Here is a 72,089-nt window from a genome sequence, read left to right on the forward strand (position 1 = left end):
GGGTGAGACCAGGCTGGTGATAGGATGCAGGACTGAACAACCAGAGCAGCCAAACAGTGCTGCACCAGGGCCTGGTGGGGAACCAGGCAGCAATCAAGACAGCAGCAGTGCTCTGGGTCTGTGGCCCCCTCTCTTCAGATCTAGAAGCAGCTGCCTGGGATAGGGGGTGTGGAAGGTGGTGCTGGCTTTGCTATGCAGAGCAACAATAATGGCTGTCCCCCAAGGGTCTGGGTGGGAGCTCCTGGGATACCATACCTAGAGGCCAACTGACCTCACCATGGCTCACATGCCCAGTGCACTGAAGCTGAAACGCATTGTGGTCAGCAAAAGGGTATTGAGCAAGGGGTGACTATCATCAAGACACCTTCCTGAAGGAGTACCTGCACACCACCTTTGACAACTACAGAGTTAATGTTATCATGTGGGGCAGGAAATATCTCTTGGGACTCTGTGACATGACTAGACAGGAAGACTATTTCCCTCTGAGGATAGAAATAGTCTTCTTATCCCATGATGATGTCTTCCTTACATGTTTCTCTGTGGTAAACCCAGGCTCATTTCAAAATGTTAAAGAATAGTGGGTACCAGAACTTAAGGAAAACTCACCAAATGTACCTTTTCTACTAATAAGAGCTCAGATTCATCTCCAAGATGGCCCCAAAACATTAGCAAGACTGAGTAACATTAAATAGAAACCCAATTGTGTGGAACACGGACAGAAATTAACAAAAGAGATAGGAGTGTGCTGTTATGTGGAACGTTCACCTTCAACCTAGAAAGGATTAAAGACTGTTCTTGGTGAGGCTATCCTAGCCATTTTAATGCCAAAGAAACACACAGTGAAAAAGAGAAGGATCCAGATTTGTAAATTATTTAATTACATGAGAAACATTTTCAGTGGTCAATGAAACTGTCTATTTCTCTGAGAAGACATTTGAATGTTGCAGCTATTGTCAGACTTATTCTAGATAATGAAACACTTTAAAACATGAAGGGAACCCACAAAAACTACCCTCAGAATTCTATATAGTTAAAAATGTCTCTTAAAGGTCCAAGAAGCAGTACAAAGCATCTGAAGCCAGAATCTGTTATAAATACTTTATTTCAACTAGAAGGTAAAATCTTTCAGGGATTTCATAGTTTAAAAAGCTTACAATCACATCGTGTTGTAACCACATTAAAAAAAAACAGTTCTGTACATGGAACTGCTTGACTTTGACAGTCTGCATGGTATTTATGGAATCTGCATAAAGAAATAGCTGATCCTTTTGATCCAATTATTCGCTCTTTATAAGTAAATCACTTTCTGTTCCAGTATATCCAGAGTGAAGAAATACATGGCCAGTCATACAGTAAAAGGTAGCTCAATGCATACAGGAAATGGACCATACTTAAGGAAAGAATGTTTGAGATTTAAAAAAAAGAGCAAATGCTTTGTTATTATTATTTGAGCACAATTTAGGTGTAACTTACATATTTCTATATTAAAGCTTAATGTGGTTTCTTAAAGAATGCCAGAAGTGTAACAAGGTCACAACTGCATTTACCATAAATATTAAAAATGTACACATTTTAGTTAAGGTGCTGTTCTAGTTTGCTAGCTGCTGGAATGCAACACACCAGAGACAGATTGGCTTTTAATAAAAGAGGATTTATTTCATTAGTTCTTCAGATGAAAGACAGCTAACTTTTAACTGAGGTTCTTTCTTACATGGGAAGGTGCAAGGTAATCTCTGCTGGCCTCCCCAGGCCTCTGGGTTCCAACAACTTTCCCTGGGGTGATTCCTTTCTGCACCTCCAAAGGCCTGGGCTGAGCTGCGAGTGCTGAGATGAGGTATGCTGAGCTGCTTGGGCTGTGCTATGTTGAGTCTCTGATTTAAGCACCAGCCAATTAAGTCAAACATCATTCATTGCAGCAGGCACACCTCCTAGTGAACTGCAGATTTAATCAGCACAGATGATGTTCACATGCCATTGGCTCATGGCCATAGCAACTGAACTAAGTGCCTTCACCTGGCCAAGTTGACAACTGAATCTAACTACCACACCATCTGTTTTCAACACCCAGCATATTTATTCTTTTTTTAATATAGGCATTTAGAGCAATAAATTTCCCTCTCAGTGCAACCTTTGCTGCATCCTATAAGTTCAGATATGTTGTATTCACATTTTCATTAGTCCCCAGGTAGGTACTGATTTCTCTAGCAATTTCTTCTCTGACCCATTGGTTGTTTGAAAGTGTGTTATTTAATCTCCATATATTTGTGAAAGTTCTCATTCTTTGGTGGTTATTGATATCCAGCTCTATTCCATTGTGATCAGAGAAAGTGCTTTGAGTAATTTCAATGTTTTTAAATTTATAAAGGCTGTTTGGTGCCTTAGCATATGATCTATCTTGGAGAATGTTCCATGAGCACCAGAGAAGAATGTATATTCTAGTGTTTTGGGGTATAACAATGTATATATGTCTCTTAGATCTAATTCATTTATCATATTTTTTAACTTCTCTATTTCCTTGCTGATCCTCTGTCTGATTGTTCTATCCACAGAGGAGAGTGGTGTATTGAAGTATCCTACTATACACTCCTGTCAATTTTGCCAATGTCTGTATCATGTACTTTGGAGCTCCTTGGTTGGGAGCATAAACACTTAGGATTGCTATTTCTTCTTGGTGAATAGTCCCTTTTATTAATATATAATACCCTTCTTTGCCTCTTATGGTGCTTTTATATTTAAAGTCTTTTTTTCTGATATTAGTATAGTTACTCCTGCTTTCTTTTGGTTACAACTTGCATGGAACATCTTCTATCCTTTCACTTTCAATTTTTTTGTATCCTCATGTCAAAAGTAAGTCTCTTGTAAGCAGCACATAGCTGGATTGTATTTCTTAATCCATTCTGCCACCTTCTTTTATAATTCGTAAGTTTATTCTATTATCATTCAAAGGTATTCCTGTAAAGGCATTTCTTGAATCCACCATCTTATCCTTTGAATTATATTTGTCAGATCTATATATTATTGTCTATCTTTCTCCTTATCATTTAAGTTACCCTTACTGGTTTTCTTCAATTCTGTGCCTTTCTCCAGACCTCCCTCTCCTGTCTTTTTTTTCAGCTGAAGAACTCCCTTTAGTATTTCTTGTACAGCTGGCCTCTTTCTGATATATTCTTTCAGCATTTGTTTGTCTGTGAAATTTTTAATCTCTCCTTCAGTTTTAAAGGACAATTTGTCTGGTACAGAATTCTTGGCTGGAAGTCTTTCTCTTTCAGGATGTTAAATATATCATACTACTGCCATCTCACCTCCATAATGCCAGCTGAATCTTCTGAATTCAGTCTTACATGGTTTTATTTTGTAAGAAGTAGTTTGTTTTTCTCTTGCTACTTTCAGGACTTATGCTTCTCTTCAGCATTTGACAGACTGATTAGTATATGCCTTGGGGAAGGCCTATTTTAATTTATTCTGTTTGGAGTTTGTGGGGTTTCTTTGACTTGTATATTTATGTCATTTATAAGGTTTGGGAAGTTTTCCCCCATTATATCCTCAACTACTCTCCCTAGCCATTTACTCCTCTCTTCTCCTTCTGGGACACCAATGATTCTTATATTTGTGTACTTTGTTTTGTCTATCATTTCCTTGAAATCCAATTCAAATTTTTCCATCTTTTTTGCCATTTGCTGTTTTGCATGTTTGAAATCAGTTGTCTTGTCCTCTAGTTCACTTATTCTTCATCCTGCCTCTTCAAATCTGCTATTGTGTGTCTCTAGTACACTTTAATTTGTTCTACAGCATCTTTAATTTCTGTGATGTCTGCTATTTTTCTGTTTATTCTTTCAAATTACTCTATATGCTCTTCTAATGTCTTTTTGATCTCCATTATGTCATTAGCCATCACATTGTTTTTAAATTAGTAGAATTTAATAAATATCTTTGATTAGTTGTTACAAAGTCTGTGTCTCCTTCGGTTTTTTAATTTCAGCATTAGGCTGGGCTACATCTGTCTATATCTTAATATGGTTGTTGATCTTCTATTTTCTTTGAGGCATGTAGACAGGTGGATGGGTTACTTTGGAAGTTGGTTTCCTTCAGTAGTTTAAAGCTTAGTATTTTCAGTATGGATGTGGAACAGAATGTGGGACATTGGATGGGGAACAACAGTGCAGTGATGGATTGCAGTGGAAGTATAGGCATAGGTTGGGGTTTTCCAGCCCCCATTTCATGGTCTGTCCATTTCTGAAACTTTGGGATTCCATCTGGAAAGTGGCACGTTTGGCTGTTTGCAGTACCTGGACAGTCTCCAGTTCTCAGTGCATCTACAAAATAGCTGGTTTGAATTTTGATTGGAATTATATTGAACCTATAGATCAAAAGGAAGGAGAAATTGATGTCTTAATAATGTTGTCTTCCAATGCATGAGCATAGAATAACTAGATCTTTAATTTTTTCATCAGTGTTTTGTTTCCAAATATAGATTGCATTTTTAAATGGCTGTTGTAACAAATCAACATGAAATAAGTGTTTTAAAACAACAAACATTTATTATCTTACAGTTCTGGAGGTCAGAAATCTGACACAGATTTTAATAAGCTAAAATCACAGCGTTTGTTATGTGCTTTTCTGAAAGCTCCATGTGAGCATTCATTTCCTTGTCTTTTCCAAGTTCTGAAGCTGTTGCATTCCTTGGCTTGTACTCTCTTTCCTCCATTATCAAAGCCAGCTACAGCTGGTGAAGTACTTATCATGCTGTAACACTTGACTTCATTTTCTGCATCCTTCAATCCTTACACCCTTGTGATTACATTAGGACCACTTAGATATTTTAAATTCATTTTATTAGTAAGCTTAATTTTATCAGATGATTTACTTCTCCTTTGTCATGTAAACTCACATTTTAACATGTTCCAGGAATTAAGATGATAATAACTTTAGGGAGATATCTGCCTATCACATTAAACCATAGATATTTTGTTAGATTTTTATTTAAATATTCCATTTCAGAGGTACTTTTATAAATGGTATTGTTGGTGTTTTATAATTTCATATTTAAATTGGTCATTGTTGGAGTATAGGCAAAATTGAATTAAAAAACTATATATTAACCTTGTGTTCTGCAACATTAATATATGTTCATTTGTTGTTTTCTGTTGTTCTTTCTTTCTTCTCCTTCTAATATTCCATATATATATTAAACTTTTAAACATTTTCCCACAATTCTCGAATGTTGTATGGTTTTGTTTTATCCTTCTTCTCTTAAAACCACAGTTTTGGAATTTTCTATTGACCTTTTAAGTCACTGATTCTTTCTTTGTGTACAATCTACTGTTGAGGCCATCATTCATTTCGCTATTTCACTTATGGGGTTTTTCATGTCTAACATTTCCTTTTGACTTAATAATCACAGTTATTTTAAATTCTCTGATAATTCCAACACCTACGTCATATCTGAATCTGACTCTGATATTTGCTTTGAATCCTCAGGTTGACTTTTACTTTTTAGTTGAAAGCCATATATGTTCGTTTAGGTAATAGAAACGAAGGTAACAGGATTTCATTATGAGGACTTTTGTTAATCTGGCAAATAGTTGGGCTGGGTTTAATGTTTTGTGTCACTGCAAATTCTTGTAGTATCCTTGTCTTTTTTCCCCCCACCTTCACTTTAAGCTTCCCCAAGTACTCCTCCACAGACAGAGTCTGTGTCTTGCAAGATTTTTCACTGCACTGTCATAATACTGAATCAGTATTGTTGTGGTATTGGTGACAGGGAGTATTCCAAAATTTTATAATTAAATATGCTAATTTAATGGGCTTGAGATTCTAACTTTCACCAGTATTGACCCAGTAATATAGACTTTCATCCCCCTTAGATGAGAAAAGAAGTTGAAAAGGAACTGGAGTGTAGAAATGTCCTCACCACAGGAGGAATAAGGCCCTGGTAATATATTCCCACAAGGATTAGGGCTTTGTTATGGAAAATGATCTGGGGGTATTTTACTTGATTCCCCCCTGCCATAGCTACCAAAGGATCTTTCTTAGGTCTTCTGATCTTCTTGTTGAGTACTTGGTGGAGAAAGTGTCAGCCCTCTCACGCTTTGGGGTTCCCAGGAGTGTCTTACCCTCCTGCTATCTATCTTTCAGCCTCCAGCAATTTGTCAAAATTACCACTTATGTGTTTCAAGTAGTTTATGGCTTTTGCTCCAGGTAAGCAGATCTTGACTTGTGACTCTCTGGGTTCACTTCTCTTGATTTTTGGAAGACATAATGGTTTATTTACCATGACACCTCAGTTCTCTGAAGGGTTCAAGAAAAGTCATTGAGTTTTCAGTTTCTTCAATTTTTTGTTTTTGTAAGGCTGGAAATGATGATTTCCATACTCTTTACATGTCAGAGTTGAAAGTGGAAGTGCTGTTATTATACTTATTTTCTGCTCTATCATTCTTTCAGATTTTATGCTCTTTTTTCTAGACTTTATATTATTTGTGTTTTCTCTCTCTGACACACACACAAATACACGTATGAATTAATCATTTCTGAAAGTAATTTTATTAATCTTTTCAAAGAACAAACAAATCTTTGACATCATTGTACTTCTGTAATGTTTCTTTAATTACTATTTCATTAATTATCTTACCTTCTTAGATTTTATTATGTTGTTTCTTTTCCTCCTTTCTTAAGGTAGCTTCTTTCATTAATTTTGCCATCTCTTTTGTGTTAATATGTGCATTTAGGTCATAAATTTCTCTCTATGAGCTACTTTATATAGCTTGTTATGTTATAGCTTTATTTTCATTATTTTTTCTTTGATCTATGAATCATATAATTTTTTTTTAAATTTTCAAGTCTCTGCCCTATTGTATTCTAACTTAATTTCATTTTGTTTGGCAATAGTGTTATCTGTGATAAATAATATTTGTGATTTCCTGTGTATTTTTGTTGTTTATAATTGATTTTTTAGATGATCTTATTTGATTAAAAAGAATGTTATTGTCATATTGTTGGGTATGCTGTAACAAAAAACATTGTGTGGTTCAAATTTGATATAATATTACTGATCTTTTACATGCTTAATTTGTTTTATACTAAGAGATGTTTTGTTATATGCCACAATGATGGTAGATTGCCAAAATCCCTTGTAATCCATCAATTTCTGCTTTGTATATTTTAAAAATATTTTGTTAGGTGAAAGTAAGTAATAATTGCTTTATCTTCCATGACAAGTAATTTCTTTTATATGAAAATCTCCTTATCACAAGTAATGCCTTTTGTATTACAGTTTATTTTTGATTGCTAGGCTTAGTTTGTTAATGCTGCTGGAAATGCCATATACCAGAAATTGGTTGGCTTTTATAAGGCCAATTTATTAAGCTACAAGTTTGAAGTTCTAAGACCATAAAAAAGATGCCCAAACTAAAGTTTCTGAGAAAAGTACTTTAAGGTTTCTCTGTCAGCTGGGAAGGCTTATGGTGATGACTGCTAGCTTCCTTCCTGGCTTCTCATTTCAAATGACTTCCCAGGGGGTGTTTTCTTTCCGTACCTCAAAGGTCTTTGTCTGTCGTAGCTCTAAAGCTTTTTTCAAAATGGTTCCCTCTTAAAGGACTCCAGTAAACAACCCCACCTTGAATGGGTGGAGACACATCTTCATGGAAATAACTTAATCTAAAATGATCCCACCCAACAATATTTGATAAGGATTAAAGAACATGGCTTTTCTGAGGTACCCAACAGTTTCAAACTGGCACATAGAGCTGCAATAGTTTTCCTTTGGGTGGTATTTCTTTTTTTTTTTAACTTTTTTTTATTAATTAAAAAAAATTAACAAAACATTTAGGAATCATTCCATTCTACATGTACAATCAGTAATTCTTAATATCATCACATAGTTGCATATACATCATTTCTTAGTACATTTGCATCGATTTAGAAAAAGAAATAAAAAGACAACAGAATAAGAATTAAAACGATAATAGAGAGAAAAAAAAACCTATACCTCACATGCAGCTTCATTCAATGTTTTAACATAATTGCATTACAATTAGGTAGTATTGTGTTGTCCATTTCTGAGTTTTTATATTCAGTCCTGTTGCACAGTCTGTATCCCTTCAGCTACAATTACCCCTTCTCTTTTTTTTAATTAACTGAAAAAAAGAAATTAACCCAACATTTAGAAACCATACCATTCTACATATGCAATCAGTAATTCTTAACATCATCACATAGATGCATGATCATCGTTTCTTAGTACATTTGCATCGGTTTAGAAGAACTAGCAACACAACCAAAAAAGATATAGAATGTTAATAGAGAAAAAAATAAAAGTAATAATAGTAAAAACAAAACAAAACAAAACAAAACAAAAACCTATAGTTCAGATGCAGCTTCATTCAGTGTTTTAACATGATTACTTTACAATTAGGTATTATTGTGCTGTCCATTTTTGAGTTTTTGTATCTAGTCCTGTTGCACAGTCTGTATCCCTTCAACTCCAATTGCCCATTATCTTACCCTGTTTCTACCTCCTGCTGGACTCTGTTACCAATGACATATTCCAAATTTATTCTGGAATGTCCGTTCACATCAGTGGGACCATACAGTATTTGTCCTTTAGTTTTTGGCTAGACTCACTCAGCATAATGTTCTCTAGGTCCATCCATGTTATTACATGCTTCATAAGTTTATCCTGTCTTAAAGCTGCATAATATTCCATCGTATGTATATACGACAGTTTGTTTAGCCACTCTTCTGTTGATGGAGATTTTGGCTGTTTCCATCTCTTTGCAATTGTAAATAATACTGCTATAAACATTGGTGTGCAAATGTCCGTTTGTGTCTTTGCCCTTAAGTCCTTTGAGTAGATTCCCAGCAATGGTATTGCTGAGTTGTATGGCAATTCTATATTCAGTTTTTTGAGGAACCGCCAAACTGCCTTCCACAGTGGTTGCACCATTTGACATTCCCACCAACATTGGATAAGTGTGCCTCTTTCACCGCATCCTCTCCAGCACTTGTCATTTTCTGTTTTGTTGATAATGGCCATTCTGGTGGGTGTGAGATGATATCTCATTGTGGTTTTGATTTGCATTTCTCTAATGGCCAGGGACATTGAGCATCTCTTCATGTGCCTTTTGACCATTTGTATTTCCTCTTCTGATAGGTGTCTATTCAAGTCTTTTTCCCATTTTGTAATTGGGTAGGCTGTCTTTTTGTTGTTGAGTTGAACAATCTCTTTATAAATTCTGGATACTAGACCTTTATCTGATATATGATTTCCAAATATTGTCTCCCATTGTGTAGGCTGTCTTTCTACTTTCTTGATGAAGTTCTTTGATGCACAAAAGTGTTTAACTTTGAGGAGCGCCCATTTATTTATTTCTTTCTTCAGTGCTCTTGCTTTAGGTGTAAGGTCCATAAAACTGCCTCCAATTGTAAGATTCATAAGATATCTCCCAACATTTTCCTCTGTTTTATGGTCTTAGACCTAAAGTTTAGATCTTTGACCCATTTTGAGTTTTGTATAGGGTGTGAGACATGGGTCTTCTTTCATTCTTTTGCATATGGATATCCAGTTCTCTAGGCACCATTTATTGAAGAGACTGTTCTGTCCCAGGTGAGTTGGCTTGACTGCCTTATCAAAGATCAAATGTCCATAGATGAGAGGGTCTATATCTGAGCACTCTATTCGATTCCATTGGTCGATATATCTATCTTTATGCCAATACCATGCTGTTTTGACCACTGTGGCTTCATAATATGCCTTAAAGTCAGGCAGCGCGAGACCTCCAGCTTCGTTTTTTTTCCTCAAGATGTTTTTAGCAATTCAGGGCACCCTGCCCTTCCAGATAAATTTGCTTATTGGTTTTTCTATTTCTGAAAAATATGTTGTTGGGATTTTGATTGGTATTGCATTGAATCTGTAAATCAATTTAGGTAGTATTGACATCTTAACTATATTTAGTCTTCAAATCCATGAACACGGTATGCCCTTACATCTGTTTAGGTCTTCTGTGATTTCTTTTAGCAGTTTTTTGTAGTTTTCTTTATATAGGTTTTTTGTCTCTTTAGTTAAATTTATTCCTAGGTATTTTATTCTTTTAGTTGCAATTGTAAATGGGATTCATTTCTTGATTTCCCCCTCCACTTGTTCATTGCTAGTGTATAGAAATGCTACAGATTTTTGAATGTTGATCTTGTAACCTGCTACTTTGCTGTACTCATTTATTAGCTCTAGTAGTTTTGTTGTGGATTTTTCCGGGTTTTCGACGTATAGTATCATATCGTCTGCAAACAGTGATAGTTTTACTTCTTCCTTTCCAATTTTGATGCCTTGTATTTCTTTTTCTTGTCTAATTGCTCTGGCTAGAACCTCCAACACAATGTTGAATAATAGTGGTGATAGTGGACATCCTTGTCTTGTTCCTGATCTTAGGGGGAAAGTTTTCAATTTTTCCCCATTGAGGATGATATTAGCTGTGGGTTTTTCATATATTCCCTCTATCATTTGAAGGAAGTTCCCTTGTATTCCTATCCTTTGAAGTGTTTTCAACAGGAAAGGATGTTGAATCTTGTCAAATGCCTTCTCTGCATCAATTGAGATGATCATGTGATTTTTCTGCTTTGATTTGTTGATATGGTGTATTACATTAATTGATTTTCTTATGTTGAACCATCCTTGCACACCTGGGATGAATCCTACTTGGTCATGATGAATAATTCTTTAAATGTGTTGTTGGATACGATTTGCTAGAATTTTATTGCGGATTTTTGCATCTATATTCATTAGAGAGATTGGCCTGTAGTTTTCTTTTCTTGTAATATCTTTGCCTGGTTTTGGTATGAGGGTAATGTTGGCTTCATTGAATGAATTAGGTAGTTTTCCCTCTGCTTCGATTTTTTTGAAGAGTTTGAGGAGAGTTGGTACTAATTATTTCTGGAATGTTTGATAGAATTCACCTGTGAAGCCGTCTGGTCCTGGACTTTTCTTTTTAGGAAGCTTTTGAATGACTGATTCAATTTCTTTACTTGTGATTGGTTTGTTGAGGTCATCTATGTCTTCTTGAGTCAAAGTTGGTTGTTCATGTCTTTCCAGGAACCCGTCCATTTCCTCTAAATTGTTGTATTTATTAGCGTAAACTTGTTCATAGTATCCTGTTATTACCTCCTTTATTTCTGTGAGGTCAGTAGTTATGTCTCCTCTTTCATTTCTGATCTTATTTATTTGCATCCTCTCTCTTCTTCTTTTTGTCAATCTTGCTAAGGGCCCATCAATCTTATTGATTTTCTCATAGAACCAACTTCTGGCCTTATTGATTTTCTCTATTGTTTTCATGTTTTCAATTTCATTTATTTGTGCTCTAATCTTTGTTGTTTCTTTCCTTTTGCTTGCTTTGGGGTTAGCTTGTTGTTCTTTCTCCAGTTCTTCCAAATGGATAGTTAATTCCTGAATTTTTGCCTTTTCTTCTTTTCTGATATAGGCATTTAGAGCAATAAATTTCCCTCTTAGCACTGCCTTTGCTGCATCCCACATGTTTTGATATGTTGTGTTTTCATTTTCATTCACCTCGAGGTATTTGCTAATTTCTCTAGCAATTTCTTCTTTGACCCACTCGTTGTTTAGGAGTGTGTTGTTGAGCCTCCACGTATTTGTGAATTTTCTGGCACTCCACCTATTATTGATTTCCAACTTCATTCCTTTATGATCTGAGAAAGTGTTGTGTATGATTTCAATCTTTTTAAATTTGTTAAGACTTGCTTTGTGACCCAGCATATGGTCTATCTTTGAGAATGATCCATGAGCACTTGAGAAAAAGGTGTATCCTGCTGTTGTGGGATGTAATGTCCTATAAATGTCTGTTAAGTCTAGCTCCTTTATAGTAATATTCAGATTCTCTATTTCTTTATTGATCCTCTGTCTAGATGTCCTGTCCATTGATGAGAGTGGGGAATTGAAGTCTCCAACTATTATGGTATTTGTGTCTATTTCCCTTTTCAGTGTTTGCAGTGTACTCTTCACGTATTTTGGGGCATTCTGGTTCTGTGCATAAATATTTATGATTGTTATGTCTTCTTGTTTAATTGTTCCTTTTATTAGTATATAGTGTCCTTCTTTGTCTCTTTTAACTGTTTTACATTTGAAGTCTAATTTGTTGGATATTAGTATAGCCACTCCTGCTATTTTCTGGTTGTTATTTGCATGAAATATCTTTTCCCAACCTTTCACTTTCAACCTATGTTTATCTTTGGGTCTAAGATGTGTTTCCTGTAGACAGCGTATAGAAGGATCCTGTTTTTTAATCCATTCTGCCAATCTATGTCTTTTGATTGGGGAATTCAGTCCATTGACATTTAGTGTTATTACTGTTTGGATAATATTTTCCTCTAACATTTTGCCTTTTGTATTATATATATCATATCTGATTTTCCTTCTTTCTACACTCTTCTCCATACCTCTCTCTTCTGTCTTTTCGTTTCTGACTCTAGTGCTCCCTTTAGTATTTCTTGCAGAGCTGGTCTCTTGGTCACAAATTCTCTCAGTGACTTTTTGTCTGAAAATGTTTTAATTTCTCCCTCATTTTTGAAGAATAATTTTGCTGGATATAAGAGTCTTGGTTGGCAGTTTTTCTCTTTTAGTATTTTAAATATATCATCCCACTGTCTTCTAGCCTCCATGGTTTCTGCTGAGAAATCTACACATAGTCTTATTGGGTTTCCCTTGTATGTGATGGATTGTTTTTCTCTTGCTGCTTTCAAGATCCTCTCTTTCTCTTTGACCTCTGACATTCTAACTAGTAAGTGTCTTGGAGAACACCTATTTGGGTCTAATCTCTTTGGGGTGCGCTGCACTTCTTGGATCTGTAATTTTAGGTCTTTCATAAGAGTTGGTAAATTTTCAGTGATAATTTCTTCCATTAGTTTTTCTCCTCCTTTTCCCTTCTCTTCTCCTTCTTGGACACCCACAACATGTATATTTGTCCGTTTCATATTGTCCTTGAGTTCCCTGATACCCTGTTCAAATTTTTCCATTCTTTTCTCAATAGTTTCTGTTTCTTTTTGGAATTCAGATGTTCCATCCTCCAAATCACGAATTCTATCTTCTGTCTCTTTAAATCTATCATTGTTGGTATCCATTATTTTTTCCATCTTTGCTACTTTATCCTTCACTTCCAAAAGTACTGCGATTTGTTTTTTCAGTTTTTCTACTTCTTCTTTATGTTCAGCCCATGTCCTCTTCATGTCCTCCCTCAATTTATTGATTTCATTTTTGAAGAGGTTTTCCATTTCTGTTCGTATATTCAGCATTAGTTGTCTCAGCCCTTGTATCTCATTTGAGCTATTGGTTTGTTCCTTTGACTGGACCATATTCTCAATCTTTTGAGCATGGCCAGTTATCTTCTGCTGCTGGCGTCTGGGCATTTATTCAGATTTCTCTGGGTGTCGGACCCAGCAAGGTTGTAAGATTTTTCTGTGAAATCTCTGGGATCTGTTTTTCTTATCTTGCCCAGTAGGTGGCGCACGTGGCACACGTTTGTCTCAAGTGTTTGGAATGGGTCTCCCCCGGTCACCGATCTCCGCGGCCTGGGGATTTCTGATCCAATTCTCTCCGTTGGTTCAGGGGCCATGCGTGGTGGGGGCATCAGCTGCCGCATCTTGAGGGGACCCTGTGGCTGGTCATGGGCCACAGTGGGCCTGGGGGATTCCCCACCAGACCAGGAAGCCTCCCACAGGGGGAGCACCGTGGCTTGCATAGCCCTCTGATCCGAGACTCGTAGCCGTGGACTCGAAACTGAGACTCGAAGCCGCCCGCAAAAGTGGGGCGCTGGCTGCCTCAGCTTGGGAAACTTGCCTCTCTGATACTCGCAGCTGGCCTGGGAAGGAGGGAGGGAGTAGCTCCGACTGCCACAGCTGCGGATGCTCAGGAAATCACGCGCCGTTTGGGGGTCTCACCGCAGCCGAGTCTCGCAGTCAGACTAGCCAGTCCAGACTTTGCATAGCCCTCTGATCCGAGACTCGTAGCCACGGACTCAAAGCTGAGACTCGAAGCCGCCCGCAAAAGAGGGGCGCCGGCCGCCTTGGCTTGGGAAACTTGCCTCTCCGAGACTCTCAGCCAGCCTGGGAAGGAGGGAGGGATTAGCTCCAACCACCGCAGCTGCCGCTGCTCGGGAAATCGCTCGCCACTCGGGGATCTTACTGCAGCTGAGTCTCGCAGTCAGACTAGCCAGTCCAGACTGGGTTACGCTGTGTGTCCATTCCCTGCCGTAGCCCCGGGAGCTGTTCTGTACTGTTTCTGTTCACCTATTAGTTGATTTGGAGTCAGAGGAACTAAGACGCATGTACCTTACTAAGCCGCCATCTTGGATCCCCCCTATTGTGTAGTTTCTGATGCTTCTGCTTATAGGCTTCCACCCTCCCTGTGAACTGCCCGTGTCAGGAGCCTGCGTTTGGGCACAAATCTCTTTTGGGTTATTCACTCTTAAGATGTGAACTAATGCTGGAGCACACCATTTATACAAAAGGAAGTATGGCAAGCTCTTTACTAATAAATAAGGCAATAACGAGATATGTGCAAAGATGCTTACATATGATTGTGTACTTTATATCTACATTATTTTATAGAAAAAATAATAATATAAATGTCTACAGGGATTTGCTTAAAGATGTCATTGTACTTCCTTATACTGAACACAAGGCAGATGTTGAAGAAAAAAGCATGTTATATAAGAATATTTATGGACATGCAATATGATTTCTCATAAAGTGAAAAAATTATGGAAATACAAACCATATCAAGCTAAGCTAACATAATGCACATATCAATGGATGTATACTGATTTTTACTTTTGTGATGACTTCTGCTTTGACATTCATTTTCTATTATTCTTCATGGAATATATATTAATGTCATGAACAAAAAGCAATTTAAAAGTTAACGCTGCAGTGACAGTGGAGTATATCATGTTTATTCTCTGACATCGCTACATGTTTGAATGTTTCAAAGCACAATATGAGCTAAGAGCAAGAAAAGTGAAAGGTATTAGGAAGAGACACTGAACAAAACATTCATTGGAGGCAAGGCCTTTATACTTTTTGCTGGAGAAGAAAGTACATAATAGAAATTTGAAAAATGAATCTCTGTGGTTGTTTGAAGTACACGCTGCAAAGAAAGACATGTTTTTCTGTGTTTCTGGTTCCTGTGGGTGTGCACTCGTGTAAACAAGACCTTTAGAAGGTGTATATATATTTAGTTGAAGTTGTGGCCCAACTAAGTCAGGGTGTCTTTAATCCTTATTACTGGAGTGTTTTATAAGGGGAAGAAATTGGGTCACAGCCAGAGAAAACTACCAGGAGGGGCAGAAGTCAGTGAAGTCGGAGGAGCAGACCAAAGGAGAAAGATCACCAGGAGGCATAGATGCAAGCCAGGGACCCCCGATGATGGTGGCTGGTCAGCAGACCTCAGGGAGAAGGCATGTGCTTGCTGACACCTTGACTTTGGACTTGCAGCTTCAGGAAGTGTGAGGTGATAAATTCCTGTTGTTAAGCCAACCCATCGTGTGGTATTTGTCATGATGGCCTGGACAAGTGAGACAATCTTTCATCTTATGTGAGGGGCGGTATGCTGTGCCTCCCACACCCCACTTCAAGGAACCACTTTTCTGCCCCACTTGCAGAGTCTGCAGATGTCTTCATACATCAGCCCCTCAGAGATTGCCTCAGCCGCACAAAGCCTCTCCCTAAGGCATTCCCTATCTGTGGGTCTATATTCAATGCCTGCATCACAACTCCGCTTCTCACTTTGCTCAACTGTTTCATTTCCTTGCCATCCTCAAGGCTAGATCTCAAGGGAATTCCCAAATTAACAATCTGTGTGCAGACTCTGATGCAGCCTGTGGCCTGGGAACCAAAACTGAGTCAACACACAAGCAGCAAAGGCAAAAAAAATCATTCTGAACTTAGATAAAACCCATGTATTTCATTAGAAGATTTTAACATTTTTAATATTAAATATGTTAGCATGTTTTGACATAAGAAAAACAGTCTTCTTGTCCTCTTGCTCCTCAACATAAAATTAAAAATTTTCATGTCAAGCTTCATTTAAAGAATCTTACTAGATTTAGTATTTGTTTTGCACTTATAAATGAAATTAAGGAGAGTTATAAATATATGCATTTTCAGCAATAAGGAGCAAAAAAATTATCTTCATTTACTCAAATCACTTGTGTACTTCTGTGACATTTTACTTAATTCCTGAAATGGGCCCTGTGTGTTTCTTGTTAAGGGTGCAATTGTGAATGTAATTTTACTTCTTGTATGTTCACATGTATTGGTGATTTTCTTATCTTTGTAATTTGTGCCTTCCTTTGGCTGCCTTAGTCAACTATCATCAATTCAAATAGTTTTGCAGTTGGTTTAAATTGATTGTCAGGTTAGAAGTTTTTCTCTTCCTTTCCCATATAAGTATCTTTATTTTTTCCTGAATTTAATAAGGTATCTTCCAAAGTTTTTTTAAACAATGTGCTCCCTCAGGGAGAAAAATTATTTGGAAATAACTAAACATACATTTTTGTTATGCCCTGGGTGGATAGGACAAGGTTATTTGCATTGCATAGATAGAGTAAATGGAAGCCAGATGCCTCCTAAACATCCTACAATGTACTGGAAACTACCCCCATCTAATGAAGAATTATCTGGGTCAAAATATCAATAGTAGCAAGGATGAAAAGCCCTGTTATAGAGGATTGAAAATTCATTATGACCAGAAGAGAGCAGACAGGTATGACAGTATGGTGACAAGGCTGCAAGCGGTATGATGCATCATGATGCTTCCAGGTAGGTTCTAAGGTAAAGTTCACATATACAGAGGAAATGTGAGAAAAAATATACTGGGGAGGTGAGGAATGAAACAGCTGTGATTTCATCTCTTCTATCAAAGAGAAGAGATTTTAGGGTCCCTGCATATGTTATAAAAGGTTATTTTGAGCCCATCCACCTGAAAGCTTGCAAGGTTTCATGACAAATTTTCAGGTGGTTTAAAGAGAAAATCCCTCATCACAAAACCAATTATTTCACAGGTAAGTTTAAAATTAATGGTATTCAAACTTATTGAAGATTGCTTCGAAAATTATTTCTTTTTTATTTCTTTGCTTTGTATATATGTTATACTATACAATAAAAAAGTTTTAAAAAATTAATGGTATTCAATATTAGAAAATGCCACTTATTTGGGGGCAGGAGGAGAAAGAGGATAAAGTGTCATTGGGCATTTTCTCCTATTTTCTGCCTTCTCAGAAAGCATTGTTTTTCTGTTTGTGTACTTTCCTGAATGAGCAATGAATCTGTATCATGATTTTACCATTTGTAAATTGTGAACCATGTTAGCCAATGTGTTTTATCACAGAAAAGATGTACTTGTTACATTCCAACAGACCATGACAGCTTATTGATAGAAGATTGAGAAGCAACCCAGTCACAGGATGATTTTTCTTATAAAATTCAAGGGAAAGATATAATGCTGGCTCTTTTTAAAAAGCTGTATATCTTTGTTACCTTGGGAAATGCCTGTCTATAACCTCTCTTTAAATGCATAAATAAAGAGGATGACATGGGAAGAGGGGCTACAGGAGTGGCTAAATACTCTTAATGACATTACAGTAAAATGGAGGGAAATAAGTATGTGCAGAGTACAAAATAAACAAAAGTTTTGTCCTTGCCCAATTATTTGAAGCAAACATTGATAAATTAAATTTTAGTAAAACATTAGGTCATATGCCTTGATCAAATGTCTCTTTAGGGATTACAACTAAGGAATGAGCATAAACCTGATATTTTGGGAAAGCAATCTTTACAGCCCCTGCAATTGCACCAATAAAAGAGTATACCAATCTTTAAAGTTTCTATGCTGATAAATGCTTATAGGAATTGCTAATGCTGCTAAGTTATTTTCCACTGCTTGACTGGCAGTGAGGTTTGCTTCACCACTTTCAATCATGATTCTTGAGAATGGAATATTGAAAGTTTTTGAATCTCAGTTATGAATCCATTCACATTGCTGGACAGGCTGAAAGTCAACTCAAAAGCAGGAATTGGGGCAAGAAAAAATCATATTGATGACTGGGATACCATTGTATACACAGTGGTTGAATGCTGTTATAACATTGTGACCACTGTCTCCAACTCTTTTAAGAACCAAATCTTTCTCTCCAGTAAATATTCAAAATATTTAAGATAATTTTGAAACTATATATAAAATTCAAGTGCTTATAAGTATGGTAGGAATGAAAATGATTCTTTTGACATGTTTTTGAGGTTCAAGATTTATTGCAAAGTGTTGGAAATCACAAAATATTAGTTTTATTTGAGGTATGCTAAACATTTTATTTGTAAAATAGAATGTGAAGTAATGAGCGGATATACAAATTTGCCATCTAATGGGTCGAACATACCACTCCCAAACTGGTAGTGGTAGGAAATAGACAAAGATTCCAGATATATAAATGCAAGCTTTTAGAAATGAAAAAGATACTAGAATTCAATTGATATACTAAATAAATTTCCCTGAAGAAGTGAAATACTTAATTGGTTTGTCAAATTCTATACTTGATTTAATTTTAATTTACTAAGCTTGGAGGGAAGTAAATTTGATCCTTTTTAAAAAAATATTCATTTATAATTCATTTTCATTTTCTTGCAGGTTTGGTCTCTATTTTTAAGAGCCTTTATCTATAAGGATAATGAGAGATTTTCTTAGTTTGTCTGTTGCCTTTGACTATGGTAATGTCATTTGAACAGGAGTGTTTCAATTTTACACAGCTGGCTTTATTAATCTTTCCAATTATTCTGATACTTTGGGAAAGCAATTAGACACATAAATATGCTTTCTTTATAAAGTGGTACACCTTTTTCAGGGTTGCTATTTTTGTTTTTCATTTTTCACATTGTTTTAAACTAAGGTATATATCTAATTTTTTCTATTTCAAAATGATTCTTCAGTTGCCTCAACATCATTTGTCAATTATTTCCTCTGTGACTTGTCACGTTCCATCAATGATTTTCCAGCTTTATCATATGTAGGATTCCATATGCATTTAGGTCTAATTCTAGATTTTCTATTTTACTCCACCCCTCTTATTCTTTCTAAAGGCCACTTATATATTTTCACAAATGAAAAGACAAGTATGTTTTAATATTTCTTGAGATTAGACCCCTTCATTGTTTATTCTTTTCCAAGTGTTGCTTGGATATTCTGGCTTGTTAATTTTTCCATATGAAAAATTGGAAAGACTCCTTTTATACATTTTCTCTTCCAGCTTCAGTTTTCCCACATGTACCCATTTATTAGTACTCAATTGAAAAAGTGACATTCACAGTTCACAAGAATGGAAATGCAAATGACCCTTAAACATATGAAAATAAAGTCAATCTAACTAAGAGTAAAGAAAGTTACAATAGAAGTACCATTTCTTACATTATTGGCTGAAGTCTAGAAGTTTGACAAAGTATTCTACTGATGAGACTGAAGAAAATCAGTTATTTCAGATATTGCTGGTGGAAATGCAAAATACAACTCTAAAGAAGGTAGTTTGGCAATATCTACCAAAACTGGAGATATACTTATAAAGTGTTTGACCTCCCAAGACTCTGATCTGAAAGTTTACATCCACAAATATAACATATGCATAAAGTTGCTTACAAAAGCTTAGGGTCCATTATTTGAGTGCAATATTGGACCTTATCATAGCAATGATGAGGACTGCATTTTTTACTTGATTTTGTTATTATTTCCTCAAAAAAATTCATATTTTTAATGTACTGATAGGGTAACTGAGCTTTTATTTATTTATTTATTATTTATAGGCTTTTTATTGAGCTGCCAACAATATATGTTAAATCTCCTTAGTAGAATTTTTTTCCTATTGATCTATATATATTTTTTCTGCATGGGCAGGCAGCAGGAATTGAATCTGAGTCTCCAGCATGGCAAGTGAGAATTCTGCTACTGAGCCACTGTTACACCACCCTCCTTAGTCAATTTTTACATTTTTAGATGATTTGATGACATAGTAAGTTATCCAACAAGAGCTCATTTAGCTTGGTGTGAAAGCATGTTATCAACATGCCTGAGTGTGAGTATGTGTTTGTGCAAGTTCTCTATATAAAGTAAAGGATAAATTTATTTTTAATAATGTTTTTCTTAAACCACCAAATACCTGTTCAAATGAAGTATCCCTTACGAGGATCTAGGTTTAATCTGAAAAAATGTACAATAAATACATTATTTTCCCCTAGGCTTATACTCTTTTTTGGATACTCTGTAGTGTAAATAGAGTATTTACTTTTCCCCAAATTAATGATTTGACTACCTTTTATGTCTAGGTAGAAGAGAATTTTTCATTTTTTGATTTTGTGAATTCTAATTTTATTGTATTGTGATCAGAAATGTTCTTTGCAACATTACTATTTATAAAATAATAAAATACTAGAATGTTCAAGAAGTGCCACAATACCTGGCAATTGACTGGCCAATGTAGTCATTATCCCATTTTCTACATTACCCCATATAATGTACATTACCCCATTTTCCTTACTTAATAAATCAGAAACTGAACACTAGACTACTGCTTTAAGCTTATATAATGCAGTAAGATTTGATTTGCCGAGGAGAATACATGATGCAGGATTTGCTTCCTTTGGTCTCTTCTCCCTTGGTTGGGAGAGTTAGCACTAATGAAGTTATGATTAGAAACTTATCTGAAAACTTAAATGCACTTGCTGATAAAACCACTAAATCCATAGCTGCTCAACAAAAATCTCCTGACTCTCTTACCTAAGTAGTGTGGGAAACATGATGGCCTTAAACTATTTATTGGCTGAACAGGGAGGGAGTCTGTGGTGTGGTTGACATAACTTATTGTACCGGGACAAAGACCTCTGCTATTAGAAGCTCAATTGCGCAAAACTCCTGAGCAGACCACCCGGCCATAGAAGGTCCCTGTCTCTAAGTCCTTCGGTCTGTTTAGCAGTAATTGGCTTGGAAATTTAGGACCTTAGTTGAGGAGTCTCCTGTAATATCTGGGTCTTTTCCACCTTGCTGTCACTGTAGGAGTCTTCCTGGTACCCTGATTTATCTCAGGACTCTAAATACTTTTCCACAGCCACTAACTCATCAGATGGTGATAAGGTGACTCAAGCAAGAGAGACAAGAAGGAAGGCAAAGGATAGATACCACTTAATGAACCTGAATTTCTCACCTGTGACATCTGCAGTGAGACAGAATATGAATAAACCAGTGGTGTCAGAGAGTGGAACCAAAGCCAAGTTTTGGCCAATCTCTCAGAACTGGGAGGATAACCTAGAGAGGGTAAATTTGCAAATTCAGGAGGCCAATTTGGCTTAGCCTAACTAGTTTTGGCTAATACCCCACCTGCAAACCCAAGACAAAAATCTGCACATAAGAGAAAAGCTGTCTAGTCCCCTTTGGGGAATGGTGACAGTGGGGAAAAATTCAACTTCCCCAAGTTGAATTCTTGTTATTCTCACAAGCAGTGTGGACAACCAAAGCTATAGGATGAGCCCCTAGTCTTGGGGGTTGTTCATATGAAACTTAACCCCACAAAGGATAGGTCAAGTCTACTTAAAATCTAGACCTAAGAGTCACCCCCAAGAGAGCCTCTACTATTGCTCAGATGTGGCCTCTCCCTCCAGCCAACATGACAAGCAGTCTCTCCACCCTCCCCCTTGCTGCATGGGACATGACTCCCAGGGGTGTGGACTTTCCTGGCAATGTGGGACAGAGATCCTGGAATGAGCTGAGACTCAGCATCAAAGGACTGAGAAAAACCCTAGAATGAGCTGAGAATTAATATCAAGGGATTGAGAGAACCTTCTAGACCCAAAGGGGGAAGAGTGAAATGATACTGTGTCAATGACTGAGAGATTCCAAACAGAGTTGAGAGGTTATCCTGGAGGTTATTCTTACACATTAAGTAGGTATCACCTTGTTGTTCAAGATATAGTGGAGAGGCTGGAGGGAACTGCCTGAAAATGTAGAGCTGTGTTCCAGTAGCCATGTTTCTTGATGATGACTGAACAATGATATAGCTTTCACAATGTAACTCAGTGAATGTGAAAACCTTGTGTCTGATGCTCCTTTTATCTACCATATCAACAGAAGAGTACAACATATGGAATAAAAATAAATATTAGGGGAACAAATGTTAAAATAAATTTAGTTTGAAATGCTAGTGATAAATGAAAGTGAGGGGTAAGGGGTATGGTATGTATAATCTTTTTTTTTCTCTGTTATCGTTTTGTTTTTATTTCTGTTGTTTTGTCTTTTTATTTCTTTTTCTAAATTGATGCAAATGTTCTAAGAAATGATGAATATGCAACTATGTGATGCTATTAAGAATTACTGATTATATATGTAGAATGGAATGATATCTTAATGTTTTGTTTGTTGTTAATTTTTTTAATTAATAAAAAAACTTTAAAATAATAATAAAAAAGAGAAGCTACCTTTCTGGTAAACATCTGCTATACATTTTCCATAAAAGGCCTGCTGTAGTATGTAAGGGGAACTTAATGCCAACCTATGGGAAATAGACACCTTAAGAAGGGTGTTTCTTAGATATCCAACCAGAACATTCCCTCACTTGTTTCTGCATTTGTCCTATATAAGCTTATTCATTCGACTCCTTTCTTGTTACTTACCACTCCTGGTTTGGCACTTCCTTATTCATGAAAATGTTTTCAAATAAACCGTTTAACAAAAAAAAATTAAAGCATATTGAAATTAGTTAAATTTCATTATTTTAATATTCCATGCTATATTGATGAGTTCTTCAAATTTTTAATTTTAAAACTATGAATGAAATTGTAATATGTTTCTACACTATTCTCTCTGTAATGGAGACCATTTTTACAAGTTTCTGTACTGTGAATAAGGAAAAGTTTTATGATATAGGATAGGATGGATTTAAAACATAAAGTCACAATATTTTAAGGTGGAAACCATGTCATATATGTGGATTCAATTTCAGCACCTGGAGAACTGTAACTATCCTTATGCTATTACACCACGCATCATTTTCCATATGAAAGTCAGTCATGACAGTTAACTCTTAAAAACCATGTATTACTACTTGAGAATGTAGTTTTTTAAAACATACCTCATACTGTCCTTGATATTAAGCATACTGGAGCTTAGAAAGAAAAGGAAATCAAGCATAGGGAGGATTTAGAATCTCAAAAGAATGAATAGATGTACTTTCATAGATAAACAGAAATAATTCAAGATCAACAAAATCCACACAGAGATTAGAATTCTTAGTCCTTATACAGAAAAAAAAACAGAATAAATGATGAATATCAAAAATGAAATTGGTAAGATGTAAGAAATTTTATCCTTCCTTTTTAACAAAATCCATTGTGGAAGTCTTCGATATGTCACTTTGTACTTTTTTGTGAGTACAAAAAAAAGGCGTTCCAGTTTCTAAAAAAGCATACAATCTACTACAGATTAAGGTCAAACTACATGACATTTTATTTAACAATAATAACACTATCAGAACTCCATTATTTCCATAAGATTTGGCTTCAAATGAGCTTTATTAAAAATTGAAAATGAATAAAAATAAGTTGAGTATCCATTTTGTTCCCTGTCCTTAACCAACCCGAGAGACAATGTGGGTGGACATAAAGAAACGTAGCAAAGTCTTTGACGACTGAGTTGAAGCCATTTTCTCCCTGGGGACATTCCCTGTTGGAAGGGAGCCAGGCCAGGGAATAAGCCTAGAGAGGATGCAACATTCACAAATCCTTGTTTTGCCAAGGCATGATGGGTCTGGCCTCACCTGTTTGACTAAACTGCTACACAGGCCTTTGCACCCATTTCCTTAGAGTACATGGAAAGGAAACATTCTCACTGATTTGACATCAACTGTGTGCTTTATTTCAAGGCATATATTCTTGTGAAGAAACTTGTCCATCTCTACAACAGTGATTATTGGACCTTGGGAGACGTCTCTGGTGAACTTTCCTACTGTTGATCCTACCTCTCATCAGAACCCCAAGTCCCAAGTATTCTTGGGGTTTTCTCTTTCCCCTGAGGTTCTCACCAATTTAATAATCTGCCCTACAGGGCTTTCCACTTCAAAAATGTCTCCTTGTCCTTTTCTCAACTCTAGTGGTAGCATTATACAGATTTTCAATGTTTAATTTGTATGAGGATGTTTGCTTTTCTGCACACAGTGTATCTGCCTTCTTCTCACGGCTGGGGAAAGCAATGGGTATTGTTAAAGTAGTTTTCTGGACCTAAGGGGGGGTGGCTGTAGGCATGTATGAAGAAAGATGGGTACTGTGGCTGCTTAGAGAACGTGGAGCCCCTCTGTAGGATCTGGTTTGGTTCACTTCCTCCCTTTTAGGGATTGAAAAATAATCTCTTTGCATGAGGATGTTCTTATACCAAGGCTTCCTTCCTGACTGCTTTCAGGCGTTCTTTTTGTCATTTTCCTCTTCTCCTTCTTCTTCTTCCCTTCTATTTTACTCTTCTTTTTTAGCAAAGCCAAGGCAAGATGGAAAGCCTGGCAGCTAAAGCCCTCAGTGACCCCATGCTGCACATGCTCCTGCAACACCTCCAGGCTGGGGAAGACCCAACAGCAGCCCATGCACTGGAAGCCACTGTCCAGGGCCACTAGCCCGTTGGGTGTTTTGGCCCTGGAAATCTCCTCCAGGGCAGGAATCTCTGCTTCGTCAGCCTCTTCACTTTCCTCTTGGGCTTCTATCTCCAAGTTGGACTCACTTTCAGTTAAGAGTTCTCTGGTAGGTGCATAAGAGTGGGTGACTCCTGTGTGAATTTCTTCAGGACAGGTCATTTCTTCCATTTTTGTCTTTTTTAGGGGAGGCCCCACTCCTTTCTCTGGATTATCCCATGAGACAGCTACACCCCTTTTCATTTGGACATGCATGTAGTAAATGTTCATGAGTTTTTCCTCTTTTGTTACATGGATGGATGGCATGCAGGTCTTACAGGTGGGATGAAAAGGAACAATGACATATGGCAACGGGGAGGAAGTGTCCTCTTGCTCTGAGTCCTGGGGTTGAGGCATCTCAGAAGATCCGAGAGAGAGGCCACCATGTTGTAATTGATAGATTTCTGGGAAATAAAATTTCAAACATAAGACAAATTGATTAAGTGTGAGAAGTGTGTAGGAAAAAGGATGGCCTTGAGACTATGTCTGTGAGTACATGGATCACAAGTACACATGTGTATGGTATTTTAGAATTCTGTGTGTGGCATGTGTTATTTGAGGTGTGTGTATGTGGTGTAAATATATAAAGAATGAGTATGAGGTCTGCCTCATGAAATTGTGTGGGTGCTCTAGTCTGAGCCAAAAACACGATGGTTATTGAGTGTGTGCATGTGTGATATGTGGTGTGACAGTACCTGTGAGTGAGTGCAGCAGAGGTGTATGCTGTTATATCATGACACTGTAAGATTTAGAGCATTAGAGGACGAGTATATGAGCTCTCAGAATGCACAGTGCTATGAAGAACAGAAGGCATTGTGGATGAATTAGCATGTGGATGAGAAATACTGCGTATGAAATTGCATTGTTTTCAGAGTATGTGAGTTTGTAGGGTATGTTCTTGTCTGAGGGGGTTGAAACAAGTCATCTGTGATGTGAAGTGTTTGTGGGAGGAGGATGTAAAAGAATGAGTCTGAGGAAGAATTGAGGGAGTCAGGGCATAAGGGTACACCTGTATGCTGCCACTAAGGAATAGGAAGGGTGGATGGAGAGTGCAGCGATGAGTATTTGAGAGAATGAGTGAAAAAGAGAAGTAAGGCTATCCCTGGTGGCATGGAGTCTAGACGTGCGAGTGTGTATGAGGGTATGAGTGTGTGCGGATGTGAGGTTCTGATAACATTCCCACGCATTTTTCGGCACTCTCCACTGGCTTACCCACAGTCTTGCCAGTGTTCACATGTTGGGATTTTGTGCCAAAGAGCTCAGTTCTATTCTTGACAATGCAGTCCCTATTTTTCCCTCCACAGAGGCCTCAGTTTTAGTTCCTCTGCCCTGAAACTGTTTCCCATTCTGAAGGGAAAGTGAATGAGGTAGGGGTTGGTCTGAGCAGTTCAACTGGATTCTTACTCAACCTGAGATCACCATCCCCACCCCGCCCCTCTCCACATCGCCTTACCGTCTTCCTCATCAGGTGTGATCTTGGAGGCAGAGGATGAATATTCGAAGTCAGAGTAATTTTCTCTTGTTGTCTGAGTCTGTGCTGAGACCATTACTGGCCCAGGCTGCAAACCATCCTCTTGAAACTTCGAGGATTCTGAGGAATTGAATAAAAACACTAAGGTATGTGATATTTGCTGGGTTCTGTGTCCGTTCAGGAAAGAAATGCATCCTGAATAGATACCCTGGGCCAGACATTGCTTCCACCCATGGGCTTGCTGTTAAGAGAAAGTAATCTGACTTTCTCAATTAAAAATTCCAAAATGTAAGTAAACAATAACAGTTATTACGACTGTGCATGTGGAGGTCTTATGAGTAAGACGGGGTATCTTATGTTTATTTTGGAGGATGTATACAAAGTATTGAAGACAGAATACCATTTCTAAAATACACTTTTAAATCACTAAAGGTTGGATATTATTTTCAGCATAATTTTCCTCATAAGGAATTATGTAAATAGACAATATGCAATGCAGGTTTTATGAAGAATTTTGCATGCATACACAGAGCTACAGATATGCACATATGTAGATGTAGATAGAGATGGGGTAGATGAAATATAGAGATAGAGGTAATGATCTTTTTGAAGGGGAGGGTTTCCTCAGTAACGGGGCATAGTGCTGGAAGTGTTCAAATGAAAAATTCCAACTTGCCACAAATACCTTCTCTGGGAATGAGTTTCCATATTTATCTTGGATTTTAAAGTAGGAGCCTCCTCCAAAGGGGACAGAAAATCTTGCATAGATTGGTCAGAGACCCTGGACTAGTCCTTGAGAGATGGGGTGATTTTGCCAGTTGCTAAGCACATGGACTCAGTTTCATCTCAAGGCTGTCATTCTATTCTACCTTCCCTCCTGCTCCATCTTCAGGCCCACCTGTCCCCCACCCCCTTACCGGTATGGATGGGATTGTCTTCAGAAGAGGCACAGGAGTGGTATTCTGAATTTGAGTCCTTCTCTGCCATCTGCGTGTTGTCTTGGAACAATCCTGAGGGTCGAGGCTCTGAACTTTCTTTAGTCAGGTCTGAGAATTCTTGGAAATAGAAGGAAAACCACACAAATGTTATTTCTTGCATTCAGTAAACAGTCAAGTTCTATCATGTACAACAATGCCTACAGCCTTTGTCTTCATGATGATTATGCTCAGTTCCTATTCAGCGTTCCAAAATCTAAGTATACAAAAACATGTATTGGAATGATGTATATTGTGGGGCTGGATTACAGATGAGCATACTGTGTTGTTTTGTGCAGTGTATAAGAGACTCAACAATCTTCCTGGCATAGAATTAGGTACATGTATTCTTTGTTATCACTATTTCTGTTTACCTAAAGAATAAATTTGATGTATGCCCATAAATAAAATGCTTCTGTTTGTCAGTTGTCAATTTTTTCATGGAAATCTAAATGCTTCTTGGGGAAGTTAGAATTTGCAGGAAAAAAATCCACTGACTTTCCATTTCTTGTTCCCAGTTGCCTCCTCCCTCATGCTAAAGTATCTATACTCAGGGTCCTGTTGGATCTGGGAGTTGTAAGAACTGCTCATTCTGAGCTTGGGTAAGAGCCTCCAACAAGATCTCTGAGGTTGGCTCCAGTTTGCACCTCCCAATATTGGCCACATATTGCCTCTCAGGTTCCCCCCCTGCTCCCTCTGGTACAGCTTCACTTGGCCACATCAGTGACACCATCTTTCTCAGCATCCCTTGACCACATTGAGCCTGACTCAGTTTCTCACCTCTAACTATGATAGTGATAACCTCTCTTAAGACCTTCCCCATTTATCAGTACATTTTAGCTTGTTGTTTTGCCCCAGGACAATTTATTTTTTGAATGCATGCTGCACTCCCATGGATTTCAATATATCATGAAAATCTCCAGTTAGTTGTTCTTATTTCCCTTTCCCAGGGAACTGAATTCATAGGCTTCAGTAAGTGATTAGGTAAATTCATGTCCCTCATGAAATAAAATCTCACAAACACATTAAGCTCCTTCCTCTATTTGAAAACTTCTGGCTCTATGTTGAAACTTTTACATTCTCAAAATACATTCAATCTGCATCTGGGTCATTGTAGAGTGTCACTGTAGAATAAGGGTGAAGACAATTTTCATGTTTGTGGTATTTGTTTTTACAGGAGAATATATCATGTTTAGTGAATAACATCTGATGTGTGCATCATTTATGTCTGTCATGTTTCCTCAACAACTTTTTATAGGGAATATAGGGTTGAGATGGTCATTATATATGAAGGTTGTATGAGTGTGATATGCTTGGGTGAATTTACATAATTTGTTGGAATAAACTTCATGTCTAAAACTTCTTGGTTGTTTTCCAAATGTTTCCTTTTTTATTTGATAGTGTTTTAATTGTGTATCTTTTATATATTTCATAGTTTTAGATATATTGATCTACCTTCCCTATAATGTTGTTCAATTACATTATCTCCTTGGGAGTAAACACTTGCTGTTTGTTATATTTGAAGACTCGGCCTTACAGTTGTGTTTTGCAATTTTTGTGTGAGCTCATCTTCAGCAAAGTATCATATATAGAACACTCTTCACATAGTTGAATATCCACCTAGAGCATTTGCATATTTTCTACTTCTGGATATTACTAATCTATTATTAGCTACAGTTCTACTTTGTGTTAATTTTTCATTTTTAGATTTAATTGAAATATATCAGTTGTGGAGACTGTACCCATGAATTGCCCCACCTCTAAAGGATGTTATTTTTCCTAAAGTTTATCCATGGAAATTTTCCCCAACACATGCACAAAAATTAAAAAGATAAAAGCATTTTTTGATGGGTTACTGTTGTTAGTCCAGAGAAAGAAACCTAGGCACTAACTGAAAGGAAAGGAGAAGAAAATTAAGAATAAGACCAAAGTACATATTTCTTTCAGTGCCTGAGCAGAGAGGCAGAGCTGGACACATCTACTCAGACTCCCAAAACCTTATCTAACTAGACTTTAGTTCTTCTGTTTCCTTACCACCACAAGAGGGCATGGGTAAAGAGGAGACACAGGAGAAGTATTCTGATACAGAGGATGTACCTTTTTCCTCACAGGCTGAGTTAATAGTCTTCAAAGGGGAGTCAGATTGTGAAGTATCTTTGCATGAGTTTGTGATCCCTAGAAAATAGAATAGAAGTCATAGAGATACACAGGGTTTAATCATTCATTCATTCATTCATTCATCCATTTCACCATAAAATATTTGAAGTATATATCATGTTCTGAGTTCTGAGAGCAGACATTTTCCCTGACCTCATGAGAAATAAAGTCTGCATCATCTTAGAACCCCAATGTGCATGGACACATAAAATTTTGTGTTATCATTGGGTGTTAGGATTTGGATTGGATTGCATTACTGTTATATTCCTGATTGTGTCAGAATTTGTGAAAAAATGGAGCTATTGCTTTCTTATATTTTGTCAAATTTTTCTTCTGGAATACTACTTTCAGGGAGCCTAGATTGTCTCACACTCCAGTCCTTGGTTCCCAGGACATAATTTTATATTCAGAAGAAACACAATTCCTAAGGGAATCACAGAACTTTGTTTAGGGGTAGGAGATTCTAGCTGCAACAGCTGCTTCCATTTTAATTCCTTCTCACCATTCTTCTCCCAAAATTCCCTTCTGAAGAAAATATTTATTTTCCTCAACAGTATGTCTCTAGCTTGGGCAGAGAACTGGCTTATTTCAGTATTCTCTACTTTTATTTAGAGCCTGCCTCATAGCTTCTCATATCTACTCACATTCATTAAGATTTCTGGTATCCTTTGCCTTTCTCTACATTTTTCACTCTATAGTAACCTCACCATCCCACCTCCAAGAGATTTACAACCTCACATGAAACTACTGGTATATTTACATTGTTGAAGAAATAAGACATTCTTTATATTGTTGAAGAAATAAAACAGTCCCTATTTTGAATGTCAATGCTCACTGCTCATTATTTAATTGTTCTAAATTATCAACTGTCCTTTGACACTCAAGTGTGGGTCTCATAAATGTATTATGCCAAAAGTGGAGCAAAATTCTGTGTGGTGAGTACAGTATACTGGATGTGTACAAGCTCATAACAATTTAGTTAAAACTGGGCTAGGATATAAATGATGATTGAGTTGATATTTGTGAGATAAATATGAAATGAGTTTGGTGTGAGTCCAGATGATATGGGCAATTTGTTTCCATGCTGTTTCTGCATATATTTACATGTGTATGTTGCCCATTTCATGGTTATTGATTGGTGTGTATGTGTTTGATATGGAATTCTGTGCTTCAGCTACATAATGTAATTAGTATGAATATTTTTCAAGATTAGATAAATTAGTGTATTTGTGAGATCTAAGGAAATAATGAAAAGACATGAGGCTATGAAAATCAGGGTGTAGAGAATATGGAACTGTGAGAAGAGCTAAAGAAGAAGAGAATATAAGATTAAGTGGACAATAGTATCTGATTGAATTAAGAAAATGAAAGGATGAAAAAAGTCTGATTTCTGAAGAATTAAGATAGAGTATGAATAATATTGCCTAGCTAAATCTTAGGCATTCATCAACAAAATGTGTCTAAACAGCATATGACATGTAACATGATGTTCAGGAAATTATGACTGGTAATATCCCAGGCTATTACCACTAACCCAAATGCCCAGCTAAGGAGAAACAGTAAAGAAATTAATATACATTAATTCTGTAAACAGAATGAGAATGAATAAACAACAATTACACATAACATGGATGAATTTCACAAATGTAATGGTGAGTGAAAGGCAGACCCAAAGGATGTATTGTGCACTTCTATAGAGTTCAAAAATAGGGATAACTAATCTAGGGTTTTATAAGTAAGGATAATCATTATTCTTTGGAGGGTAGTGACAAAAATAGAGCAGAAGGAGAATTCTGAGATCTTAATAATGTCTCTTTATCTGGGCACAAATCAGTGCTTACTTTGTTAAAAATCATCCAATATGTATGCTTGTGATATCTGCACTTTTCTGTGTACTTTAATATAATTCACATCAAAATAAAAATTAAGGTAAATATATTTATATTTTAGAATGTAAGTTGTAAGAAGAAAATGGTGAATAAAAATATCCATTCAGGAATAGGTATTATTCATCTGCTCATCAAATATTATTTGAGTATCTGATATGTGCCTGATACTATTTTCTATGTGTTAAAGATAAATCAGTGGCAAAACTAAAAAAACAAAACAAACAACAACAAAAACAATATCCCCATGAAGTATGCTTTTACTGAATGGAAATATACAATAAACAAAACACATAATTAAATTATATAGTGGTTAAACAGTGCTAATCCTACTGAAGAAAAATAAAGCAAGAAAGGGGACCAGAGTACAGGTAATTTATTAAGATAGAATGATCAATTCAAGCCTCATAGAGAAGGTGACATGAGTAAAACCTGAAGTTGTTGAGAGAAGTGATGTTCTAGACAGAGTAAACATTAGGCATACAGAAGCAATTGCATGGCATGTTTGAATAACAGCACTCAGCTGGTGCGAAGGAAGAAGAGTCATCCAAGGCTTACAGTAGAAGCATAGGGGATGAGTGTTGCTAATGGTACATAATGTGGAGGGCCTCAGTAGCCATCATGGCAATTTTGACTTTCAGTCTATATGAACTTTGGCTCTACTGAAGAAAAAAGTGGCATGATATGTCTTACATTTGAAAAGCTTTACACTAACTTTCCTCTTGCCAATATGAGGAAGACTAGAGTCTATAGCAGGAGCCAAAGCAAGCAATGTTAGTAGATTCTACCACTAGTGTCATAGCAATATAGATGATGAAAAATGAAAAAGCTCGAAGAATTTGTTGAAAGATTGTGTGTGTGAACAAACATAAGAAGAATTCAAGATAATTCTAAAATTTATGGTCTCAGCAATAAAAAGTATGGTGATGCTAATAAGTCTTCAGTGGAGAAGACTGTTGGAGGAGCAGTTGAGGGGGAAAGAAGCAGGAGTTTATGTTATAAGTGTTAAATTTGAGATGTTAATGTGAAGGTGTTAAATAGGCAGCTGTATTATAAAGCTTAGAGTTGAATATTGCAACTACACCTTTGGATTCTTCAGTATATGTGTAGCTTTGTGAAACATGAAATTAGATGAGGTTATAAGGAAGTGTGTAAGAAAGAAGATGTTTCTGGGTTGGCCCCAGGACAATAGAATATTTAGAGGCCACAGTGAAGAAGAGTGCCAAGAAATAATATTTTGGAAGAAATGACAATGATTAAGAGGAAAATCAAGGTGGTGTGGTTTTCAGGAAGCCAAGTGAATAAGACATATTTAACACCTGGTATTTCAAACAAGATAGAGATTACATTCTAGGATGGTGGATGAGCCAAAATTCTTGGTGAAAACTGGAAAAGTTGGAAAACAACAGCAAAGCAACAAAAAATTGTTTGGAAAAAAACAAAAACAAAACAAGACAGGATTTTCAAGTTCAAGTTCTCAGAAAGAAACCAGAGTTGAGATCCCAACATATGTTCCAGGCTTTCACTTCTACAGTATTTTCTGATTCAAAAGTAAAGACAGGGAGACTCAACTCTATGTGGAACTGCATGTACCTCCTCCACAGTGAAGCAACCATAACTGGAGGAATATATTTAAAACAATCATCATAGAGTCTCAGAAAATTATATGAGGACATAAAGAAAATAAATATTTATTCAAGAAAATTTATTAAATCTCAGTAAGAACAGTGAAAGTATGTGACCCTTCAGTATGTGACACCCGAGGATGAGACTTGACCCACCCATTTCTTAGCATAATGGATGTTCCATTCCAGGTTGTGTCCTTAGCATCCAGTCAGGGACTACAGTATTTCCCTGGAAGAGGCCGACTGACAGCATTTCTCATCCTTCCCATATCTATGATCACTAGTTGAATTTCAATCAAGTACAGTAGAGATGTTTGAGGTCCCTTTACTCAACCCAACCCTGACATGTAGGGTAAACCCAGAATAAGAATACTTGGGCTTTGATTACTGATATCTGAGCTCACTCAAAGGGCAAAAGTTCCACACTGGGAGGAGCAAGCTGCGAAAAGCAGAGGTTACCATCCCCACAGACCAGTGGGTGAGAGATAGGACATAAGAAGACAGAATTCTGAAGTTCTCCCCCAAAGAACTTGAAAACAATAGATAATTTCATGGTAAAAATTAGGAGGTGGCTGGTAGCTCCATGAGAGCAATGAGCTAAAGTGTAAGGCAGCTAATTTACTAGAGGGAAGCAAATAAGGAGCTAAAAGGAGCCCTCCTGGAGTGAGAACAAACCTGAAACATTGGTCTCAAAAACTACCCCTGAAAATGGGCCCAAATTAAATTGGGCCAGACTGTGAAGCAAATATATGTTCTAGAAAATTGTCAGAAACAATGAAGTAATTAGCCAGCAATTACTGGAGTGCAACAGTTCAGTTTGATACTTAAGTTAAGGCAAGTCATTTAACAGAGGTATCAGGGAGAACACAGTCAGAGCCCAGCTAAAACCACTGTCATGTCAGGTTGATTATGCCCTCTGGATAGGTATATTAAAGACTTCTCACTACAGCAGAAATAGACTTCACAGAAATTTCCAAGCCAAATCACTAAACAATCAAGAAAACAGCAACATTAAAATGTGCTTAGAGGGAGAGGGCAGATCAGTATCTTACTGATGCAATATATGTTCTAAAATGCCTACTTTTCAGGAAAAAAATTTGATATATGCAAAGAAAGAAGAATGTGTGACCCATTTTCAGGAAAACAGAAGTAACAGAAACTGCTGGGAAATTGGACAAGTGTCAAGTTTAAGGGGCAAAGTTTAGAAAGCAGTCATTATGAATATATTCAAGGATGATAGTAAACCATGCTTAAAGAGGTAAAGTAAAGTATGATGATGGTGTTTTATCAAATAGAGAATATCAATAATGATATAAAAATTTTAGACAAAAAGCAAATGGAAATCTTGGAGTATGGAAATCTTGGAGTTTAAATGTACAAATACAAAAACAAATGTAAATTCACTAGAGGGACTCAATCATATAATTAAATTGGTAGAAGAAAGAATCAATGAACTTGTAGATTTAAAATATTGTACTATCCAAAGAACAGTGAGAAATAAAGAATAAAGATAGTTGAACAAAGCTTCATAGAACTGTGGCCTATTATTAAGCTCACCAATATATAGGTGATGGGAATCTAAGATGGCAACAAGAGAAAGAAGCAGAAAAATATATATATTTGAAATAATGGTGAAAACGTCCCATATTTGAAAGAAAGCATTAATTTACATACACAAGTTATAGAACTGTGCATACAAGAAGCTCAATAAACTCTGAGTAGGACAAACAAAAAGAGATCCACACCTAGACATATCATAGTAAGAATACTGAAAAGCAAAGATAAAGATAAAATTATAAAAGCAGCAAGAGAAAAATGACTATTCATGCACAGAGTGACAACTGATTTCTCATCAGCACTTTGAATATTTCATCCCACTGCATTGGATGAAATATTCAAAGTGCTGAGTGAAAAGGGGGACAAAAAACCCTCTCAACCAAGAATAGTATATCCAACAAAATCCATCTTACAAAAGATACTGGAAAAATAAGAGCAAACTAAATATAAAAGAAGTAAAGGGAAAGAAACAGTAAAACTTAGCACAGAGATTAACGAAATAGGGAATAGAAAATCAATGAAAACAGAAATGGATCTTTGAAAAGATCAACAAAATTGTCAAACGTTCAGATAATCTGACCAAGAAAAAGAGAAAATTTAAATTACTAGAATTAAAAAAGACATTATTAACAACCTTATAGAAATAAGTATTATAATCAAATGAGAAGCTGTACAGCAAATAAGATAAGGTACATGAAATGGACACAACTCAAGAAAGATACAATTACCAAAACTCGAATCAAGAAATATTGAAAAATCTGAATAAACCTATAACAAAATAAAGAGGTTGAGTTAGTAATCAAAAAGCTTCCAACAAAGAAAAGCAAGCTGATAGAGCTTCACTCTGAATTCTACCATATCTTTAAATAAGAGTGCCAATTCTTCACAAAATCTTCCAAAATTGGAAGAAAAATAAATACTTCCCTCCTCATTCTATGAGGTCATTATGACCTAACAAAACCAGAGCAAGACGGCAGAAGAAATGAAAGCTACAGATGATATATCTTCTGATTATGGGCTCAAATATTCTCAACAAAATACTAGAAACTTATTCCAGCAACATGTAAGAAGGCTAATACAACATGAACATGTGAGATTTACCCCAAGAATGTAAGTGAACATCTGAAAATCCATCAGTGCAGCCCACCATAGCAACAAGACTATGGACAAAAGCTACATAATTATTTAAATAGATGCAGAGAATGTTTGACAGAATCCAACACCTTTCCTGATAAAGCACTCAAAAACCTAGGACAAGAAGGGAACTTCTTCACACTGATAGAGGAAATCTATGAATTACTTACAGCTAATATCTTAATGGTAAAAAAAACCCTAGAGATAAGGAACAAGATAAGGATGTCTACTCTTATCATTTCTATACAACTTGGTACTACAGCTTCTAACCAGGGCAATTGGATACTAAAGTGAAATAAAAGACATCCAGATTTGAAAGGAAAAAGTAAAAATAGAGGATGAGAGAATGAAAAACTGAACAAAGATTTTGGAAGATTCATGGAACAGGAAGAACAAAAACTATAGTTTAGGACTCAGATGAAAATGCAAATAAAACAAAACATTTCTCACAGTCCTTCACAGAAATAAGTAGCAAAATATTCAGACAGAAAGAAAATGATAATATAAGGAAACCCAGAAAAAACTCGGATGCAAGAAGACATGAAAATCAAGGAAAACGTAGTATCTGAACAAATCTAAATTAAAAATAATTTTTAAAATTGTCATTCTATATATATAGGATTACATTTGCATATAAGATTATACATGCATATATATGTACATACATATGTATAAGATTAAAATACACAACAGTAATAGCATAATTTCAAGAGGAGATCAAATGAACGTACACCCTTATAATATCTTTTGTAGATGGGACAATGTAGAAGAGTGCATTTTCTTCTCTTTTTTTCTTGTGTCTTATGTCCTAAAAATGCTTAGTGGTGAAAGATGTAACATCAATTTATTTTCAAGTTATTCTTAAATAGATAGAAAGGCAAAATTTTAAAGTTCTGTATCTAGGTGAAAAATAAATGATATATGCATATTTGTGGTATCATCCCTTTAAGTCTTCCACAGATTTAAAATTTTGCAAAATAGAAAATTGGAAAAAGAAAATAAGAGAATAGAAACTGGAGATGCTGCTCATTGACTGCTCTTTTGAGGAGGTTGACTCTATAGGAAAGCAAAAATGGCAAAAAAAGAATGTGAGTGTATAATGTAACATTTAATAAGCATCTAGATACATGTGGAAGATTGTAAGGAAATGAGGAAAGGATATGGATTGCAGGGTGGGACTGTGCAGGGATGAGTGTAAGAACATTAGTTATGACGACATATGGACGTGATGGGGTGAAGATGCATTTTTTTGACATGGGACACTTTGGGATCCTAAGCCTGAACAGGTCTTACAATATCTCTCCCTCATTCCACCACGCCTGCCTCAGTTACATTAGAGTCCTGTGCAAAGAGTTGCATTCTACTCTTGAAGGCAAAGATGGAGGAAATTTTTTCCTCTCTGGGAGTCTTGAACTGGGTGTATGTGTTTAGCACCTCATGTCCAGCTCTAGGGGATCCCTCCACCTCTGACTTGTCCTAAGCCATCAGTACTTTCACTTCTTCCTGACAATATAATATTAATTCTCCTAGTTCATATCCATATTCTCCTCTTATGTTTCTCTGATGAAACTCTCATCCCCTTTGTCCCTTTCCTGCCATTTCCTCAAATAGAAACTTGGTCTCCACTGATCTCCTCTAGCTTTCTCCAGGCCTCTCAGGTGTTTATCCCTTGCAATATGTTGCTTCTATTGCTGATCTCCTGAGCATTTACTGTAGAAGATAGAGAAGCATTTTTAGTTTCTTCCTGGACTGGGCAGCCTCTATCAGTTGATGACCTGAGCCACTCAGCTTAATTCTAAGCCATGCTTCGATCCTACATTCCCTTCCACATCCTCTTTAGTAGGCTCTCCTTACCAGTACCAGTGAATTTATGTTCAAATGAGATGCAGGACAAGTATTGAGAGGAGGAGGAAGTCCCCCGTGCTTTCCTACCTTGGGTTGTGGCCATCTCTTTGTGTTCACACTGCACAGCATATGTCCCTTTCAACTTCTCTGGGAAATTAAAAAAAAACAATTAAATAAGAGAGATGTTGTTCATGTGCAGCTTTTCATCCATTAAACAATTGTTGAAAGTCTACTTTGTGATACATACAGTTAATACCTACGGCTTTCATGTCAATGGATAGTGTAGTCTAGTTCCTATCACTGAAAGTTTTAAAAGTAGAATAATATTTGTTGTGTCAATATGTGTCACGGATGGGTGGATTTGCACAATGTATCATCTTTGTAAATTGAATTGTCTCATTTCTCCCTAGGTATACTACTAGATTAGTTTTTTTTTATCAACCTCCCTTGTAGATAATTCTGACCATGTGAATAAACTTTCTGTAATATAAAATGTGTACATTTGCCATTTCCAGACATAGCCATAAAATCCTCTTCCTTGTCTTTCCATGCCTTTTCCTTTTCTAGCTGGCTGGGATATTGATAACCCAGGTGGACTTTGAAAGCTGCATGTCAGTGATTACAGGTCTTTATTAGCTTGGGACCTCATGGAGGAGAATTGCCCTATTAACCTAGACATATACCCTGAATTTTTGTGTAAACAAGAAATACATTTGTGAATGGTTACTATACTAATTTAACTAGTATAGGAAGTGTTGCAATGTGCTTTGAGAAGAAAAGAATTGTACTGGTAATTGTAAGTGACCAATTATGTTAGGCATTAATGCTTAACATTCCCTGACTGATTTGTGAGCTATATGTGGTTACGTGTGAAGAGGTGTATGGGCTTTGTATGCCTCAAAGTGAACACTCAATACACTCAGTGAGAACTCTGGATATGCATTAACTTTATTGAAGGTATGCCAGGTATGAACCATGATGTCCCATACAACTTTACACTTGGATTATATCTCTCTTCATACCACCACCTCTTCTTTGCCCCTTCCCCTGTGCAGCAGAGTTTGGTAAGAAGAAGAAAATAATTGCAAACTGTTTTCTCTGTCAACCTTTTCTAAGAATTTGGACCCATGAAATGAAGAAGCTTCACTCTCCACACTTCTTCCAGGGCCCAGTCTCAATATACAAAGCAGTCAAACATTGTTGGAAATCTCAGGGTCTCTTCAGGAGTATGAGCCAACATTTACAATTTGGGATTGGCTCTATTCTCTCTCTACCCACCACTAAACAATGGCCCTCCATCTTAAGGTTACTTGTTTACTCAACTTTCTTGGAAACCAGGACTAAATCTTTCCCATGTTTTAGGAAAGGGTCTGACTCTGATCCTCAATTCAACCATTAAATTTTAACTGGGGTTTAATAGTGTTTTCTGTATGTGCACTGTTTCCTGTTTATGTCTACATTGAAACCAAGAAATTAAGATTTAAGGATAATTTTAATTACTGAATCATGCTCCTTTTTATTTTTTACATGGGCAGGCACCGGGAATCAAACACATGGTCTCTGGCATGGCAGGCAGGAATCCTGCCTGCTGAGCCACCGTGGCCTGCCTCATACTCCTTTTTGCTTTCTGGGGTATTGGAGTAGACAGAGGAGAATACCTGAAATTCCCTAAGCTCTAATTCAGCTGCCCTGATATCTGAAATGATTGTAAAAGCCCTTATCTTGTGCCTTTGTGACTAAGAGCTGTTACTCCTTTTATCTGGTCATTTGCTTACATGGCAAAGGTCTTAATGATCATGAAGCATTTGAAGTCACTGTCAACTAGCCTCTGTCCCAGATATTTTAAGTCATATCTGCTAAACTCTACTGTTGAAATGTCACTTGACTCCCTTACTTTGGGATTATACCTTTACTACTGAAGTGATAGCTGTCTCCCCTCTTTTCTACTCATGTTCCCCTATTGAAACAACAGTGATGACACTGTCTCCTTTCCTGCTTTGAACTTGCTCTTTGAAATGTCCTCATCTCCCCTTGCTAAAATCTTAAAACCTTGACCCTCCTAAACTTAGGGAGACAGATTTTAGCCTCCCTGCTACCCTCCTACTGTGTGCCTACTAATAAACTCTCTCTTTGAAACCCTAGCATCTCAGGAATTGGTTATTGAGCACTTTGGGCAAAAGAATCCATGGCCTTTGCCCAGTAACAACATTTCACTTAGAAGCCCCATGGTTAAATATTCATAGTATAGGACAATTTTTACTCTTTAGTAAATAAATCCTTTATTAGATTGTATTCTCATCCCTGCATAACCAGGTTTTCAGGGTCCTAACTAACTTTACTTCTTAAAAAATTATTCCCTCAGTTCAGTGAGCCATACTTTCTTCTTCTTTAAAAGGAGAAAGCATTAGAAAACTTCTAATTAAGACAACATCATTTACTTACCTAATGCCCTTAGGCAGAAATAAAATCGAGGGACATGGGTTTTGTGAGGAAAAAAGCCTTTGATTAATTAACCATTGGGTCTATGACAAAGTAACCTGGGCAGACTTCAGAAGACTAGCAGAAGCCCTAAGCCACAGAGAGAGAGAAGCAGGTTCATCTCATCCTTTTCTTTACTCTCAGGCCTTCTAGACCTTCAGGATGACCAGCATCTGCTTCTCTGTCTTTCTTACTCTCCCAACCCACCTCTTCACCTCACCCTCTACTACTAGGATTCTTTTCTTCATCCCTCCTTAGATGCAGTTCCTGGTGACACTATAATCAGAGAATATGTTTCCAACATACTTGGTGATGTCTTCACAATTTCTTGGGAGTCCGTGGTTTCCAGATGTTTCCTTTTTTGTTTCCTTTTCATGATTCAGCTCTTTGGAAAGGACTTGAATAGGGTCCTTTTCTCCCTGAAATTCTGTTCTTAACTCTCGAAGAATCAGCTAATGTTAGCTCAGTATCAAATTTGTGTACTCAAGAGCAAAAAGTCACTTAAGCAACTGCTGCCTCACCAGATCACTGGTATGGCCAATGCTCAGTGACCCACAGGGCTTTATGACGCAAATGATCACCAGTAAGGCAAGATTCTGTGACGTCAATGCATTTCAGCCACTCAGCTGGGACTCAGAGGGAGACAGGCTGACCGCATCCCAGAGCTGGGGTGGTTCCTTTTACCAGTGGAGACTATCATTAAATTGACTTTTATATCTTTCATTTTCTAATCAAAATTAGAATATAGGTAACTAGACTTAAAGGAAATTATTTCCTGTATCCAAGGTATCTCCACAGTGATGTGACAGTATCTAAGAGACTTCACCTAGCTCACAGAAAATAGTCAGTGATATACCTTATTATTACTATTTAACCCATGTATAAATAAAAGTTTAACATAAGTTTGTGTTAGTATATAGGCATAGACTTGAAAATAGTTCATAATTTCATAAGACTCAAACATTTATTGAATTCCCACCATTATCAGGAACAGTCCCAGGCATTTTACATGTAGACACCATGTCTTTGGTCATTCTTCTCTTTGTGCTTTCCCAGAGAAGCAGCGTTTTGGTGAAGAGGAAAGCTCCTGGCTTCACATCTCCTGTCCCTCATCAGGAACTCTGTTCTTGTCAACGCTGAAAGATCTCTCTCTGTGACCCCATTCCAGTATTCAGACCACATCAGCTATGAATAGCTAGGCCCAATCTAAAGTTTGAATTCTGGGGTCAACTCCAATCTACCAGTGAATGGGCCTTTTCTTTTAGGGGCAATATTGGTATACTTTCAACCTTAGCATTGTTGGAACCTGGCCATGACCAGGCCTCTCTCAATCTCCTTTACCCCTAATATGTACTGTCACTAGATCTTTCCCCCACCTACCAATGAGCTCAGCCTCTTAAAAGTCATTATTTTCCTTCTATGTCCTTCCATATTTATTGTCACAGGCCCTATTCCAGTGGGTTTAGAAGCTCAAATAAATCAACAGTTTGATTCCTAAGGAAATAACATCTCTCTAACAACTCATGGCCCTCTCCTTGTACAAAATATTTACCAACTCTATAATCAATTTTCCCCCTCATTACTCATCCAAAATTTTAATTATATTTGGTACAATGTGTGGTATTGGGAGTACAGGAAAGTGAAGTATGTGTCAGTGGTTGGATTGTGTGAGTGTGCCTGTGTATTCTGTGTTGTGAAATTGGGAGTAACGTGCGTTATGTCTGTGGTAAGTGTTAATACTGGATGTATAGAGGTTGTGGGTGTGAGAAGTGTTTGTTTTTGTGTGGATAGCTTAAGCATTATGTCTCTCTGTGTCTCCAGATGTTCCCATGAAACCTAGACTCAGGTGTTACATGTGTAAACTGTGTGTCATAGTCAAATGGATTGTGACTATTAGTTGGATATATAGTATGAAAAATATGTACTTCTCATGCTATAGTTTAGATATTGTATGTTATCTGTATGAGATTATAGGGCTAAAAATGTGTTCCTAAGAATTGGTGACACACACCGGCTTAAGAGAGTATGCATGTGAGAGGAAGATGGTTATAGGACCATGGAAACATTTGAATATCTAAAAGTGTTAGCAATTAAGATGGCAGAGAGGTGAATAAGAGATGTTGATGCCTTCATGGATTGTAATTACAAAAAAATAAGTTACAAAGAAGTTAAAATAAAGTGTAAAGGTACCATATGAATGGCACACATATAAGTGTACCACCATATAATAACAAGAAAAAGTGAATGTAAGAGAGTAAATATGGTGTTATGCATTGAATCTTGTCCCCACAAAGACATGTTCAAGACCTAATCCTGGTCCAGTGAGTGTGAGCTTGTTTGTAAATAGAATCTAGAGGATGCCAAATGGAATCCAGGATAGGCCATAATCCAGTAACACGAAAGTCTTTATTAGCAGAGGAAATTTGTACATAGCAGCAGTAGGAGAGAGAAAGGCCCAGAAGGCCACATGATCTGGGGAGAGGTTGAGATATGGATTTCTAGCCAGTCACCAGCAGAACACTGCAGACACCAAAGAATGCATGATCCTGATGATACCCTGGTTTTGGACTCCTAGCCTACAAAACTGTCAGAAAATAAATGTCTGTGGCTTAAGCCAACCAATCTGCAGAATTTGTTATAGCATATGGCAAGCTAAAACATATGGGGATAATTGTGTGAGATAAGGAGTATGCAAAAGTGGAAGCTTGAGAAGATATAAGCAAATGTCTATGAGTGAGAATATAAAGGAAGGGGAGAGGACAGTGTGGCATAAAGGAAATCAAGCCATGAATGTGATGGAAGGGGCTGCTAAACTTTATGACTGTGGCAGAGTGAAAGTGGATAGATGAATATGTGTATAAGTGTGTGAGGGTATATGGGACCTTTTCTAAAGTTCTCTATCCTGCTGTCCCACCCCCTACCTATGAAAATTCTGTACTAAATATTTTTGGCTTAATATCAAAATCAAATCCCGAGTCTATTGGTTCCTTCTTTGATGTATTATTCTGGTATATTCTACCCCTGTGCCCTCTGTCCAATCTTCCCTGTATCCTCTACCTTTCAGCTGAACATCTCTTCCACCTACACCAGGATGGTATCAACAGTATTATAGTCTTTTATAATACTTTACTCTTCCCTTGTATGTTTAGTACCATTCCAATGGTTCTCAGTTTTTTTTTTAAAGTTATTTCTGCATTGTTTCATTGCATCCTTTCAGCATTCAGTTGAGATTATTCTAGTTTGTCTTTTTATTCTTATCTCCTCCTTTCTGCTACCTTCTTTCTTTCCTTCCTTCCTTCTTTCCTTCTTTTATCCCATCCTTTCAACCCTTCCTGCCCTCTTCCCATATTCCCTTCCATCCTCCATCCTCTCTCTCTTCCCCACCTCCTCTCTTTTAGCTCATTTTTCCACAGCCAGTCTCTCTTAGACATTAAACTGATAACTTTTCCCAGTTTATTCTCTTCCTTTTCTCATTTCCAAGGTATTATTCAGAGTTTGGGAGATAGTTTCTAGGGAAAAAATGGCTAAATCCCATGGCTTCAGACTTCTCCTTCCATTCCCCATCACTGATAGAATGCTTCTTGCTTAACTATGGCTCACTCAAATTTTTGGCCTTTATCTTTATATGTAAGCAGTTTTACCTGGGTCTCTCAGGGCCCTGTAATTTTATTTGGGGGAAATCTTTACAGTATTAAAAATCTAAAGAAACTATAACTTTAAGCCCACATCACTATATAATGTATAACTTTTGTAACATATAGATTTGCAATAATTATTTACTTCTGTAGCTTGAATATCAATCTTTGATTCTCATTATTAATTTTGTTGGGCTCAAGGGACAGAATTTAAGAAAGCCTGCCTTCATACCACCAATTAAAGGTATTTCAAATATAATGATGAAATTCAATGCAAGTGTCCTCAGGAAAAAATAAAGAAATATAAATTATATTAAAATCTAAATTTTAAGGAGGATAACTGTAGAAAGTTAACATTCACATATAGGATTTACATGAGGAAAGAAAAATAAGCAGAGGAGAAGACATATTTATTAAATAATGATGTTGTAGTGCCATGCCTGAAAGAAGAACAACTCTGTGGGAACATTGGACTTTTAGCCGTTTGGAGACTTCTCATGGAAATGCTTTCAAACTAGCAGTGTGATTGGTAAATCTAGGAACTTGGACTTCTGCAGCTGAGCACTTGGGAAGGAGTATATTGGAGGCAGGTCCACATCAGATGGTGTCTGCTGGGATTATGAGATCAGCAATCAGAGACAGAGACTACCAAGAGAGTGCTATTGCCCTAAGACCAAATTAATTTAAATATGAAGGAAATTGGAAAAAAAGAAACATAGAACAGCAAAAAGTAATAAGAAAATTAAATGGTAGAAAAATGACAAAGTATATCAATATTCAATATTAACTGAACCACTGAGAGGCCTTTTTTTTAGTAACAGCATAGATTGTCCTGTCCTGAATAATTAAATAATTAGTATACTTAATCTAATGTGTGTATGTAACATTTTTATTCCCCAAAATATCAAATAGACATTCCCCTCAAGCTCAAATGGAACATTTACAACACAAAAATGATCATTGATTGGCCCTAAAGGAAATTTCACGCAACTTAAATGTTAAACTGTAAAAGTAAGCATTACACAGACTACATTTTCTGACTCAGTACAATGAAGTTAGAGGTTAATAAGGAAATGGTAAATTTAAAGATACTAATATTCTTGGATATTTAAAAATAATGGCAGCAAATTTTAACAGAACTAAAAACAGTTTAGAATTGAATGATTATAAAAATCCTATATATCAACGCTTGCAACATCAAGAAAATGAAGTACCTTAGGAAAATATATCACTTAAATGCCTATAAAAGTAGATTAATTATGAATTAATGAGAATAGTGGAAGGTCCAACTTGAAAATGAACAAGTGAGGAAAGAAAAAACCAAACAGAATAAAATCTTAAAAAAAAAAAGAATAGAAAGAATGGAAAACAAAAATGAAAGCAAAAAGCAGTGAAATGAAAAGTACAAAAAGAGAATATCAATAAAGAATTAAAAGTTTGAGAAGACAAAGTAGACAAATATCTGAAATTATGGACTATTTCAAAAACACAGAGACATATCAAACCCAGGTCTCCTGCATGGCAGGCAAGAATTCTAGCACTGAATTACCCTTGCACCCCTTAAAATATTTTTTTGCATAAGAAAGGGGTCATAACTATAGCCACAGACAAGAATAATAAGAAATAAGAATATATCATCAACTTTGTGCCAATAAATTTGAAAACTGACGTGTAAATTTTTTAAAAATATAACTGACAAAACCAATTAAAGAAGAGCTAGAAAATCTCAAAAGCTAATGCCTATAATAAAAATTGAAGAACTATTCAATTAGATGAGAGGTGATCTTGGGTAGTGGTGAGAGGAGAGAAAGAATATTAGAAACTTATGGTGAAAACCTCTCCTTCTGGGATATGAGGAAGTGGCTCCATCATCAGCTAGAGTGTGGGTAGGATCTAAGAAATGGTCGGGAAGATTCCCTGCCTGTGTCAACAGACCAGAAAATGTACTCTGCTTCCTTACCAGGAGTGATAGGAGCATAAATGTAGAGAAACCCACACTAGGTATGTTATTTTGAATGTCGCATGCAAATTTACAGGCTTTGACATAGCAGTTTTCATAGGGACAAATAAATTGCTCCCACAAAAGTTAACAGGAAATGTTAACTTTTTTCTCAAAGAATTATCATGTGCAAGAAGACAGTGGAGTAACAAAAATCACATTGAACTTGCAATAGAGGATTAAATGATGAAAATCTTAATGCAGCACTTGGATGATTAACACCCAATAAATATACATCAAGGATTGGCTATGTGCTCAATATTTTTGCATAAACTATGCTTATACTAAACTTAAGCTAATTTGTTAAGAAATTATAACCCCATTTAGCTTGGAAAATCAGAGTTCAGCAATAACGATTTGGTAAAACAAATTTGAAAGCATTTTCTTTTAGTACATATTTTGTTGAAATATTTACACATCCTGCTTAATTTTAATAATGGAAATAATTTTAGTCAATTTCCTTTCTTTAAGTTTTAGGAGCCCACAGTGACAATTCTCATTTGTCTTTGACAGTCTTATGAAAGAATTGCTTCTCAAAAATTGTCTTGAAAATTGGCATTGCTGTTTCAATGATATGTCTCCCTCCTCTTCATTTAAATGTACTTTAATACAGCTGCTCTAGCAGGCAAGATGCATAAAGTTGTATCTGTTTTCTGGAATTGGTTGTCTTTTAGTACCTGTGGCATAAAAACTTAACTTCCAATGGTGATAAAGGGATATTTAACATTTCATTGTATCAAATTACCTTTAGTTAAGTTCTTTTAGGGAAGTTTGTATACTAGGAAAAAGTAATGTGCTACTTGTTTTCAATAAACTAGCTCATTCACCACAGGAGATAGTTACTAACAGATGGTTTGCAAGCATAAATCTCTTAACCGAGGCATCAGTGCTAACTGCCTAGTGCTAAGATGTGAAATTTTGGGGGATCCATTTCATTTTTTACAAAAGCCATTGAACCTTGGTGAAGATAAAGTAGAACTTTGATTTCACAAGATTCATTGATTTTTAGAGATGAATAATATCTTGAGAACATCAATTTCACTTCCATTATTTAACAGATGGGAAAAGAACATCTGTTCTATTACTTTCTGTCAAAGAGATCATTATAGACAGAGATAGAAGGAGGTTCCAAGTCTCTTGATTTCTAATGCAATTTCTGCTGCACTCTGAGGCTTCTTAACCACTTATATATTAAGTCAATTTATTCATATAGTTGGTGGTTTGACTGAAAAAAGGAAAGGGAAAGACAGATTTCTTACTTTTATTCCCCTCTGTTATAATTTCTTAATTTTCCTGAAACTGCAAATATGACTAAAGTTTCTAGTTCAAACTATACTCTTCTCTTTGCAAGCTATTCTGAAAACACTCATTTACTTCAGAACTCCAGCTGTCACCTCTGCAGATGAATCTCAAGTTTTTATCTACAGCCTCACATAGCCCTTGTCCCCTTTAAATTTCAATTTATGTGAGCAAGCGCCACCACAGATGTCAATATGCAAAACAAAATAAATAAAATTGCAGTAGGGGGAGGGAGCCTATTGCAATAGGGAAAGCCCTCCAACAATAAAATCTACAAGTGTTACAAGGTCAGGCAGAAAAGAGCTTTTATTTTATTAGGAGTAGTAAACAAGATTAGAGGAAATAGAGTGTAGGGGAGTGGGCTGAGCAGGTGCTGTGATCAGACAGTTAAGCAGGAATTGTGGGGGGGGATGGGCACGGTTAGCATATTTTTTGGAGAGGTTCTTGAGGAGAAGTTGTTCAACATCCTAATGTTTTCTTATTCTCAGGGTCAATTCGAATTTCAGGGACTGGTTTGCAGGAGAAAAACCTAATTAACATCTGATCAAGTCAGCTTAATAGGCATTTTATAAAGATTGGTCAGTGGGAAGAAAGATTTCAGCTAATCATTTATTAGACAAAGATTAGGAATTTGGAGAGTCTGTATCCTGCCTTGTCAGAGACAAACAGGGGTTCATCTACAAGACTTATCTTAGTAATATAGGGAAAGAGGTCCTTCTCCCCAGGAGACAAAAGGGCAGGGGATTTCTTAACAGTCATTCTTTGCTAGGATCAGATGGAGTGCAACATTGTGAAAACAAATAAAGATTTCCACATGTTATTATTTCATTCATGACATTATTTCTTCTTTGCAATTGTTCCCTTCACATCAATCATATTAGCAAGAGAGCAGAAGTTCTGCCACCAGCATCCCATTTTTAAGGTGACTGCTCTTGATCAAACATCACTACAAACTGGTACAGGGGAACCTATCATCTATGCTTTGGTTAAATGACAAGGCTTGCTGAGAGATATATCAAGACAGTTACTCTAGCAACTTGTGAAAACTCTCTTTCTATTCATTATTAGCAATCATCAAACTCTTGAATGCTTACCCTCAAAATAATCTTCTCCATCAAACCTACTGGCATCCATAGAAACTTCACTGTCTACCTGGATGAAATTTCAAACACTGATTACCTTAGATACTCAAATGATTCCTCCTCCACCATATCCATTCAATTAATCACTCAGTACTTAATTTTTCTATAGATTTATTTTAATTAATTCATTTTTAAAAATAAATATTCTCTTTACACATTTCAAAAATCGAAATAATGTTTAAAAATATTCCCCAAGAAGTCGTGCTCCCATCCATGTTCAAACAATTACATTTTCCAACCTTCCTTCAAGTAATCATTTTATTATTTTCTTGGATATGCTTTCAATGTTTCTTATGCAAAATTGAGAAAAATGCCATTTATTCTAATGATCTCTTCTCTCCCACACAGAAGGTAGTAGTAACAATAACATTATATTCAACTTGCATTTTAATTTGACTGTGTTCTGGGATCTTTCCAGAGCAATATATAGAATTTTTTAATATATAGAAACCTTATATGATTTTTTTAATTGGTGGCTGTGCATCACAGTTTAATCATTTCCTTATTTCTGGATCCTCTGTTTCTTATCTTTTGCTATTTCAAAAAAAATTGTCTTAGGCTGGTGTGACAGTGGCTCAGTGGGAGAATTCTTTCATTTATTTTTTCCTTAGAATGTAACACAACAAAATTGAAAACTTTGAAAGCACACAAAGGAAATATTTTGCAAAACAAACAAACAAAAACTTAGAAAAGCAATCAGAATGAAACAGAAACAAATAGTAAAAGGATTGGGGTGAAAATTATCAACTTCAAAAAAAGGCAGAGAAAATACAGCATATACAAATACCATTCCCCAAATCAAAGCAAAGTGTAAACATACCTTTCCAGAAAAATAAAAAAATAAAATTTTGCAGAAAATAAGAAAGAAAAGACATGAATGTACACATTGAAAAAATACACTATGTGCTTGACAAAATTGACCTCTAAAGGCCTAGAATGAAATATATTCCTAACAAAATTTATTGGAATCTAAAGATACAGAATTCTTTAGACCACATGGCAAAAGTTGAGTAGTTCATAAGTGGCAAATTAGGTGGACCTCAGATTCCTACACAGTACCATTCAATACCGAACAAACACAAAACGTGATTCAAGTAGTTTATTTCAGTGGTCTCCCCTTCATGTATAAATGCTGCAGACAATTACAGAAATGATAAAAGAATAAAGTTCAGGCAATGAAGACTTGTCTAGAAGATCATTGCAAAAGGATTACTGTGATTTATATAAGTGTAGACATAAGTTTAAAACAAATGTGTTATTGGAAATACAAAATAGAATGTAAATATTTTAAACTCCAACAATGCATGTTGATAGAATTCACAACTTAGAAATGAAAGGTTGAAAAATTATTTGAGACAAAATAAATTTGCCAATGAATTCATCTGTAGTTGTTAAAAGTCAAATACATCATTTATAGTTAAAAAGCTTTGAAAATATGTATATTAATATTCTATCAATATGAAGGAAATCATTATGAAAGGTAATTTTATTAGGGTGGGAGAGGAGAAGAGGCTTGCTCATTTTAACATTTATCAATTTATAGAAATAATATATACTGTTAAATATTGTTAAAAATATAAGCCATTTTCACTAAAAATAAAAAGAATGTAAAACATGAAACTATGGTCTACTCATAAATCATTTGGATCGTAAACTGAATAAGAGTCAAAAATGTAATCATGGTTAATTAGAAAGTCTTATAAAGAAATAGAGCAGAGTTTCCCAACCACTGTGTCAGAGTGTATCACTGATACCAGTGGTTACAGATGTGCTGAGATATCAATCCCATCAGGACTTGTAAATTCAGGAAGGGCTTGGTTTAGCAGTACTCCATAAGGGTTGTTTTCAACCTCTTCTTTTTACCCCAATATTTTGTAAAATATAATCATTTTAATATAGCATAATGGAAAATGTGTACATTGCAACATAGGGTTGCACATGTCTATAAAATAATCCTTACGCCATTAGTTCATCACTCATTTATGTATAATTTCAGCATGTGCAAATCAGTTTAAGAAAACTCTGTAAAACGTCCTAGAGAGAGTTGCAAAGGAACACATCTAGGTAGTAGAAATTTCAAGAGGAAGAAAAATTTGGTAATGGTAATGGAAATGGTTCTGATTAGATAAAAAGTAAAAAATCTGACTTACTGGGTTGTGGACAAATTACTATAATGCTTTAGGGAGATATTTATGAAGAAGAGTGATACCTGTTGTATCACTCTTATTGTTTGCTTATTGTATGTTGGCCCTGAAGGGTTAATGAGATATAATTGGGCTGGTAATTTAAGCTCTGCAGGGTCTTCTCATCTTATATTCTTATCCCTACCTCTTCATGGGGAGGTCAATTTCACTGATTGGAAGCAAGAGACAGTAAAACCCTTGTCAAGCCTTTCATACTAGTCCCTAATGGTTTGAAGCTGTATGTACCCCAGAGAAATGTTATGAACCTAATTCATTCCTGTGTCTATTGTATGTAGGACCTTTTGATGGGTCTTAATCCCAATATGGAGTCTTTTATAAAAGAATGAAATTCAGACATTGAGAGAAAAACATGGAAACAAGAAGCTGAAATTCAGTGGAACCTGAAAAAGAATGGAGAGTCCAGGAGATGCCACCATATGACAAAATAAGGAACAAAATCACTGGCAGCCAGCCCCAGAAAGCAGAAAGTATCACCTTGATGATGCCTTGAGTGGACTTTTTCCCAGCCTCAAACCATCAGCAAACAAATTCCCATTGTTTAATTCAGCCCTGTTTATGATGGAAAATTGAAAAACAAGGAGGTAGGTAAATAAACACTCACTGTTTCTGAGATTCACTTACCTGGTTAGAACTAATGTTGAATCATAAGTTTAGTTTAAATGCTCCTTTGATCTTACCTTGGTGAAAGCTGTTATACAATGGGCCTATTTAAAAAGAAAAAAAAGAAAGAAATGACACGATGTTCATGAACCAAATTTAGGATGCTTCTTATTCAAGGATAGCAAACTTAGCATTCTACCTAGGACGTTTGACTTTCAGGACATTTGACCTTATGGCCCTTAAACATTTTCCTAAATGACCCCAGTGATATCACTACACAGCCATCTGTGTTCTAGCCCCAAGTTATTCTTCAACCACAGCTTAATAACCTCAGGCTGTGGCAGAGAGTGTCCCCAAGGTCCTAGGAAGTATTTTGTCAAAGTCCAAAAGCTACAAATGAGAGGACTGGATGGTATAAACTACATATATTAAAATCTCTGTTAAATCATTTGATATTTCTCAATATTATTTTCAATGAAATAACTATATTCCAAAATACTTATTATTAGATATGTATTAATTTTAATGAATGAAAATTAATATAATTTTATTATCTTTCCACAAATATGTAGTCAAGCATTAAAATATTTTTGGGAAATGAGGGTTCTGCTTATCTTCTTCACAGTAGGGGACGTTACAGTAATGTAATTACATCATTTTTACTTCTAGTCCATGTTAATTAAGTGCTAAATCCATTTTCCTCCCTAAAGTATATGATTTTTAAAAATTATACATTTATCTCATGGTCACATATTTTTTTAAAAGATCATCTTTCTTTAATATGCTAGACATTGTTCTGTAAACAGTACTGACTACCAGTCTTTGTTAGTTTAAAGGTTCATTTAGGGATTTTACAGGAAATATGACAGAAACATGTTACCTTGGAGTGGAGGTAAAGCATAGGGCTTAATTAAGAACCAGACAATGGGTATATAAGTTAGAATTTTATTTTGTTTCAAATATCATAATCTCAACATTATCAAACAAACAAACCAAAAAGATTTATTAGCTCCTGTAATCTGGAAAGACAAGAGTAAAGTTACAAATATTTAGGACAAGTAGCCAGAATCCATTAAGATTCTATTCCATAATATCTTCCCCTGTAACAGGACATGAAATAAAACTATTCCTATTGTTTTGGAATTTTGGTTAAAGTCCCAAAGCTGAGGACAGTGGGTACATTCTGTAGTGAGGTCTTTGCTACAACTCTTTGGACTTGCTAAAGTGATGTCCAAACTATCCCTTTGACTCTGAACTCTATTACTCACCTTCATGTAATATAAAACAAATTAGGGTTTTGTCAGAAGTCTCTTAGTTGGTCCAGCTTTGGTCATGATATCACAGTGGCCTGGAAATGCACGTGTGGGGGGGGATGTGGGGGGAGTAGGGGAAAAGTCTATTAACAAAAGGAAGTTGAAAAAGTACTAGGCTGTGCGGGAAGACAAAAGAGCAATTTTAATGGAAAAGTGGTACAAAATGCCAAACTATCTCAGGATTGTTCAGTAATCTGCTGTTTCATTGTTTTTTTCAATACCCCTAACTATGGAGAGGGATGATCCAAAGGCCCAGATTGAAGCTAAATGTGTGGGTGAGGATCAATATCTTCAGTTTGGATAATTAGAATAATACATGGTAATACTTCAAGGAGATCATTATATTCATCTCTTTAAAGACTGAAGAACCAGATTCTTTACCCTGCCTCTAGACTTAACTCCAGTAACTTCTCAGTGAAAGAGCATTTCTTTAAACAAAAGTAAAATAGTTTGGGGGGATGCCAAAATGTTTACTGTAAGTTTAAAGTTCTTGGGTATATTAAACAGTTGGTGAATAAGCCAACTCAAACAAGCAATTCTCAGTGAAATAGGTGACAATATCTGAGTGTGTTTAATTTCCTTAGACATCGTTTTTTTTTCTTTTGTTGGGGGTCAGTATTAACATAATTGGTAATTTTGCTTAAGCTTCACAAGTATAGTTTTGCGCTGAGAGCATGGTTTGCCTTGAAATAACAATACATGTAATCATGACAATTATCATTGTTTTACTTTTAATTCCCCAAAAGCAGACCACAGAACATGGTCTTGGACACAGCTAGGTTCTTTGAAACCTGATAAGAAGGAAGCATGAATGAGGAAATAGAGAAAGATGGAGGAAGACAAAAAAGCCAATACAAGCTTTGATAAGTACTGGATTACCACTGTGAACATAATTGTCTCAGAATCTTTCCATAAGGAAACAAGGAATGCTGTCCCTAACTGGTTGGGTTGGAGGAGAGTTACCCCTAGTCTAAATCTCAGGCACTTCTAGGATACCTTCTCACAAGATGATGAAGCTGGTGTCTGGGCATTTGATTTCCTCAATTAATTGATTCTGGAGGTCATTTTCACTCTTTTCTATATGGTTCTCTTGTTGGTTGGATTTGTCCTCTATCTGTTCTTTGGCTTTCAGTTCTACTTAATCTAGACCTCTAGAAAAGTTTCTGCATAACTGATCAGAATTTTTTAGCTCTTCTTTTTATGGTTCTATCTCAGCCTATTTGGAGCTAATTTTTTGAGGAATGTCTCCCCAGGCATGGTCAACCCAATCAGATATCCCCAAACAAGACAGTCCCCAGTCTTAGGAAGAGGAAGCAATCAGTATCAAGTTTCCCTGAAGATAAGACCCACCAGATTGCCAGTCTTTCCTGTGGAGCCTCTTGACTCTGTGCTCTGCCTTTTCTGCCCAGCTGACAGTGTTTGTCAGCCTTCAGTTTCCCATAAGCATAAAATGGTGTGGTGCCTTTAATTCTCAGTAGACCCTGTCCCTGCCAGTGTTGTGGTTGAAACAGAGGCTGAGGTAGAAGGTGGACTTAAGCTGCTTTTCTTTTCCAGTTCCTGGGGTATTAATTTTCTGAATGAGAACTGCCACTTGTGCTAGGCCCTGTCCCCCTTTTCTTAGAGAATATATGTCCCTTAAGGAATCATCTCCTTCACCAGACTAGTTACACTGTCTTTCAGACATCCCTTAACTCTTCCTCTGCCTGGATCAGTGCTTACAAAAATGAAGATATGGCTCAGTCAAAGAATAAATTAAAACTACAAATGAGATACAGGAATTGAAATAAATAAAGGGGTTCAAAAAATTAAATCAAATAAAATATGATGTCACCAAATTGAAGGAAGATATGGCAAAACAGATGAAGAATTATAAAGAACACATTGAATGACAATAAAGAACACAAAAGTTTGAACAAACAAATGGAAGAACTTATAAGAATGAAAGGCACAATAGAAGAAAAGAAAAGTACAAGGGAGACTTACTATAGCAGATCAGAAGAGGCAGAAGAAAGGATTAATAAATTAGAAGACAGAATATCTGAAATCCTACACACAAAATAAAAGGTAGGGAAAACAATGGACAAATATCAGCAGATTCTGGAGGAATTTAACGACAACATGAAAGGCATGACTATATGTATTATGGGTGTCCCAAGATTGGAATAGAAGAGAAAAGGGGCAGAAAGAATAATAGAAGAAATAATCACTGAAAATTCAAAATTTTATCTCTTATGAAAAATATAAAATCATAGATACAAGAAGTGCAGTGTACTCCAAACAGAATAGATCTGAATAGATCTACTCTAAGACAACTACTAATCATACTGTCAAACGTAAAAATTAAAGAGAGAACTCTGAAAGCAATCCATCACATTCAAGGGAAGGTAGCTAAGACTACATGAGGATTTCACAGTAGAAACCATGGAGACAAGGAGGTAGTGGTATGATATATTTAATATTGAAAGAGAAAACTGCCAATAAAGAATTTTATACCCAGCAAAACTCTCCCTAAAAAATGAGGGACAATTTTAAATACTTTCAGACAGTTATTGAGAGAGTTTGTGAACAAGAGCCCTACTGTACAAGAAATATTATAGGGAGCACTACAGGCAGACAAGAAGACAAGAGAGAGGGGTTTGAAGAAGAGTGTAGAAATGAAGCCTATCAGTAAGGGAAAAAGAGAGAGAGGAAAAGATTTGACATAAAAAATCCAAAAGAAAAAATGTAGATGAAACTACTGTCTTTACAGTAATAATATTATATGTTAACGGATTGAACTCCCCAATCAAAAGACATAGACTGGCAAAATGGATTATAAAACAGGACCCATCTATTTGCTGTCTACAAGAGACTCACTTTAGACCTGAGGACAAAAATAGGTTGAAAGTGAACATTGGAAAATGCTATTTCACATAAACAAAAACTAGAAAATAATGGAAATAGCTTTACTAATGTCAGATAATTAGCCTTCAAATGTAAAACAATTAAAGAGAGACAAAGAAGGACATTATATGTTAATTAAAATGACAGTTCATCAAGAAGATGTAACAATCATAAATATTTATGTACTGAGCCAGAGAACCCTGAAAGACATGACAAACAGTGAAGCACTGAAAGGAGAGGTAGACATCTCTACAATAATAGTTGGAGCCTTCAATAAAACATTCTCATCAATGGATAAAACATATAGAGAGATCACCAATAAGGGAACAGATATTTTGAAAAGTGTGATAAATGAACTAGACTCAGAAATTTACAGAACATTAAACCCCACAACAGTAGAATACACATTTTTATTAAGTGCTCGGGGATCTTTCTCCAGGACAAACCATGCATTGGGTTAACAAGGCAGGGCTCAATAAATTTAAAAAGATTGAAAATATGCAAAAACTTCCTCAAATCACAATGCAATGAGGTTTGAAATCAATAACAGGAAGAAGGCCTGAAAATTCTCAAATATGTGGAGGATGGACAATACTCATTTTTCTGCATGGGCAGGCAATGGGAATTGCCAGGTCTCTGGCATGGCAGGTGAGAACTCTGCCTGCTGAATCACCATGGCATGCCTGATGAATAATACTCTTAAACAACTAGCAGGTCAGGTAAAATATTACAAGATAAATCAGTAAATATCCCAAAGCAAATGAAAATGAAAACATGACAGATAAAAATTTATGGGATGTAGCAAAATGGTGCTGAAAGGAAAATATATTGCCCTAAAAGCCTATATTAAAAAAAAGAAATAGTAAAAATCAAAGAATTAACTATTTATGTGGAAAAACTAGAGAAAAAAGAGCAAATAAACCCCAAAGTAAATAGAAGAAAAGAAATAACAAATACTAGAGCAGAAATAAATGAAATTGAGAATATGAAAAACAATACAGAGAATGGAAGTTGATTCTTTGAGAAAATTAATAAAATTGATGCATCTTTAGCTAGGTGGATAAAAAACAGGATGCAAATATATAAAGTCAGACATGGCAGATGTTACTCTTATGCAGGCTTCAGCTAGATGTTGATATTTACTGTGGTTTGCCAAACCTCAGACAAAACTAAGACTGCCAACCCTAATGAAAATCTCAGGGCTCTATCTCAGATTCTACAAAGTTTCCATGCACTGTGTTTACTTTCCAGAAACCTTCAACCTCCACACGTGTTCCTGGGCCAAATAAGCCCTGAAACCTTGAGGAGCCAGCCTCTCCAGAACAACAGCTAGTTCCATCTCCCTATCTCATACTTTCAACAGCTCTTTCCATCATGAAAAACTTTGAATGGGCATAGCCCAAATACTCACAAAGACTGGGAGAAAGGTCAAAGGAGAAGGTCAAGTTATAGCAGAGAAGATAGAAGATAGCGTTTACCAAATGAGTATGACTGATGAATCATTATATTGATCTTTCTTTCAGTCTCCAGTGTCTTGGAGCAGCTAGAAATAAAAATCTAAAATTGTGAAACTGTAACCCATACCAAACTCTGAAATCTGTTCTATAACTAATTATTTTGCTGTGCTTTGAAATTTATTTCTTTTTTGTATATATATTATTTTTCATAATAAAAAAGTTTAAAAAGTTATCAAAATTCTCTATTACTACCTTCTTAGCTACATATTCTTTCCTTTTGTGATGAAAAGGCATTTCTCTGTGTTCTGAACTGATATTCTATTTAAAAATACATTCTTTCATTATCAGTAATAAAAATGGCATGCTTATACTACTTCGCTTTTATGAAGTAATACGAAAGAAAAAATTAGAATTCAGGATTTTTTCATTATTTTTTCAATAAACAGCATAAGAATACAAGTGAAATGGGAAAATACATATTTAAAATTTGGATTAAAAAGAAATTTACATAAGCAAAATAAAACATCTTTTTTAAAAATATGACTTTACATTAACATAATTTCTACAAATTTTCACTTCTGTTATTTATTTACATATTTCATTTTAATATCCATCGAAACAGTACGTCATCTCACACTAAATTAATCATTCTCTTACATTTGCTTTGCTTCCTTGTTTTTCCCATCCATCTTCCACTGTTTTCATAAAACTGAAAAGAGTCCTGCACCATTATCCTCTGGAAAATATTTTAGGTTCTCTGAAGAAATAGAACTGCCATATTTCTGTAAATATAATATTTTCATACGAGTTGTCTCATGTGACTGTGGAGATGCACAAGTACAAATTCCATAAGATAGGTTGCAAGCTGAGAATTCTGATGAAGGCCCTGGATGAATTCTCGAGGAGAAGCTGGGTGGCTGCAATAAAGATGGAAGTACTCTCCTTTGATTGCTGAAAGCACCACTCTTCTTTTAAAGCCTTCAATTGATTGAATGAGACTTCTGTCATTGTCAGAGATAAACTCTTCAGATAATTGTAGATGTAATCAGCCATAGATGCAATCAACTTCCTGATAATGTAAAAATGACATGCTTTTATTGCTTGTGCTTTTAGGCAGTGATAAGATGGAAAAAATTAGAATTCAGAATTTTATCATTATTTTATTCAATAAACAGCTTAAGAATACAAGTCAAGGGCAGGCCACGGTGGCTTAGCAGGTAAGAATGCTCACTGCCATGCCCGAGGACCCGGGTTCGATTCCCGGTGCCTGCCCATGTTAAAAAAAAACATTAAAAAAAAGAATACAAGTCAAATGAAAAAATACATATTTGAGATCTGAACAGTTGTCACAGTAACAATCAGGCCAATGCTTGCTTGTCCAAACAACTGGATACTATATCCTAGCCGAGTTGACACATGAACTTAACCACCGCCGAAGAAATAAAAGAAGTTTTTTCCCTTCATTTTTCAAAAATGTCTCTCATTCTTATGATTCAGTATCTTCTATCAAAGGAAAAGAGAAAAGGGTATTTTGGCTTAAGTGAAAAGTAACAATGGATCAGAGATGATTCATGTTATCCTTAGAAAAGCACTTAAATTTAATGACAGGTTATAAATGACTACAAAGTATCTAGAAATATGAAATTCAAACATTTACAACACAGGCAATTACTCCAAAACCACTTCTGTGCTACTATTATTCCCAGCCATCAGTGGTAAATGACTTTGAACCACTCTTCACACAACTATATCTCTCATAAATCCAATAATAAGGACAATATTAATTATAATAATAGCAGTAATACTAATATAATTTGAAAGAATACATATATGTGTGTGTATGCATACATATATAACTGCTGTTACTTGTCACAAGAAACATATCACTTCCATGTATAAGATAATGAATTAGACTCAGAAACCAGTGTTGAATTAAATTCCCAAAAGCTGGGGTTTCTAACTCTAAATCTTCATATAATACTGCCTTCACTCATTACAAGACAGCTTTCTGTTTTGCACTTATGTATCAGTCTCACACTCTTCACTTCACAGCCCCACATACTTAAGCATTTTTTTCCTTCCTTTAAGAACACCCCACACATTCACAGTTATCTGTACAGAGTGCTGTCACCACAAAAGGCTTTTGTAGTACAGATTTCCCTTTGGCCCAAGGGTCATAGCATATTGAACTCAGCTAGATGTAACAATATTAATCATTTATTACATTGGTATTTCCATTTATAAAGTTAAAATAAATTCACCTTTGAAACTTCCCTAATATTATGAGGAATTGTTAAATTTGAGATAGGATTATAATGTTTCTTTTCTGAAACATTTGATTTATTGTTGAATTCTATACAAAATTTCTTTGCACTAAAGACAGTAACAATGCCAGAATCTGTTTATTCAAAATTACATGTGAAGTGGTAGCCCCCAGAGCTTGTTAAATCTTATCTCAGCAAATACATTGTATTTGCTACTAACCAAATAACTATAAAATTTAATTTTTTAAAAAATGGAATTCTTTCAAACATTCATCCAATGTTTGACTAGCAAAAATAAAAGGCCAACTGGATTTATAAATGACAAAAATATTAGTATCCTTGAAGAACTAGTTTTCCAATTTTGAGCACACATCTATAGCTATCATAGAAATGTATTAATTACTGTTTAAAGCCTCAGCAAATAACATCCTAAAAAATAATTTTTTTTTATTTTCTTTGCCTCTGTCATTGTTAAACCCGTCAATATTATGGACCAAACACCAGAAATCCTAAGGCAAGTATCCTTTAAAAACTGAATGTTTAATGCAGGTTGTCAAAGAGAAAGCTCTAAAAGAGACCCATGCATCAAACATATAAATTTACATATCATACAGACATTAGTGGCTATACAAGGAACAATAAGTTAAGGTTAGTTTACAGAGTGATATGAAGGAAATGGTTTTATCTTGGCTGTAATCTAGGTCCTTTTATTAATTGCTTAATTAAAATTATTTTTATTAATGTAACTTGGAAAGGGAAAATTTCCATGGTGTTGGTCTTTATAATAAAGTGTAGAACAAATCCAACAAAGTGCCTACCCTCTTGGAGGTTGCAATGCTAAAAAACATTTTATTTCTACAGATTTTATATCTATATATTGTTTTATTGAACAAATGAAGTTGAATAGATAACTGCAATTAATGAAGATGTTCCCAGAATTTATAAATACAGGCATATTCATGGAAGATGCATATGGACAGGTTGAAGTCAAAAGGTAAATTAGAAATCATGGAATATATAACTCTATCTATATAATCAAAATAAACAGCAAACCAATACTGTCTTTTTTTTCCTGATTCTTGTGTTTCCATCACTTATGGCTGCATCAAAAATTTTAGAATAGCAAAGTTCTAATGAAGAAGCCAAAAATAAATGAGGGTAGATGGATCAATCTCCCTAAAAGAGCAGAATGGCTGGCAAGCAAGAGCAGAGGTTGAAGAGTTAACTAAAGAAAGAGTAGGATGAATCCAAATGATTATGAGATGGAGAAAAGAAATTCTGGGAAATTTAAAATAATGGAATAGACTCCTCACTGAGACCTTCTTTGTTGTCATAGGCCTAAATCCAAAAGATGGTTGGAAAATTGTGCAACTCTTCTTGGAGGGAAAAATATGATAGAGAATCACCAACAGAGGAATTAAAGAAGGGGAAAGGTATAGGATAAGTGGGTTATCATCACCAGTATTTTATTTTGTGTAAGTGAAGTTCCTTCAAGTAATTATGAAATTTAAAATTTGGCTGTGCTCCTGAGTGAAATAGGTCAGATGAACTAGTGGTATCTTTGAGGAGGGATTGGGAAATCCTGATATTTGTTGGGTTATCAGTGGGGATGCTACAGTGAACAAGATGATGGAAAGCAACCAAGAAAACCATGAGAATTTTGAGACAAATGCAGATTCCATTGAGAAAGAAATTAAAGACGATCAGGATGATTTCAAGAGGAAAGTTAATTTCTTGAACATTTTTAATAATGTGGTCTCTAAAAACTAATGAACATTGAGATTAGGCAAACCTCCTTACTTCTCACTTAAGAACAGATGGCATCATTATAATCCTTATTCAAGCTGTTATTATATGGGTGGTAGAATTATCCAGGATAAGAATAGTTGTGATTATGGGATTTTATATAGGATGAATGGGTTCATGTCCTGATATCTTGGTAGAAGAGTTAGAAGCTATATTCTCATGACACAATGTAGCTATTTTTGTCAAAGTTTGAAAGGGTGTGCTGATGAAGGTGAAGGGTGTTTAAAATGCTGATTAATATTCACAATTATGGTAGAGGTACTCTGCTGCTACCCAAGTCATCCCTTGGTGACAGCAGGAGCAGTGGAATTAAGGAAGAGAAGAAAGAAAAGCTTAAGGTATAAGAAACAACATTTAAAGTAGGAAGGACTTTCTTATGGCAAAGCTGAAGTCTCAGAGGGTTGGACAGTGGGGGTGTAAGCATGAACAAGAAAAAGGTGAGATGGAGGTGAGTCTAGAGATGGTAAAATCAAAAGTGAAGGGGAAAGTTGAACTCAAGGCAGCAAGTTAGATGCTAAGAAATGCTAACATTTTCTCCTTGGGGTTGATTAATTTCTGAATATAAAATTTGACAATATTTGCTTTATATATGTTTAAATTAATTGGAAATATTTGATAAAACATTACCTAAAATTTGTAATGTTTAAACAAATTAGAAAATAGTAAACTACTTTGCTAAAAGAGAATTACTCTTTAAAAAATAGTCAATGCTGTTATTAAGCATATTAGGGCAAATCATTAAGATTATTTATAGACAGTATAGATACTACTTCTCCCTTCCCACTCACCCCACCCACATCCACACAAGCACACACTCACAATAAAATATCTCACTACCATAATTCTCAAAGGGAATCTTATAAGCATGTCCAGGAATATATATATTTTTAACAGTTGATTGCAGATGTTTCCCTACTTACTAGTGAGATGCAACATCACATTACATTTATAAGCATTGCACTAAATTTATGCAGATTGCACTGTGTCTAACTTTGGTAGTGCCCTATCAAAAATATTTTAGAATCAAAAACTTGGAATTTTATCTAAATAGATCAGTTCAGTTTGAACAGAGCCATGATTTGCTTTCTGACATTTTCTGCAATAATCAGCTTTTTTTGAGAAATGTAAGATGCCTGGAGTTCCCTTGTTAAAGATGGTGACTTGAGGGTTGGGGGTGTATGTTGATGGTAAACAGAAATAATAGTGCCAGGCATATCAATTAAATTCAGCAAAATGAACAGCAAATACTGCAAATGAAAAATCCTTAAGAAATTATTGCAGTAGCTCTTTGTCTTGCATTTCCAAATAAAAATGACTTTTTTTTCTGTAGAACATTAGTTTACTTATTCTCTGTCTTTCCCTGGATGCAAAACGTAGGAAATATAATAAGGAACAGGCTCACCTGCATTCTATAGGTCAAGGATACCATGCAAAGTAGTCATCACTATTTTCATGTATTCATAGATATGTCTTGACTATGGATTATTTACATCTATGAGAAAATGTGTATCTACTATACTACATAGCAACTATCACCATGGTGTCCAAGAAAGAACATAAACATCTCTCATTACCAATGCTGAACAAGAGTACTGTTTAATCTCCAAGAGCTTTCCCAATTGCATTCAGTTCCACAAAACTTTTCAGCTATCTCATAACTAAGACCTAATACTCTATAGTTTTTCCTTCTGTTCTGAAATAGAAATTAAATTTAGATGACAAATTGGATGAAGATAAATGACAGATGATCAATTAAGGTTTCTCGATTAAAAATGAATGTCCTATCATTAAAAATAAATGGTGACCCTCTAGTCTATATATCTTTTTTTGTAATGAAAAGATGGCAATAAAATTTTTATTTATTTTATTTAATTTACTGAAATATATATATATATTTCTTCTATGGCTTTATTGAATGAGTATTTGGAAAGAAATAGAAATGATGTGTGTTTAAAAAAATGGTTTCAAAGGAAGCTACTAGGTTACATTTAATTATTAACATATATTCTTTAAAAGTTATGTCGGTTTTTTAAATGACTCTGGGTTAATTGGTATTGGTTCATGTTATTTTCAGTATTTGCATAGTAATATGTTTAAGAGAATGAATGGCATTTATTCCTCATTCCAGGAGGCAAACATGATTCTGGGCAAGGTTTCCAGTCAAAAAAATATCAAATGGATTACAAGAGGACAATGCATGCAATCTAAATGAAGTTTTATATCAGAGATATGGAGTCATGCGAACTGAGGACAGTTTTATGACTTTGTGCCTCAATAGTCCCTGTAATAGTTGAGGCACCGTGATTCTTGTGCCTGAATAAAAATAACAAAACCACCAAAAACATGCTTTAAAAGGAATTTCTGATAGACTATCATGGGGCTGTCATAGATGACACCAATATCCACATCTAGCTCTTAACACCAGTAAGCCAAAGCAGAAAACACCCATCTCTGCCAAGAAACAATCTAGGACACCTGTGTTTGTGACCACTTATGTGCTTCTCTTGGCTCAACTTGCATCTAAAATGACTGAGAAAATTATTATTACCAAAGAAACAAGAACTTAAGAGTGTTGTGGCAGTACTGCTTTATTTTGCCATCAAGAATGTTAGTCAGTGACCCTGAAATACATTACCAGAGAATTTTTATAAAACCATTTTATTTATTTGGTCTTTTAATTTTAATTTGTAAGTGGTTTAAGTATATAAATAATATAATAATATAAAGCATTTTAAGAATGTAGATATGGTTTTATTTTAACAGGTAAAACACATTATACTTTAATATAGTAAAATATAATAAATATAATAGTTCACATTTAATATGACTCTTACCCTCAAGAAAGGAAATACCTTCTCCTTCTGTAATGCAATGTTTTGAGTAGATAACGCCTGCCCCCTATAGGCAGTGAGTTTGCAATCCCTGCCTTAGGTAGTTCATAGATTCAGTGCAAGGAATGAATGGATGAATTAATTAATTTGTACCACTCCCCCAATTCTTTTTTTTCTTTAACTGTTTTTTATTGTATAATATATATACAAAACAAAGAAAGAAGAAAGCAATATTTTTAAAGTACTCTTCAACAAATAATTACAGGACAGATCCCAGAGTGTGTCAAGGCCTACCACATCATCATCTCAGATTTTTCCTTGTAGCTACTCCAGAACATTGGAGGCCAGAAGGATTAAATACTTTTTTATCATCGCAATAGTCTTTTTTTTTGTGAAAAATAACCTATACACACAAAAAGCAATAAATTCCAAAGCACAGTGCAACAATCAGTTGTAGAACAGATTTCAGAGTTAGGTATGTTAGCAATTCCACAGTTCACTCCTCCAATTCTTAACAACCATAGCACATAGTGTCAAATATTTTGATTTCTCTTAAAGAAGCATGAATCGAATAAAATTGCTGTTTCTATTGTGTGGATCTCAATTTAAACAGATTCTATATGCAGTATTTGTTGGCATGCTTACATACCAAGACACTGGCATTTGTTTTCCTACCTTAGCTATACAAATTGACCTCAGGGTGTGCAAAAGTGGGGTTCTTTTAAAAACCAGCCCTTTACGTTTTCAGTCCACTAGAGGGCGGCAGCCACAACCAGAAGGAGAATCATCAGTACCTTCTTTGTCATGCCAAGAGTTGTCAACTTCAAACAGAATCCAGGGATTTTCCTTGAAATTAATCTTTTGCATTTATGTAGATTTCCCTTTTTAGTTTATGGTATATTAGAGTGGCTGGAGGGAAATACCTGAAACTTCTGAGTTGTGTTCCAGTAGCCTTGATTCTTGAAGATGATTGTATAATGATATAGCTTTTACAATGTGACTGTGTGATTGTGAAAACCTTGGGTCTGATGCTCCTTTTATCCAGGGTATGGACAGATGAATAAAAAAATAAAAATAAATAATGGAGGTTAGATAAAAGGTAAAAGATTGGGTAGATTGAAATACTGGTGGTCAATGAGAGGAAAGGGTAAGTGGTATGGGATGCATAAGTTTTTTTTTTAATTTCTTTTTCTGGAGTGATGCAAATGTTCTAAAAATGATCATGGTGATGAATACACAACTACATGATGATATTGTGAGCCACTGATTGTGCACCATGTATAGCCTGTATATGTGCAAAGATTTCTCAATAAAAATGTACTTTTTATTACCAAAATAAAAAAAGAAAGGAAATATATTATTCATTAAACTGTGTTTGTATCTTTGTTAATGTTTTGTTTTCCTTTAGGGGTGATGGTGGAGGGATTATCTGTTTATTTATTTTTACCTAAAATATAAAATTTTATGGAGGAATATTCTATTCTTGTCTAAATCATTCAGGGGAGATTTTATGAGTAACTTTGTCAAACTTCTCAAACTGGGTTACAGGAAACCCTGGAGTCCATGCCAATTGTGTGTAAGACATCATAGAACAAAGTCATTTAATTGGAACACCAATCCTATTCAAAGATAGACAGAGGAAAAGTTAGCCAATATACTTCATTAACAGCTCTTGATGGATTTTTTTCTGGTAAATAAAATTCAAGTGCTCTATGGAAAAAGCCCTAAGTCAATGTGAATTTTAAGTGAAAATGTAGAAGTTCAAAGTGGGCTACTTCCAAATTGAGCTTGGGCCTTTGGAGTTTACCTGGCTCAATCCTTAATGGTATATGGAGTGAACATTTAGGAAGATCAGATCTAAGCTGGGCAGATAATAGTGTACTAGTGTTGTATAAATAATGTTAGTTGCCTCTGCAGAGGATTCGCTTTCACTCAAGAGCCCCTGTCAGCAACCATCTTCCAGATAGGGGTTGGACTTCCAGCTCCTATTGTCCTGAGGGGGAGAGGCACCATGACCCAGGGCTGGAAACACAGTCTCTGTCCATGTTTTCTCATGCTTTTTTTCCCTCCCTGACCTGGGCTTTGAAATGTCCTCCTCTGTCTCATGGTTGATTTGGGTAACTTGGATAATCTGCCTGGCTACTTGTGCTTTAGGGAAGATTTTGTGATTCCCTTCCTGAGCCTCCATTTTGGAAAATCCTTCTTGCTGCCCTTATGCATTCCACCCACCCCCATAGTTTGAATCCTGCTGTGGCTCCCTGTGGACTTGTGCTTTTGCTGGATATAGGTGGGGATCTGTCTCACTGTTGTGATAGATTTTATAGTCTGTGTCCCTGGTGAGAGTTGGGAAAGATCCCAGCTCCTGCCTCTGTGCATTTCTCAAGGTCTGTGAGACCAAGTGAGAGGAGGGAGAGAGGACTGGTCTGACTGGGATGGATGTTTTCTATGATATGTTTCTCTTTATTCAATTCGCTGTTTGTGGGATCCTTCTCCAGTCTATACCTTCCTCCAGAGTTCTGAATAAGTGAGGCTTGTCTTTTTATTTGCTGAATCTCTTGTGAGAGGTTTTCAGTAGCTCTTTATGTCACTATGTTGATGACATCACACATTCTGAAGTTCAATTTGCATTATTAACATTGTGTCCATCACTTTCTAGAGAATCAACAAAACACTTAGATTCCTATTTCATGCTACCAACATGATGTTGCCAAATACAGAGTTGGAAAGTTATGTGTAGTAACATACAATTATGTACTATTTCCACTATGCAGATACAATAAAAAGAATAACCTCAAGCACATAAATAAGATTATAATGACTTAAAAATTGGAGAGTGGTTAGTTTGGGCTATTTATTAATTTTTAAGGGTTAATTGTATATTTATATAATTTGATTTTTAATAACAGTTGTTTAACAAGTTGTTTGCAAAATTCCTGAAAATTTTAACAAGTTTTTTTCATGAGCAGATGTGAGCCAGCCTCAGCATACCACTGCTTATGAGCCTCTAGTCAGGCTTAATCACTTATGTGTCCACAAATCTCTTCCTGGCTTACACAAAACTGGCCTGAATTCAGCAATGAAAACCCCAAGTTCCAGGAAACACCTCAGCCTGGGGATATTTGGACACCTTAATCCAGATTCTCCAAAATATTTATGTAACTGCCTAGTTCCCAATGGGGCTGGACTCTTTCTCCAAATCTAGAGTCTTTGCCAGTTCTTTTGCCCAAAGGGTCCCTGACTTTAGCTCTTGGTTAGGTTGATAGACTTTGCTGGATGGATTATTTCCATAGCCCTCATCCTTACCAAGTTCTGAATGACACTACTGTCTTGATATCAGGTGGATCTACTCTTCACTGTGCAGTTGTAAGTCAGGTCCAGCCTAAATTCATCTTCATTAAGCCCTCTTTTCTCCTCCACATAATAAGGACTCCTGATATTTACTGCTATGAGTTGTTCTGGAGATTAAATTGGATTATACTCAGAAATGCCTAGTGTAGATGTTCAAAAAGTATTATTACATGTGTAGTAATATCATTAACACCAGTCTCTTCCAAATTCACCCATTTCTTTACCTGTGTGGCTCCTGCTGATAGCTGGCCTGTCTTTCAACTTCCATATGTATGCAAACTATTAAGTAACCTGTGCCCACACATATGAATAAAGAAAGGAGTCCTGTGCCTGACACTTCACAATGAGGTAATGAGTTTCAGCCATGAGCTTTACCAGTGGTTCAGCCCCTGGCCCTGGAACCCTCTTTTCCAAGCTAGCCTTAAACATGGCTAATTCTTACAGCCAAACTCTCTGAGCAATGTTTCATGTCAAATCCTTGAATCTTTCAGATGTTTTCCAAATTGAACTCATATTTGCATCTTGGAAGAATGAAGGAACTATTTCCTGCTAGAGTGACAAACACTTCCCAACTTGGTGTTATCATATTAGCTGGAAATAAAGTCTTGGGAAAGGAGTGTAAAATATGAGTAATGGAGACTTCATCAGTTTTCTTAAGAATTGTTTATGGTGCAAACATCAGAGATGAGTTAAAACAAAAGCAGATGCTCTTGAGCAGAGGTCAGCAAACTATGGCCAGCCCACATCCTGCTTTTGTAAATAAAATTTTATGGGAGCCCTGCCAGGTCTAATCATTTACATATTGTCAATAGCTGTTTTTGCATTCCATTAGCAGAGCCTAGTAGTCTCTAGTTTCAGCAGACTATCTGATGTGGCCTGCAAAACCTGAACTGTTTACTGTATGGTCATTTACAGAAAAAAATTTCAAACCACTGTTCAGTATTTAAGTGAAGAAATGCTTTCATGTTTTCACCTGGTAAGAGTCAGATGACTGAGAAAAGGAGAAAGCCTTTCTTTAGTAGTTCTGTGATTTTCAAATATGGGCAAAGATATGCTTTTGTTCCTTCCCCACAAAAAGCCACATAGGCAGCAGGTGAGAATACACTTGCCTATGCATTGGAGCAATGATTAGAGACCAGAACAATGGCTATTGTTTGTTTTGACAGAATCTATTTACAAAAAAAGCTAGAGAGAGGCCCAACACTCAGTATTGTCAGATATGGGTATGCTTATTCTAAAAACGCAGGAATTGTTTCTGTTTGCCATGCAGCTTTCAGAACACCAGCATAACTTTCCTAAAACCATATCTATAGTCCCTGACAATGAAGGATTAGTAAACTCCATTGCCCTGGGCCAAAATTAAATTTGATCTTTCATGAAAAAATGCACCTTTTTGGATAGACTAGTGATCATGACTATATGTTATGAAATTCTTTGTAGGGCCTGGGATTTATAGAACAAAATCAAATAGTATAATTTGTCAAGTAAATGTGTTAATTGCACTGTTATTCTTTTATGTGCTTCACTGGAAAGTTACCTATATTGGAATCATTTTCTTTTCAGTTTCTACATTGTTTTCCTCTACACATTTTCATAAGATAAAACTAAATCGTCATGAATATTGAGTTTCATGACATTTGATCCTATTGATAGAGTAGAAAATTAGGTTAGACTGTCTAGATTCTTACTCTTCAATAGCCTTTTGGTCTCTTTAAACATGATAGCACATTCTTGCCTGAAGCATTGTAATAAAAAGGTATTAGATACAATTGGGAAGCTCTCCCAATATTAGCACATTATGACTAATTCTTTAAAGAAAATGTTATGAATCTCTCTTGCTCAGTAGCTATCCTTCAAAGGCTTTCCAATAGAAATGATGAAATGATTGAATCAGACTCCAGAGAGTGGCACACTTCCAACCTCCATAGACATAGAAGAAGAAAAAATTCTGTAGTGAACAATTTATCTTATGAGCAGCTCTCTTCCTATGATGCACTGTAGAAGTGGAGGGATGAATGTGGGAGGAAACAAGCTGGTTGGGGTAGGGGTTGATGGTTAATTCTGAGCCAGGACTGGACAATCCTCAGCCAGTGGTTGTCATCATTGACCCCTTTCCAGGGTACCACTGCTCACTGCTTCCTCCATCCAAGGCACACAAAGACAAACACACACAGCAACAGACAGACAGAAAGACAGGCAGGGAGACAAAAAAGACAGACAGACACAAACATACACATGCATACCAAGCCATTCATGGTTTTGGGAAAATAAAAGGTTAGATAAAAATAATCTCCATTCAAAACAATTTGGGATCATGTCATAAATTCTTACTCTGCCTAATTTCCCTTCCCCCTTGCTTCCTTCACACAGGGCATGACCAAAATGGAATGGACTCCACTCCTGTATTGTCACATGTAACTAATCTTTAAGCAAAACCAATATTTTTTTATTTTAAAAATGCATTTATTTATTTATTTATTTTTGGCATGGGCAGGCACTGGGAATCGAACCAGGGTTTCCAGCATGGCAGGTGAGAACTCTGCCTGCTGAGCCACAGTGGCCCACCGTAAGCAAAATCGATTTTAACTTATAGCAGCTTTAAGAGTGGGAAGACAGAGCCTGCTGACTTTGAAGAAAAATAGAATTTTTTCTCTCACATTGCTTTGGTACTCAATCACATAACCATGGTCTTACTTGGTGGTGATGGAGGGAAGATAAAGGCATTTTCTGTATTCTCTTTGCATTAAATCTGCACTTGTTCTTTAGGGCCTAACTCAAATATCACTCTATTTGAAAAATGTTCCTTGACCCACAGGAGCAAAGTGAAATAAACTCTCTTTACTGAAGTACTCTGGAACTTTGATTCCAGCTTTACTTTAGTGCCTGTTACCCAGTCTACCTGGCATGTAAAGAGGCATGTTCCTGTGCTGGCTTGGAAGGATGTATGTTCCCTAGAAAAGCCATGTTTTAATCTAAATCCCATTTCATAAAAGTAGAATAATCTCTATTCAATACTATATGTTGGAAACTGTAATCAGATTATCTCCCTGAATGATGTGATTTAGTCAACAGTGGTTGTTAAGATGGATTAGGTCATGAAATGTCTCCACCCATTTGGATGGGTCTTGATAAGTTTCTAGAGTCCTATAAAAGAAGAAATGTTTGTAGAAAGAAGAAGATTCAGAGAGAACAGAGAATGCTGCAGTACCATGAAGCAGAGAGTCCATGAGCCAGCGACCTTTCGAGATGAAGAAGGAAAATGACCCCTGGCAGCTTCATGAAACTGGGAGGCAGGAGAGAAAGCTAGAAGATGACCCCATGTTTGTCATGTGTCCTTTCAGCTGAGAGAGAAGCTCTGACTGTGTTTGCCATGTGCCTTCTCACTTGAGAGAGAAACCTTGAACTTCATTGGCCTTCTTGAACCAAGTTATCTTTCCCTGGATGCTTTAGATTGGATATTTCTATAGACTTGCTTTAATTGGGACATTTTCTTGGCCATAGAACTGCAAACTAGCAACTCATTAAATTCCTTTTCTTAAAAGCCATTCTGTTTCTGGTATATTGCATTCCAGCAGCTAGCAAACTAAAACATTCACCATTTGGCTATGAGTAAGAGTCAGATAGGATTAGGGGATGGGAAGGCAGACACTTTCATAATTGAGTTTTGAAAATCAAGCCAACAAATTCTCTTCAGTTCTTCTCCCTAAGGATATACAATGGTTTCCTTCCTCTTCAAAAGGCCTAACTATATGCCAGCTGACTCTCTCCAGAAGGCCATAGACATCTGAACACAGTGATGGAAGCTGTAATCTTTAAAAACTGAGTGGAGAAACTTACTTACTCAAAATGAGATTCACTAAAATTTGTATTACATAATTTTTAAGGTGAAAGCTTTATTGAATTTGTGAATTGTTTAAGTATTTATCCAGGTATTTTAAGTACAACTGTGTTAAGGAATAAAGCACAATAAAGCTGGCATCTTTATACCCCTTGACTGATGTTTATTAAATGAATAAACAAACAATATATTACATGCGCAATACTTTGTTTAATCTTGTGAAGATCTATCATGTGAGACACTATCCTGCTCAAGAGATTGTATTTTAGTCCCTGAGTTCAATTTAACTACATAGAAGGATAATATTTTGAGCATTAACTTAGGGTAACTTTTCTTAGTTTAAGATAACTTGAAATCTTCCAAACATTCATAAAATTATTTAAAATATTTTAAAACCCTACTGAACTACCATAAATGCAGATAAAACTGTATTTGCCCCTTCAAAAACATTCTTTTTGGTGTCCAGGTGTTTCAGTGGTAGAATGCTTGGGTTCAATTCCCAGACCATGCACCCCCCCAAAAAAAACTTTCATTAAATATTATATTGTCTTGAGATCTCTCTCTCTTTCTCTCCATATATATATGTATTTCATTTACTTTAGCTGTTGAATACATATAACAACATGCTTCATAATTCCTCTATTGGATGATTTCCACTGAAATGAATCAAAATTTTAGTTTCCAGGAAATGTTCATGATGCAATGTGAACTGAAAACACATGAAGCAAGTAGCATCCACTTCTTGGGGAATTTAGAAGGTGCTGCCTAGAACAAAAAATGAATTATTTGACTTGACCTTCAAATAGAATTTTAAAAGCCCTTGTCAGAAATAAGAGTCTGGAGATCAGTGCATTCAACTTTAAGACCCAAATTTTATTTAAAGAAGAAAATGTGTGTATTCAAAAATCAAAAACAATCGACAATTGATAAGGAAGAAGAGAAAAATCTCTAATGGAAGGCTCTTAAGAGGACTGTCAGAGAACAGAAGGAGTATTTGTACTCCAAGCAGAGCTTGATACTGAGCTTTCATTAAGGTTTTAAAACCTGGAGTGCAATTGGAAAACCACCAATTAAGATCAGCATCAGAAATTATGGAGGTGACTTAGTCTATGTTTCCTAGAAAGAACAGTAGGTGTTGATGCTTCCTTGGAAAAAGTATGTTGGCCACTGCCTCACAATGAGCTGAGTAGAGGTGAAGCTGTTTCCTCAGCAAATGTGTCCATCTAGCCATGAGAGACATCTCTGGAAAAACTCCACCAAGAAACCATGCCTTGGAGAACTTCTTCAAAGTCAGGAAGGAGAAAGATTATGTTATCTGCATAGCTCCCTCTCTCTAGTGTTTTGTTTTTCCCATGGGAGTTAACTGCTCTGCACTTCCAAACTGCATTACCTAGCCACTTTGGTAACTTCTTGAAGTCCATATCTCATGTCCAGTAGTGTGGTGTTTCATTGGAGCCCCAAAGTGGCAGTAGATGCAAGAGCTTTGAGTTAGCAGACCATGGTGGAACTGTACAAACATGCCCAGAATTGGTAGGTCATGGCTGTAGCAAGAGGCTGAGAGTTGTAAGGCAGGGAAGGCCAAGAGAATCTGGGGAAACCCATAAGATGT

At 36.0% G+C, this 72,089-nt stretch overlaps 1 long non-coding RNA gene and 1 pseudogene across 1 annotated transcript; one reads left to right on the forward strand and one right to left on the reverse strand.

The window, feature by feature from the left end:
- The first annotated feature begins 277 nt into the window (after positions 1-277).
- LOC143675617 (rho-related GTP-binding protein RhoQ pseudogene) lies at positions 278-908 on the forward strand (annotated as a pseudogene).
- Positions 909-27,180: 26,272 nt separating this feature from the next.
- On the reverse strand, positions 27,181-37,530 carry LOC143676148 (uncharacterized). The gene is made up of 3 exons (XR_013171865.1): positions 37,471-37,530; positions 29,277-29,354; positions 27,181-27,260 (listed from the first exon to the last, which is right to left on the reverse strand). It is a non-coding gene; the product is annotated as an uncharacterized LOC143676148 (long non-coding RNA).
- Positions 37,531-72,089: the final 34,559 nt, after the last annotated feature.

The sequence above is a fragment of the Tamandua tetradactyla genome, chromosome 3, assembly GCF_023851605.1.
Source record: "Tamandua tetradactyla isolate mTamTet1 chromosome 3, mTamTet1.pri, whole genome shotgun sequence".
In the NCBI taxonomy this organism is placed as follows: Eukaryota; Metazoa; Chordata; class Mammalia; order Pilosa; family Myrmecophagidae; genus Tamandua; species Tamandua tetradactyla.